The sequence below is a fragment of the Amblyomma maculatum genome, chromosome 2 (assembly GCF_055883805.1).
Source record: "Amblyomma maculatum isolate TAMU_Amacu chromosome 2, ASM5588380v1, whole genome shotgun sequence".
Classification (NCBI taxonomy): domain Eukaryota; kingdom Metazoa; phylum Arthropoda; class Arachnida; order Ixodida; family Ixodidae; genus Amblyomma; species Amblyomma maculatum.
The window spans coordinates 70,334,912-70,407,000 of NC_139345.1; positions in this window are offsets into that span (position 1 = coordinate 70,334,912).

Genomic DNA, 72,089 nt, shown 5'->3' on the forward strand with positions numbered 1-72,089 from the left:
GCTTAACTGTCAATAATTTCTCTACTAGATCTGGGCGATTTCTGCCACGGGCCGCTACTATAAAGACAGAGGTGTCAGCAAGGTCCGGACAGTGTCTGCTTCAGGCGCCTAGGTTGCCGACGCTACCTATCGCCGCAGCTGCTGATGCCGTTGATGGGCGTCGTTTGGGGTCGCCCCTAATGGCCGTCGTAATGGTTGCTGCCCCTAACCTTTACAGTTGCGGTTAGGCTTCGCTAACGGCACATCTTGCACAGGCTCCTGTATCGTTGCCCGAATTGTGATCGTTCGCGGGCAGCCAAGCTTAATCATTCTAGAGCCCTCGCTTATTTCGTATCGTTTTAAAATAATTGTTCGCGTTTCTCTTTTCCTTTGCGCGGCTCATAGTGCATTTATGTTCGCCACAGCCTTTTCACTTTACGGCTAGACCACGTAGGTAAGTTGCTATGGTTTTGTTAAAACAGAAGTTTTCTGTGAGCTTCCTACCCTATTGCATCACACCCATAATGTTGGTGCTTAAGTGTCCCCTTTAATGCTGTTAACACTACTTTATAGAAATCGCATGTTTCTCACACCTCATGCAACCTAGGTTCCATACCACTCGTGCCGTTCCGTGTGCTTAAGTTCTGGACTGTTTTTATCAAACTTAGTTCATTCTTTTTTCGATTTTAAAGCGACTGCGTTAAAGGTGCCGTTCACCAGAAATATGGCGTCATTTGCCAACGTTAGAGCTAACTCTGTGAGGCAAAAATCGCGAGCATTACGTTGGAAACCGCCATCTGGAAACTGATATGAACGAGTACTAACTGGACGTAGGACTAGCGGACATTACGTTTGGCAGGAGCTACCAACTCGGGCTTCTCCATTCATATGGGCGGTGATAACAGAATCAGTCGGTCGGAACCGCTGCATTCACGTTACCACACAGGCACGTAAAGACGGCTTGGTTACAGTGGACTTTATATTTATATGTGAGTTGGTGGCTTACGCTCCCTTATAGACGAATCTCAAGTGTACCCCATAACTGTATTCAGGGTGGCGTTTTAAACTGCAGTGTCTGCTATATCTTCTTAAGACAGGCAGTAGCCGAAAATTGAGACCACGAAAGGAAAATAACTAAGAGAATAAGATTGGGACTGAGTTCATTTGGCATGTACTCCCAGAATATTACTAGCAGCTCGCCGGCATCGTTAAAGAGGAAATACATAACAGATGCATCTTACCGGTGCTCACTTATGGTTACGAAACGTAGAAGCTGAAAAAAAAAGGGTTCTACTAAAGTTAAGGACAACGCAGGGAACTATGGAAGGTAAAATGGTGAGAGTAGCATTAAGAGACAGGAATCGTGCAGAGTGGGTCAAAGAAATAACTCGAGTTACTAATCCCTTTCTAGCCGAACTCAAGAAGAAGTGGGCATGGGCAGCACTTTTAGTGCGAAAAGGGGACACTCGATGGTCACTAAGGGTAATTTACAAGGGAAGGAAAGCCTAGCAAAGTGGCCGCAGAAAATTAATTGGGCGGATGATGTAAGGATGCTAGTATTGGGGTAAGAGGATGGAGCTAGCACAGCTATAGATTAATTCCTGGAATATGAGAGAGGCCTTGGCCCTACAGTGGGTATTGTTCGGCTGATGATGATGACCTGATGTATATTAAAGCGGCTAAGAAGCGTCCTATGTGATTTCAAAGCTTTATTACTTCAAAGACTATTGCTACACCAACAGGAAATTACGGGAGCTAAAAGCGTAGTTTAAGACGCACTCAAGTATTCTTCAGCTCATAAGCTGCCAGTGTAATTCGCAAAGAATCGCTTGGTCCAGTGGTACGGCTATAATATTTTCATCCATCGCTAATCCCTGTTTCTAATTTTTTTTTTCAAAGCCCGATAGCACTAAAGGCACCGTTCACAAGAAAATCCGGCATCGGCATTCTCGGCGTCAGCGTTGCAAGGGAAAATCATGATCATGGCGCTGACAGGTGGAAGCTGCCAGCCGACATGGCCGCGAGTTGCTTGAATGTAGGGTTGCCTGACGTTAGTTTGGCAGGAGCTGCCAACTCTGGTCTCTCCTTTCATAGAGAAGGGGGATATCAGAATCAGCCTGCCAGGACCCTTGCATTGTGAGTAAGACCCTTACGCTACTCTTGGCCACGCAGGCTCCTTCTTACGGCTTAGTTAAAGCGGGGCTTTATATGTAGGCTGGTAGCCTACACTACTGCGTTATATCCTTGAAGGCGGAGATTAGACTTCCTCTTTAAATTTTCCTTTCCGTCCTCGGCTAAATAAAGAAGAGGAGGAAGAAAGGGAAGTAAAAATAGTACTGCATTAACCTTTATTCACTGCTTAAAATAACCCCACGCCAAGCGTAACCAAAGCAGGAGACAAAGATGAATTCGTGTTCTACCCGAGCGCTGATCCTGGTTGCACGATTATGTTACTGATAATTGCGGTGCTTGATAATACGGCTGTATTGCTCACATCTGTAGAATTCTTGTGAGCATTTAGGAGACCGAACAGGGAACGGAAACTTTAGAACAAAAATACTCGCAATTCAAAATGAGCAAGCGGCACATTACTGCTGATGCTTGCACTTTTTGTTGCAGAATTAAAGCTGGTACTGGTATTCCCTTCTCCGTTCCACCTTATCTCCAACTTGAGCTCCGTAAAATTTACTCAAGGTAATTTATTTTATTCCAAGAAAGTGATCTTAAAAGGATGTTTCTGGCATCTCAAGAATCAATTCTCGACCGAGAAACGGAGCACCATATGCAAGAAGCCTTGTAACCGAAATAACTTTGAGGAATAATAAGCGCGCATGGTATAGGCAGAAAAGAAACAGCTGTCCTAAGTCCGGGAAACTTTTTCAGGCTCCAATCACCGCGTTTTGCGCAGATCGTTTCATTTGTTGCTGGTGATCACCAGCTTGGTTGCGGCCTGAGTTCTCTTTCTCTAGACTCGGTGGAACTTGCTATGCTTATAGCTCTGGGCTATCCTCTAAGAAAGAAATTCCTGTGATCTTTCTGGATTGTGTGCAGAACTTGTAAATTATTATAGCAGTCTTCAAAAATTTAAGGTAGCCTAGTGATTTCATTGCGATTCTCCGATATCCTGACAATGAAAATTTCACATCCTTCCTTTTGTAGTAAATGTCTGTATAATCTGATATAAGTCATTTGGACTTGCGCAACTGACTGGAACCGAAAACTGTGTTGTCTTGGGATATTACATTTGAACCCAACTCGTTTACTGCAATCGAAACCAAGTCGATTTTTCAAGAACGTCTCTCTGCTTGGCACAACACTCTATTAAACATGTTCTTGATACGCTCCAGAGAGATCGCGTTTGAGAGAATTAGCGGGTATAAAAATTTGGGGCAGACATTGTAGGCAAGCATTGCCGTTACGTTACTGTGAGCAATAAGACAGTGGCTCTGCACGCACACACATAAGCAAGGAAAACTAATTTCTTTACCCTGCCTTACGCTTTGTCCTCGACCTATAAATTTTAGCAATGCTTCTAAATAACTCTAAATAACGGCCTAATTTCATGTAACACCAAAGCATTTTCTGACTCGTTTATACATCGCACATCTGTGGACTGGAACCACCTTCCTTCGTCAGTGGCTACAATTGAGCGGTTACCTTGTTCCAGTTATCTGTGTCCAATGTCGCGCAGTGATGACTAGCACAAAAGTGCTTTACGTATATGCTATAATGTACTGATGTTTATGTATGACCATGATCTGCTTATTTGTTTGTTTGTTTGTTTGTTTGTTTTTCTCACTATTTCATTGCATGCTGTACGTTTTTATATCTGCCAAATGTTTTGTTGTAATCCCCACTCCCCTCTGTAATGTTTTACCTTGAGGGTACCAATAAAATAAAATAAATAAAAACTCTGCACGACGGGGTCGACGTGAAACAGATCGTGCCGTCCGAATCTTAGACGGTGCTTTCGAAGACAGTACGCGTAGATTTTTCAACCATCGCGTCCTTGCTCCCCAGATCCTACTTGTTGCGCAAGCAACAAAACTCCGCTCGGCCTGTTGCAATGTGAGGCAGATGGTCAACGTCTAGTGTCGGAAACGGGCGAGGAAGCTGGACTTTATGGAGCGTCCGGAAAGCGGATAACGGGTTTATTTACGGCCTCCTTTATCTCAGACCTCCCTTTCTGCTTTTTTATTCAGCATCGCTTTTCGTAACACATCCTTATATAGCCAGACGATTCTCTTCAGCGGTGTGTTAAGATAACGTGTTTTATTTGTCTCAGTCTCCGACCCAACTTTTAGGGCCCCCATCCTTTTTCTCTCGGGCCTCCTTCGGCTCATTCTCTTGTATTTTATGCCCTCCTGCTTCCACGTTTTTCCTGCGCTTCACCTTTTACAAGCAACAACAGTATAAATTTTGTCATTCGTTTACAGTCACTTCTATCACTTACATAATGCTCGCTTACACTCCCGGCAAGTGGCGTACTATTATGAACTTTACTCGGATGGCTATGAAAACCATGGAAAGAAGCCACAATTCAGGGGGGCTTTTATTCTGATGACAAACACATAATTAAATTTTTTGATCCAGTTCACCTTTTATGCTCGCATTCTACGACCAAAACGCTGTTGCGCAATCTCCTCTTGTTGAGTGACTTTAAGTTATATAATATTCACTGGTGCTTGTTTACTCACCTACTGGGCACACTTTTATAGGTTTATATATATATATATATATATATATATATATATATATACCTACAAAGAAAATATTTCGTTAGACGTATCCACCAGAGTGCAGTCAAATGCGTGAAGAAATCCTGCAATGTTCTAAAACCAAAACCAAAACTGGTTCCAAAACCGGGCCAATAACAATTTTCATATTTGCGGCAAGCTTTCTGATTTTTTTTTCTCACAGTCCTGCTGCGCTTAAGTAGAGGCTGCTGGTGACTAATTGTAATCCTGATTGAAATTTACTCCCCAAGAAAATAATCACCTAAGCGTATTCAACAGATCTCATGCCGAATGTAGACAGAAAATATTATTGCTAGACTCGAATTGCCGGGGGTCCGAACTAAATTTTTGTTCAAGCCTTCACAGTAAGCAAGGTGCCGCCTTTAATACAACGGCTACGGGAATCTAGTGAACGATAGGAAATAACCACAATTACATTGACCTCTTAAAGTTCATAACTTCAAAACTAAAGAACGAAAAAAAAAAACAACTACTTCTATCCTCTCCCCATGGAAAGTGTCAATATGAACAAAAACATGGGTCAAAAGAGTCCTCTTAGCATTTCTATTCGGTCTGCACACTGCTGAAAACCTGTTCACTCTCACAGCAGCAATTCTGCCTTACTACCTTATTTCGATTGATTTCCTCCTTCTGCCAGATTTCGAAACCTGTCATTGCAACATGTTCACTTTCTTGTTGAAGACTGTGCTTGGGACAGGACGCTACTTTTATAGACTGAGTTAGGTAACGACCATTAATCATACTCTGCCTCTCCCAGCCCGATACTCGTGATGGTGCCAGAGCAATACATGAACACCCTTGATTATATTCAGCTTTCCTTCTGTCAAATATAGCACAGTTTCCACTTCATCTATTTCTCCACTTCTTTTCCCGTGGCACGAGTGTGCTCTGGCTTTGTGTCTAAACTGTTGCCTCACCACCCAGGTGATTCTAACGACCTGCTGCCAGTTCCCAATGCTCTCATTACTACATGCATGCGACCGCTATGGGCGCAATACACTCTGTGTGATTTTTATGGCTACTCGCACTAGGTCTGCCGTCTTGCAACATCTACATTCAGGAAAGATTTAACCTTTTTTTCTTTCAGCATTGTGTACAGCGCAAAAAAAGAAGGTCCGCTGAACGAACCCGCACAGACAAGCAAAGCGCTGAAGTTGATTTCTTTGTTTCGGTAGAGATTTCTTGCACCATCCAACGCTAATCGATACGAGCTCCAGCATTGTTTGGCCGAACCTTAATTGCTATCGTTTCAAAGCTAAAACGTAATAGCCCGACTACACCTTCGGCTGTACACCAAGGTAGGTCTCAGCAGCACCTTTCCTCACTCATTTACCCTGTGATTCTATTTTCTCATCACTTCCAGGGCAGTCACTTTTTTCAGGCTTGCATCGCATGCAAGGTTGCGCAGTTGTGCAATTTAGTCTTGTGCTCCGCAATCCTCCTTGCGTAACAACTATTCTTGGCCTCATGAAGTAATTAATCGTTCACCTCGCATTACCAGTTCTACTCACCTGTCTACTGCACACACGCATATAGGCACTGTGATGTTCGCCCAGTTTTGTCTGCTGTAGCATCTCCTTTTTGGCAACTTTTTTCGCTCACAGAGGTTCGCAGAATGAATTAAATATGCTGTGTGGGCAATACCCACGTGCTGACTGAAGCACAAAAAGAAAGCTCTTTCACAAAGAAGCGGAAAGGAATAGCCACGAACAATATACATTTCCCCTCTCCCTCCCAATGTCATTTAAATCACAGCAGTTACTTTCTTTGAAATGCAGCACAGGAACTTGCGTAGTGAGCAGGCGCAGAGCACAACGGAGTTCGCCTCATTGACAGCAGCATTGCTTCTTTACTACAAGCATATTAAGAATGAGAGAAGTAAGTTTTCAGATGTCAAAGATGATACGTCTATATTTTAGGTACTACTATCGGCCGAAAAATATTACTGCTATAATTTCGAGAGAACTTCAGGCGCCAAGAACATGGCAATCCGTCTGTTGAATGTACTGCATGAATCTCCCTACCCGCGAGAAACTATTCGTTTTTTCCTTCGGCACAAATTTTCCCCTGGCCTGGTACTCGCCACATATACAGTGAAATAGAATCTATGTATGTATGTATAACTTCATTGAGATGCCGGCAAACGACGGTTTAATGCGTCGTGACACTGGCCAAGCGTCGACATGGGGTTATGCCTTACTCTGCACTACCTCATTTTGGCCCATTTGTGGTGGGCCATGAGACTTGTGCTTTTCGAGCCCACCCCGGGACGGCTGGAAGGCCCATAGTTGAATGTCTTTGTCTGTGCTTTGTACAGCATTTTGAAAGTTGGGCGGGTATGTCTTGTATGTAGCTTCGGTCGGGAACCTGGATAGGGTGAATTCATATAGACACTGAGACGGTGAACGATAATGCGCGCGCAACCACGTCCTAATTTGTCTACCAAACTACGTCCGGAGAAACAGGGGTACCAAGGATAGGCTGTACTCCTTTAACCCTAGCCCTAGTGAAGGGTAGAAAAAAAAATGGTTGCGGCTTAGCTCGGCTAATGCCCATTATACAAGCGAAAGCTTTTTATGCTTGTAGTAGTGTGTTGCTAAGTCAGGTCAAAATAATATAGATAACCTAGTTTACTCAGTGGAAGTTCGATCAAGCATGGTCACACACGGTTTGCTGCGGGTTAACTCCTTTGACACAGTTTCCAAACGTCAAGGAAACGCAGCGGAAGCGCTGGTTTCAGCACGCGACTCCTCCATTGTAGTCTGATAACTTCAGGGCCCCCACAGCCATGTCTAGATGGCAGGAAGTGTCGAGAGCATTTTTAAAGGGGAAGCCCCAGGAGACGAGCCAGGTAGCCAACAGTTGTGATGGAGGGAAAAGGTAGGCGGGAAGCTGGAAGGAATGTGGCATTGTGTCAATCAATGTTGCATATTTGTGGAGATATGTACCGTTACAAAAAACGCTTGCCAGGTGTGTGAAGAAGGAGAAGCAATATGTGTGCGAAGTAGACGAAGAAGAAAGCAGCGTCGCCTACTCTGCCCGCTGCACGTGCGAAGAAGAAGAGTGGCACCGGCTCTTCGCACCGCACCTGAGGTCAAATCTGACCCGCCGACGACCTTGGCTCCTGCTAACCAAGTCACTTCTAAGGGCTATCTACAGCTTCATGAGCATGGCCAGAACGAAAAAAGCACAAAGCTGGCCTCATAACTGTCAGCTTGCCGTGGACTGTGTAACGCACCCAGTGGACACTGACCATCAACTTGCACTAATGTGGGTCACGAAGTCTAATTGTCTATTATTTTATTAAGCGCGGTTTAAATTATAAAATAAAGGCCAAAAATCATTGCGTCTTTCGTGGCAGTAATGGTGCCACACTGACAAATGCTGGCGTTCACATTCGATGAAGGCCTGGCATCCATTTTAGGCGTTCAATCGCGTGAAAGCGAAAACAATGCTTTTACAAATGGTGACAGCAAGACTCTAGGCCCTGACTGAAGGAACTTGAAGCAAAAAAAAAAAAAGCCACATTGACTAATAAGGCGCCACACCTAGCCATAATTTAGTATGAGCACTGATACTTTGTTTTGTTCAATGTCACGATGCCGCAGCACAAATGCACCAACTCTGAAATGAAAGACATTGCATACGTTATGCCCCAAAAGGTCGATGGCGTGATCGTGCTCTCACTACGAGGTTACATTGGCGTTATTTCGAAAAGCGTTTCATGCGCAGCAGTTATAGAGCGTGCCTTCTAATTGCTCATTTTATTCTGGAGCCCATTTAGTTTTTTGCGCACATGGCATGTTGCGCAAATTATTGCACGTCCAGTGCAGGTTGGACAAGCGTCGTGATTCGTCTGCACGGATCCAAATTCGGTTAATTACGGCAATCGGTTCGCTCGCAGCACGTCGCCCAATGACGCATTGCTAAGGCAGCAGTCCTCTCCGCAGTACCATTAAAATATATCTCTCTCTCTCTCCGCAGTAATCACTGCCGTATAGCTCGGTTTGCACAACATACTGCCATTTTCATTAGTCGCATTAATTTCTACGTCACCGGAGGTCATTAGGATAGAAGGAGATTGACCTCAAACGCTTTGGAACGGAGTGCTTTTTGCGGCTTTTGCCTTTGTTTCGTCACGCCTGTTGGGTGGTGCAAGTGAACCTCAGCGCATTGCTACATTGGAGAGGCGGGGGTGGGGGGGGGGGGGGGGGGGGTGGCGGATACGATTGCACTTAGAAGTATTGCAGAGGAAAGAACCTGGAGTGATAAAAGTAGGCGGGCCATTTTTTTGTCAAGGCATCCTGCTTGTTTTCATCCGACACTACACGCACCACTGTGAGGTGGCGCCCCCCGTGGAAGCCGAGCTTCTCGACTATAGCTAGCTTCGAAAAATCTCAATTAGCTTCAAAATATCTTCAAAATACCTTCAAAAAATCTAAAATATGTTCATGATACGCGCTCGAAATACATCACTTTAACAATTTTTTTGGCAGAAGAACAGGGCAGATATCTTCTGCAAATGCGATAGCAGTGCGCTCTAAGTTCAAGCTGTGACAGCCTTCCTCAAACTCATTCCGATTTCCGTAACTGATACCATATAGTTGATGCCAAACAAAATTTACGCGAGCCCGCGATGCCTGCGAAATTTTGCAAAATCCACCGAATGGCCACCGATTGCAGGTACAAGTGACAAAGCTGTGTTAGAGCGGTCGGGTTGCTTTCTACTAGCTTTCGCCGACCGGCGCCCCGAGATGTCGCGGGCGGCAACGCAATAACTAGAGATCACATCGCAGATACCGCATTATCTCGGCTGTCCAATAGCTTCGGCTCTACGGAGCAAGCGTCCAGGAATGCGGGACAGGACCAGTAAAAAGACGAAAATAAATTTAGTGTTAGACTATGAATCACTGACCAGCAAACAAATTAGGGAATGTTTTTTTAAGTGTAAACTATTATTTAAACGTGTAGATAACTGACTAAAATTTAGAGGGAAAACAAACTATTTTATCTACTTTTGGACCTTCTCTGTAGACCATTTTTAGAAACTCAACGGGCGCGCTCAGGAGCCGAGTTTGAAATTGCCTAAGAAGTGATAAGAAGTACGAGAACAGTTAAATTACAACAAAGGCAAAGACAAGGTTGTTTATTGTCCCGCTGTTGTTAATTATTTCAAATACGAATATGAACAAAGGTTAAAAGAAAGTAATCTTGTGTTCCATCGCTTGGGCCAACATGGTGAATGACTTTAGAGGGTTCTGGAAGTAAGGTATGTAGACGACATTGCACTTTTACCAGACAGTCAAACAAATTTACAGACTCTAGATGATATTTACGGAGAAGACGTCGTATACTTCAGTTTTAGTGTCAATAAGTTACGTTGGATGATATTTATTAATTTCAATTATTGTGTGCTTACAATACAAAGCTGGATCAGAACATTGTGGGATAGAGCTGGTATGAAGTACTGAGAGAGAGCTCTTTGAAAAACAGTAATGATGCGAGGGCTTACTTTTCCGAATGCGAATTTGTGCCTAAAGAGAGACGTCCAGTCTTATTTGCAAATAAATCGCACAGCGCCTTTGGCAGTTTAGTGCCAGGTTCGCAAGGTAAAGCAACAAATGAGGCAGCATTGGAGGATATGGGGTGAGCCCCATGAACTAGTTCGGAAAATTGGCTATAACAATCAGCAGCTAAGGTGTCCAAATAACTATACAAAACGAGCGTTGACTCAGAATGAAGGAAAAGAACTATAGAGCTAAACAGCAAATTAAGTATGCAGGTAAGCAGGAAAGAGTAATAAATAGCTCTAAACTTCAGCTAAACACACGGTACATATTGTTTTAATTCAATGAAGAAACAGCAGACCTGCATAGAAAACATAGAAAATAGAAAAAGCATGTTAAGAAGCCAGAGATCTTTGATAATTCCGGAGAGAGCGCCCAACCTCTGAGCGCCATCAGGGTTTCCCCAACCCGAAGCTAAAAAAAAATTGGAAGGTGACGCAAATCTACTTTATAAAAAAACTCTGAAAACAATGAAGCATATTTTACTGTAATGCGAAAGTATGTATAAGGGCGCCAATGTAGACACAATATTGGCGTGCACAAATGAAAAATTTGGCAAACCGGGCCAAAACTAACGTCAGACAACCTAACATCCGGATGAGTGAGTAGCTATGTCAGCTGCCAGCTAACGCATCCCAGCGAATTGCTCGTGATTTTTCTCTCACAGTGACGACGTCTACAACGCTGGATTTTCTGATGAACTAGACTTATACCCCTATTCTGTCAAGAACATGCTGAAAAAGTATCAGGCGTGATGGCAGCTGCAGTTACATCGTACTAAAAGCACGCTCCTACCACCTATCCATAATTGCGTCTGTCTGTCAGTGCGCGGTCCAGTGCTATCGGCGGTGAGATCGTCTGCTTTGGTGCGCGGTTCGCGTTCAACTGAAAATCACCTCCCACTTGGACTTTAAAATGGCCTGACTTGTTTCAACAAATGTATTGGCCTTCAGTTGCAGTCCCCGCGTTGTCATGTGAAGTTCGGAAAGCTTGCCCGGTTAAAAAAAATAACTACCAAATTGAGGACCTTGGCTCTTCGGGAGTGTGTCACCGATGTATCCTGTATGGGTGCAAATGTTCAACCTAGCATTTCTGAAAGGAATTGCGCTAACAATCCAGGTACCACATGCCATTCTGTTGTGGAGAGATAGTAGGTCGTTTTAAAAAGAGGCCGGATACAAGAATCAGAATTATCTGGACTACTTTTCGTGACCTTCTTACAAGTAGGCGACAGTGGTTGATAAAATTTGCTTTGAAGGGTGCGCTCGGAAATGGCCAAATAATATTGGAATTGTATGTTGAGATTACCTGCCTCTGCTCTGGTAACATTTATATGCAAGGGCGCCGTTTCAGGCTCTCAGATTGTGTTGTAACGTGCACTCGGCTTTTCTTAACAAAGATTCGACCTCATAGAAGAAATATGGAATAAAAAATTAACAGTACTATTTTTATACCTAGCGCTTTTATCGAATTTTAAGAGCCGCTTCCCAAGCTATTAATCCCTCCTTCATTGCGTGCAGTCGGTGTCAGAAGTTCTATCACAGCTTCGTTGCGCCTATGGAAATTATTCTGCTCATAAGTTAGAAGGGCGGCTGTACTGAATGCGTAACCGTGCTGATATTTTGGAAAATATTACGGCGTTGTATAACAGCTCTGTCTTGATCTCATCTCTCTCAATACAGATTAACGTAGGAATCGTTCAAGACACTGCCAAAAAATGCTTGACTTCAACTTAGTTCCATTTAGTTCATACAAATGACATCAGTAAAATAAACTTTTGTTTAAAAATTGGCTTCCAAGCTCCATGTTTTCTCACGTGTTTTAAACCCTATGTTGACTTGCAGAGTTTTTTCGCGTACCTTCGTGTCCTCCGAATATTTTAGCCTCACTGCTATCATTTTCCGCAGCATACCCGCGCTGTTGTTGTTTCCTGAAAAGGTTGCTCTACAACAGCAATGGTTAGGTTGCGGCGAAGCTGCTTTCACAAAACAAGAGGCGACCAGGTTTCTCTTTCTTTTTTTGGTGGGCTGTGAGGGGGAGCGGCAGCTCTACTTCTTGCATGCAAAGCTCAAGGTCTTGTCTTTCCGCACCAGTGGCTTTGAACACATGTCCTTTACCTCCTCACTTGCTCCCTTGGCAAGTGCGCTTAACCATGACTCGCGGCTTCCTCGCCGCAGCGTGCTTGCTTCACGGTATGGTTGCGCCTACGCGCATGAGTAGGCATGGGCGCTGATCTATGCTTCGAAGAGCTCTGGTAGAATCGGTTACAGGTAATATTCGTTGGGCTGTGAATCGAAGACGCCAGGCCGAATCTGACCAACGTGCTGATATTGTGTAGCGCGGCTGAATAAAAGAATCTCGGAATAAAAAGATGGTGTGACCTTAACATAATCAGGTGTAGGTCTTGCCCCAAAAGAGAGACAGATATTGAACCTTATTTTCCTAAAGAAATAGCTTAAAGAAGAGTACAAAAAAGAAATCGCGACATCAAAATGCTGTGTTAAAAAGTTACCGTGTGTACTCCAAAGGCGAAGCTTCAGTGTCCCCATAATTAAAACCGCCAAACCATGCACAACCCTGCTCAGCAGATATTTCGATCATATCACTAGGTTGGGGTCATACTTCCTTCTCCCCTCCCTTATGTTTTTTCCCGTTCGCAGTAAGTGAAATGTTTCGAGGTGTCAACGAGCTCGTTATGTAACGCCCCGCTTAATTCAGCTTTCACATGTAAATTACAGTAAAACGATGTTTCGGTCTTTCAATGCGCTTTGAGTCCAGCTCAACTAGGATGACCATTTCAATTTGTTAACTGGTAACTGATCACTGAATTCAGCTATAGAAAATGAAAACAAAAATTAAGGCCACTTCATTCATCGATATGCATTCCTAAACCTTATTGTCGCATTTGCTAGTGGAAAATTATTCATTTCTTGTTGCCTGAAATGAACCAGTGAGGTCATTCTCAAATAGGCAATATATATATATTACAACGCTTGAATAAACGCGGCTTATCTGTCGCCAGTATATACTCTGTATAGTTATTTGTAGAATAAGATCACTACATTTTATATTAGGCCCACCATTAACGACATCATATAGCTTTAGCCTTAGTAAACGCCTTTAACAAGATAGCTGCTGTACGGTACTCACATGGTTGCTCTTAACAGAGCAGTGAAAAAAAAAAGAACTTCAATACACTGCCTAATAACTACGCTTCTCGCCCTCTAATGTGCTGTAAATAGAATGCTACGCTCGAACTTGTAACTTTGCAAAACTGAAGTGAACCGGAATAAGAAGCGACAAGGCAGGTACTTATAGCAGTGGTGGCGGAGGGAGAGAGAGAGAACTTTTACTTCCAACAGAGTGGCTATCCTGCTCTTCGGGGGTTAGAGGTGGGACAGTCGCCTTAGTTGCAGGCCGGTAGTTCTTGGACTCCGGCGGCATCTTCGGCCAATTGAACAATTTCTCTTATGGCTCTTGGGTCTGAGCTTCGAAGCAGGGTCTCCCAGGTGTCTTTTAACCCTTCCTGATGATTTCGCACGATCCCGTATTATGTGATCAAGTGTTCCCCTTTCCTTACATAATGAACATAGGTCTGATCGTATTTCCGGCCATATATGGTTCACTAGAACTGGGTTCAGGTATGTAATTGTCTATAGCTTTCTCAATGCTATTGCTTCTTCTTTGCCTAACGGGGGGTCTGGTGGTGGTAGGAACCTCCTGCTGAGTCTGTAGTGCATTGTTATTTCGCTATAGTTAATCAGGTCCTCTTGTTTGCCTTGCTCCGGTGGCACTCCTCCAGCCGGTGTGTGAGATCTCAGGCTAGTTTGTGTGCCGCCTCGTTTCCGGGCACGCCTGCTTGGGCTGGCGTCCAAACAAGGGTGACGTCTCTTTTTATTCGCTTTTGATTGAGGATTCTACCCGCGATCTTTGCTATTACTCCTGCGGTGTAGATCCTGAGCGCGCTTTAGCTGTCACTGACAATGTATTTTGCCTCGGTCTGAGCAAGAGCCATTGCTATTGCAGCCTCTTCAGCTGTCTGTATCGATTTTGTTTTTATAGAGACTGCTGTAATCATTTCTCACTTAGCATTGAGTACGACTGCATTTACTATTGCGGAAGCAATACTACTTTCACTTTCAAAACTTCGCGGTGCGACGGCGGTGCACATGAAATGACCTTTCGCATGACCTCTGTGTGACGTCACGCCTCAAAGCTGGGTAACCAATTGGCGCCGTCCATGAGAGACGGCGGTGACCATGAACGGCGGCCTAACTCCCGCTTTCTCCGCCAGGAGTGCCACAGGTGTTATGACGTCACGCCTCAAAGCTGATCACGCCTCAAGCTGGTCACACCTCAACAACAAGTTCAAAACAACAACTGAGTGCCACAGGTGTTATGACGTCACGCCTCAAAGCTGATCACGCCTCAAGCTGGTCACGCCTCAACAAGTTCATAACAACAACAACTGAGCGACCAACTCGCGCCGTCCGTGAGAGATGGCGGTGCGCATGAACGGCGGCCTAACTCCCGCTCTCTCCGCCAGGAGCGCCGCAGGTGTTGTGACGGTATACAGCTGTATAAAGCAGAGACCGACTCACGCCGTCCGTGAGAGACGGCGGTGCGCATGACTACGATGCCGCCTACTGCTAAGGATGCTTTCGCAACCTACCGGGCTTAACCAAGCTAAGCCTCTGCCAACTTTTGTTTTCTTTGCCGCCGTATGCAGCGTCTACATACGCAATTCTACCTGGATTTTCTGCTTCGAATCTCCGTGTCTGTGATTCTGCCCTTTTCTCTCTTATTATATTCAGGGTGCATGTTCTTTGGTAATGGGGGATATGGATCCGTTTCCGGACCTTCCTTCTCATTTATCTGTCTTGTCCCAGTATTCTTTCAGTTGTATACCTATTTCCCTCAATATGTTTCTTCCACGGAGAACATGCTGCGAAACAAAAAAAAAAGTGAAAAATTACCGATGATTACATTCCCTCCTAATGGGAAAATTTAGCGCAGCTCATTAGCTGTTTCAGCTTTTCGGTATAATGAAGCAAAGAATTCTAGTGAGACATGTATGCACAATTAGAGGCCAAATGTTATTTTCCATACATAATCCTATTTAAAAAAACGCTCAACTAATAGTTCTTGATCTAAACGCATATGTGGCCTGCGCCACAACAGGAAAGGCGGCGGTAGCACTAGGCGGAGTAACTGTGCATCCAGCAGCAGACAAAGGGCTTTCACTGGTTTCCTCACTCATGGTTTAAAAAGAACTGGCAGTGATAAACTATCTATAAGGACAGACGGCTCGCAGTGGTGAATGGCGGCGGCTTTGCGTTTCGGCTTGGGCGGTGCGGGCTACCGAGCGTTGCATGGAACACAACCAGCGTTCCATTGAACGCATCAAAGTTCATCGGCGTTCTAGGCAGAATCCACTTTTATACCGGTAGCATGCAATGCCGGCAGACTGTTTCACCCCAGAGGAGCCGAGCACCAGGCCATGGGAAATTTTATACCCCTCAAAAAACAAACGGGCGCCTCTCAAATGCAAGGCGGATACTCTAACGGAAGCCGACCGTTGTGTTTAGGCTTTTAAAATAAAGCAGTAGCACATGACTTCTCTCAAAAGACACGAGATTCAGTGTGCACAATATTTCAATGCGACAGCGTTAAGCGCAGCGTTCGCAGCGTTCAGTTCTGTAGCATCGGTTGTACCACCTGTAATTGGTACTGGGACCTCTTTTCTTCCTAATTTACAATAACAATATTCCTTAATATATTTCTCATTTTTCTATCAAGCTTTTCGCAGACAACTGCGCCATCTATCACAAAATATCGAACCAGACTGATTCTAATTATTTTATCAAATTCTCACAAGCCTATCCAACTGGTGTGATAAATAGTTCATCGACTGAACGTTAATAAATGTCAAACAATGCATGTATCTGTTGAACTGTAGCCGACGAAGCCCTAGAGCTGCTAACAAACACAGTCTTTATTCGAGCCCGGCGTAAGCCTAACTGCGCCGCACGAGCCGCGCTAAAGCTCCTGCTAGCTTCCGCGAGCGCACAGCAGCGCCCCCCAGGCTATCCAAGACTAGCCACTGCAAGTGGCTACTGCCTACTATATTTCCCCTGGCAGAGAAGCAGTCTCTTGGGCGGAATGACGCAACGTCCACAATTTGTGTGCTGGTGGGAGGCGTCAGCGCAAGCTGTGTGTGAATCTCTTGGAGAAACTGAAATCTCCGGGAGCGTTACGTCCGTGCCGTCACCTTCATCTGTGTATTCATGTAGAGATGCCTCATAGACGTCTTGGTTCTCTCTCTTCTCTTCCGCAGGCTTGAGAAAAGGGACAAGATGGGTCCGATTTCGCCACACAGTGCCGTCTCCGGTGTCAACCATAAACGATCTAGGCTCGCCTGAGGGTACTAACACGGTCACATTTCGCTTCAAATCCGTCACCCATACTCCATCCCTTTCCAGAAGGTTGGGAAGTTGCTGCACGCCATGTCGTCTATCGTAAGTTTCTTCGCTACTGTTCGCGGTATTGGGTCTCGAAATTCTTGAGCTTAGTGACCTCTGGCAAATGGGGAACAAGCATTCCGGGAATATGAGGAAGCTTTGTCCGTAACCGCTTCCCCATCAATAGTTCAGAGGGGCTGTAGCAATTTTTAAATGGAGTCGCCCTGTAAGATAAGAGGGTCAGGTACGGGTCTTTAGTCTTCACTGAAGTTTTGATAATTTTCACAGCAGCTTCGGCGAGCCCGTTGCTCTGAGGGTAGTGTAGACTTAATGTGATGTGTTTGAATCCGTATTCTTGAACAAACTTGGTGAAGTCAGAGGATGAGAACTACGGACCATTGTCGGAGACCACCACTTCAGGAATGCCGTGTCGGGCGAAAATTTATTTGCAGTGAATGATCACTGTACTCGATGATAGCTTCTCTACATTAGTAAGTTCAGGGTATCTGGAGTAGTAATCAGTCACAATCAACCACCAGTGGCTATTAAACAAGAAAAGGTCCATTGCGACTCTCTGCCATGGTCTTGACGGAAACTCGGTGCTCTGAAGGGGCAATGTGCGGTTGCTGGACGTCTTGACACATTTTTGACAATGTTTTGCGGTGGTTTCGATGTCTTTGGCCAGTGTAGGCCACCAAACGAAGTCTTTTGTGCGGGCTTGTGTCTTCGTGATGCCGAAGTGACCTTTGTGCAAAAGGCGCAAAATTTCTTCATCCATCCATCTATCCATCCATCCATCCATCCATCCATCCATCCGTCCGTCCGTCCGTCCGTCCGTCCGTCCGTCCGTCCATCCATCCATCCATCCATCCATCCATCCATCCATCCATCCATCCATCCATCCATCCATCCATCCATCCATCCATCCACCCATCCACCCATCCATCCATCCATCCATCCATCCATCCATCCATCCATCCATCCATCCATCCATCCATCCATCCATCCATCCATCCATCCATCCATCCATCCATCCATCCATCCATCCATCCATCCGTCCGTCCGTCCGTCCGTCCATCCATCCATCCGTCGGTCCGCCCGTTCGTCCGTCCGTCCGTCCGTCCGTCCGTCCGTCCGTCCGTCCGTCCGTCCGTCCGTCCGTCCATGTCACTTCGGCCTGATGCCTCATAATTCGCATTTTAAGTCTTTGCAGACGCGGTGTACGGTTATCAAGGTTTTTTTGCATAAAGATAGGTACTAACGGCTTGTGGTCTGTTTCGAGTATGAATGACTTGCCGACCACGTAGTCCTTGAACTTTCTGCAAGCCCAAACCTCTTTCTCTATTTGAGCGTATCGTTTTTCAGTGTCAGGTAGAAGCCGGGAGGCATAGGCGACCACTGAAAACTTGCCACTAATCTGTTTCTGTCGAATAACTGCTCCCAATCCAAAAGAAGAAGTGACTGCGCTGACCACTTTCTGCTTAGAACTGTGTGAGATTAAAGTAGCTGTTTCCATTTGTCGAACACTTGCTGTTGAGGAAGGTCCCAAACAAAGTCCTGCTTTTTTGACAGAAAGCAAGTAAGCGGCTGGAGCAAGTCCGCAATGTTGGAAACAAAGCGGGCAAGATATGCAGCCATGGCGAGCATCCTTTACAGCTCACTTCTGTTAGTTGGACTGTTCATTTTTAAGAGCGTCGATCCAGACGTCGTGCTCAAGATGCGGCTCGGCGAATGCGTGCTTCTTCTCAAGCCACCGAAGCAGTCGCTTTCGCAATCTCCTAGGCTTAATTACAGCTAAGCCACTGGGAATTTTGTTTACACTGCGTTTTAGTCGCATCTCCTCGACAAAATCAAGAAAGAAACAGGCTTAGATCACTGCTCTATAAGTGCGCCGTCTCCATCATTCGTTGCGTAACTGCCTTGTAGCCAGCGAAACCCGGCGCGCATGACGTTCGGAAAGTTTGAGCGCGTTTCACCCACGGTGTCTGGTTATGACAGAAATTTGTATAAACCGCTTCTAGACTATAGCCATAAATCCCTAGTTGCAACATTATGAAACCCTGATCGTTCATTGCAGAAATTGTGCCTCGTTGAGAAGAGCATGCTATGGGTGTTGAGGTACAGACTCGTTCCAGAGAGCCTACTTCGCAACACCACCTTTCCCAAAGCCAATGAGAGCCGAGGCCCACTTCTAAAAAATTGTAAAGATGACAGCCGCATACACGTTAATAGCACTGCGCAGCTGCAATATAAAAGAGGTTCGTTCAACCCTTGTCGCCTCCTTGCCGGCTCAGCGCTCTTCATGGGCCACATCTACCAAACTGCGATTAACGCCATAGAAAGAAAATAAAAACCCGAAATAATTCACTATCGCTGTTCCCTTTTTTTTCCCGTGCGGCGCATCAAAGATCGCCGACCCTTTCATTTGATTGCTATGGGCTGTCATTTTATTGTTTCCCCTTTTATACGATCTCTCCCAGAGAGGCTTCCTTTCGGACCTTTTCACACATTGCTATACGTGGCTCTCGATGCATAGCGGCTTTTTATGAGCTGTACTCGCTAAAGCTCCGAGTGTCGCCATACATCGCGCCTTAGAAAGGAAACACACTTTATATGCTCACCCATTTGTCCGTTCACCGCAGTTCATAGCTTTTATTTGCTCAAAGTTCACTGCACTCTCGGAAGCGTCTTTTTGCGTAGTCGTAAAGAAGCGTGGTTGGCCAACAATCCTTTGAGTTCCACGCTTCATTAGGATGTCAGGCCTCTCTGATCGCTAAAAAGCAAGAGGTGCAGTATAGAAGATGACAGGTATTTCTCCTCACAGGCTAGTTCCAAGACCGCTGCAACAAAATCCACAGTGCATTTTGACACCCCAGAGATGTCCCTGTGCAACTCTTTCCCAACAGTCAGGGCTGGTTTTCTGCTGCCAGCACTGCTGTGCGCGAGCTTTTCAGGCGATGTGGTTCTAATATATGGATGGGTTCTCACACTTCCTTACTATATTTTGGTAGAGTGAGGAGGAAATGTGACAGCCAGCTCGTTCCGAAAAGCAGGCAAGAAGAAAAGCAAGATGATTTCCTCAGTCATCTTTCGCTTTCTATCCTTATTGTCCGTTTATCTTCCTCTGCACGTGTACGGTAAGCTGAGAATCGCCTAATTAACCTTCCTGCTATTCTGTTCTTCGGTTTCGTTCTCTTTCTCGGATATCTTTTGCGTTTCGCAAGAGCTTATCGCACGCCAGCGCATGAAAATTCAACCGATTAGGTGTGAGGCCCAGCGTATGCCTTCCACTTCGTGCGTGTGTGGAACATCTCTTTCTCTCTCTGCGCTGATTTCTGCGCTCTACACAACTCAAGCTGCCACAGTATATTACCTGACGGCAACTGGTCATAACGCGGCTTTTCGAAAAAGGTGATTAGCCCAGCCAGTATCTAACAGTAATTGATATTTTGAGACTGCGAGCATTGTCCTCAGAAATGGACATTACCGGCTGCGCCGGCGCCTCTTCATCAGTGCTGGAGCTACTTTGGAAATCTGTCGATTCCTTTTGTTTACGACCAAGTCAAACGTTTTAGTTCCTGCATTTAAAAGCCGCTAAGTTAATGTGGGAGGTCATCTGCGCTTATGAACAGCAATTTTACTTTCCGCTCCCATTTTGCACCAACCTACTGCGAATATTCCATTGCCGTTGTTGCTCTTCAGCTGAAACTCGCGCGTAGCTGATGCGTAGTTGATGCCATGCGTGCCTAATGCCGAATGTTCTACGGCAAGTATGTCATGACACACTAATACCGCAACGCCACAACATACTTCATTCGCCTCACTGCAACCCGAGGCTTCCGAATCGCGGAATGCGCCGCAGAGTATCGGTTAATTCCTGCAGGAGCACCCTCATTTTTCGTATTTAGTGCCAATATATAGTAGCAGACGACAAAGAACTTTTTTCTGTCACTTTATTTTTTTTTTCTCCAGAATGCGTAACCCGATTGTGTGCTTACGTACCCTGGCACCGTCCTGATGCACACGTCATGCGTGCGTCACAATTTGAACAAAATGGCGAATTGTCGAGAATAGGGCTCCAGGTGAGAACTAGAACGCCGGACGCCATGTTTTATTGGCCAGCCACCCTGTGCGGACAGTGATCGCTATGTCACGTGAACCTAATAAAAAAAAAATCGGGGACATTTAGAGCTCCGCTTTACAGTGATGGCGCAATACTGAACTGTGGGCCTCTCGGCTTTTTCCTCATTATGATATTTTAGTTGACAAGCACTCAATGCGCAAGCGCCACTGTCTTTGAAACGATGTATTAGGCCTCGATGGAGTTCCAGTGGCCGCGGATCGCCGGCGCTACAAAAGTTTTCCGACACATTTCCAAGTTGTCCTCGGAACATTGCCCTCAGAGTAGGGTGCGGTGGCGGCTTTTTAGCCCAACTAGGTCATCGCGAATAAACATTTGGATGGACTCTGCTACTGGCTCATCACTTCTGCCACTGGAACAAAGCCTTGTGTTTGTTCCAGTGGCAGTAGCCTTGTGCAAGTAGCCTTTATATTTCAAAATGCCCATATTCGTTGGAACCAATGACGTAGGAGGTCGGCACACTTCATCACAACGGCACATGACACCCGGTGAAGTAATTATCTCTTTTAAGAAGCACAGACTTTACTGGCCTCGTCGGCATCCGCGGCGGAGGGTCAGTCTGAGCACCCCTTAGACCTAGAGCCGAAGGGTTGAATAGCTGCGCATCATTTCTGTTGGAAATAAAAGTTTATTCCTCCTCCTTACTGGCGTTCTCGAGCCAAGGTCATCGGCGCTAGGGAATTTGACCTCAGGTGTGGCGCGAGGGACCAGTGGTGCGCTTTTTCTGCTGCTTTCCAATCCGCACATCTGCTTCTTTTTAACAGACCTAGAAAACGTTATTCGTACTCGTACATATCTTCACAAATATGCAAATTTGCCTGACGCAATGCCGCATAGCCTTTCAGTCCCCTGCCTACACTTTCCCCTCGCTGCCACAGCGGCCCGTCTGGCTCGCGTGTGGGGACACCCCCCTTCAAAATGTCCGCGGCACTTTCGTATCATCTAGACCTGGCTGTGGTGTACTTAAGGTTCGCAGATAGTCATAGAGAAGTCGCGCGCTGGAACCAGAGCTTCGGATGCGTTTAACTGACGTTCGCAAACAGCCACTGGACTTAAGCCACATTAAACTGTGTCTGATCGTGCTTAATGTAGCTTCCACTCCGTAAAATATGCTATCTATGAGTCTAACCAGGTTTAGCAACACAGCATTACCAAAGATAAAAACGCCTTCGCTTGCATAACATGGCTTTGCCGACGCAAACCCTGTCGAGAACAGCAAAAGCCGTGGACGCTAAACTATGCTGTTAGATAGGTGTCTGGGCCCTCGAGTTTAGCTGTAAGCTGTGGAGAAGCACAGGCTGAATTCGACACCGACGAGGTGGCCCGTACACTCAGTTTGCACTCTCTAACTGCCAACAGTTCAGAAAGACAAAGGCAATTGCAGCAAAACAACGGCAGTAGTGCACGCGGGGCTGTAGCTTGGCCCCCTACGCTGTCCTCCACAAGACGGGTTGCTTTCGTGCACTTTCTTATAGTGATATCAAACGAGACACTAGGTGCCAGTCGGGCTTACAGCCAGTTGTCGTGTGCATCTTTGTTACCCACACTGACGTACCGTGTGACGTTGCACATTGCCTTATGGCCCACGAGTGAGCATCGACCACGTGGCTTCTGCTCTGGATGGCCGTCAGCTCATTACCGCGCCGGTTTTTCGTACCTCCGTGTATGCCTTTCCGTGAGAAATAAGCAGTTTAACATTATGCCACAAGTTCGAGACACCGACATTCGGAAATGCGGCGATGATTCTGCGCCACTTCAGATCAACTATAAATTTGTAATTGCTGCTTCACATTTCAGAAGTTCACGAACAGCACTTTCACTTTTAAAACAATTATCGAATGATTCGAATAATGTAGTGCGCAACGAATCGAATGGAGTTGGAAAGGCTATTTAAAAACTATTCTGAGCTTAGAACATGTGCACAATCATTTTTATGATGCTTGTTACCCCTGCCTCGTCTACGTTGAAGCTGCTTCCTTAGCAGCGCACAAGTAGAGAGGAAAAAAGGCGCAATAAAAAGAAGGCTATGAAAACTACACGAAATTACACGCTCGAACAAATAAATCAGCCGCGCTGTCCGACAATATAAGATAAGCATATAAAGCGGGCCCTGACAACAGAGTGCCGAATAAAGATTGAGATCCGGCTCGAAACGTACCAGTAACCTTCGGCGCGCCGTGTTCTTACCCCAGCTTGCAATACTCTCCACGTCGTGCCCAAGTCATATAAACAACAGGGTTTTGCGGCCGGCGGCAACCTGTCGCTGCCCGAGAGCTACAAACCAGCGCCCCGCTCTCGGAGATAGACGAGGCCAATTGGGTTTGCGCAGAGTCCTGAATGTGGATCACAGCATTATTTACGATCCCCGTGTGTTTCCTGGCGTGGTGACGCTTCCGTTGCTTTCTTTTCCCTTCCCTTGTCGCGATCCTGTAAGGTTAGACGCAGACCGTCTTCGCACCGTAATATATTTTGTAGCTACTGCTACTTCATCTTGTTGTTACTCGATATGGTGTTTTTGCGCACGTTGCTTTCTCGAATACTACCGCTTTCATCAAAAGCGGTTTTGCGTCCAAAAGCAAAATGACAAGCTGATTTCGACCGCTTTTGTACCCTCTGGTTGCCCACTGCCTGCTTCTCTGACCTTCTTGAATTCCCTCAGTGGGAAAGAGTTAGTTTTCTGGACTGCATCGGCGTGTGATGCCTGAATACATCTGCAAATTGTCTATGCGACTGTTCTGGAACTTTCCGTTTGAAAATGGAAAATATGTTAAGCGTATATTCTTACGTTTCAACGCGAGGTCAGCTATTAATTAACCTCGTAGATAATTTCTACCACTCAGCACCGTGCCGTCGCCAAGCTCGATTGTTTGTCAAAAGGTTTGGTGCAAACTACACAGCCTATTTGTTTTGCAAAACTTCTTGTGCTGACATGCTTGTAAGCAGTGCCTGATGCACGAATCACTTTCGGAGTGATTCCTTGTGCCGCAGGATAATTTCCCTTTCGATATTTAGTGGTTGTGTTCTGTTGTAGTTAATATTTTATTTTGGTCTTAACGGCACTTAATCTGCTGTTGTCTGTTTTGCTTCCGTTACGTATATTAGTAGCTAGATTTTTATACGCGCGTCCCATTTGCTCAGTTATAGCTTTCTCGAAATATTATTTGATTGTGAGGCATTAGCCAATTATTTTAAGCTACAGTTAACAAAATACTCATCAAAATATACATGCCATTCATACAGATCACATTTATGAGGAACTACAGGATGAACTACAGAGAGCACTTGTTAAACTATGCCTCCACTCTGTCACACCGTGGCCGCCGCGATCGGTTACACTCACGTGTATTACTAGTCACGCAAGAATCGCAGGCAATAAGGTAGTGCATCGCCTAGCCTGCGAACTTCACCACCGGGTTGCTGGGGTACCCTGGCCTTGTCCAGACACGTGAGACGCTACTGTTCATTCCAAAAAAAGGAATCAATCTTCGCTAGGACATTGGAGAAACTCTTCATAGACTTCCTTTTTCCGGATACCCTCACTGCCACGCAAATACCCCTTCTTCGACACATACACCTTAATATACTCCGTACTCCTGTCCGATATTTCTCTACCGCATCAGACATTCTCCCGCATGCCCGAATTGTCCTGAGCCCTATGCTGACAGCAGTACACGCTTTCCAGCCCCGTTACAATTCAGTAACCTTACTTTCCACTGGCGTCTCCGCCAACATGCCAGACTGGGTTAGCCTCCGACCAGCAGAAAGCCCAGCTGGCCTTTGTGGCATTTTCCCAGGACATTCTCGGCGTCTAAAATGCATTTCATTTCAGTTGTTTCCTCCTTCTCCGGATGGGAAGGATGCAATCTTCCAGTCCGAATTAAAATATTGCCTTTAATGTTTTTCCTTCACTCCCACCGAGTATATTAGACTGCCAGAAAAAGCTGATGAGGTGCGTTTTAAAAACTAAATAGCAAAAAAATACAAGCTTTCCGAGAGGACTTTGGAAAGTATATTGATAGTTAGAGTAGAATCTTAATATATGTGCGATAATGGCGTTCATAAAGAACTTATCCTTAAAACACGCGCATTTCCAAGATTTTAGGGCATATTCCTCAATAACTTCGAATTTTTTTCTCTTCACTGCGCAGTTTCGACCGCTGAATATATTAATGTAAACGTCACAGGAGAAAAATGTTCTGAGTACAATGTTAGTCGGTTTTTTATCGTAATATTGACAATGGTGTATATTTATAGTAAGAGGATAATTATTAGTATCCTACCAAGCACAGCCACATCGCACCAAAGGAAAGCTGTAGGGTTTTCATGAAACGTTGTATTTGACGAAAACACTCGTCCGAGTCCGAAGCATAGACCCGGGAATTAACTCCGCCTATTACAGGCAGTCGCTCTACAAACTACGCTAGCCAGTAAACCCGGATTTTCAAATGGCAGAGCGAGCTTCAGTTGATCAACAGTTTGAAGGGAGAACTTGTCGATCCGAAGTAATTTACGAGTATCTGTGACGGTGGCCAGCAGATTACTAAGAAAAATGGTCTCATAGATGTCTTCTAAGAGGAGAAAGGTGAAAACCTACCTTTTCTCTCATGTCAATGGCCTATTATCATTTGCCTCTCTCTCTTCTCTTTCTTCGTTTGCAGTAAGTTACGGTCATTTCATGTTGTCGTTTGACATATAGGTTGTTTCTTAGTCACTGTTACTCAATTCTAATCATGTAGTCATTATCACTCATCGCTAAGCACTTTACTCTTTTGCAATCAGTGGCGAGCACTCAAGTCGTCGTTTAACCTATTGGTCGTTCTGTAGTCCTAATGAGTCACACCTAGTTTTTGTAGTCATTACCACTTATAGCTAAGCCTGTTTACTGATTTGTAATCAGTTGCCGTCATTACAAGTCGTCGTTTGACATATATGCCGTTTCGTAGTCATTATCAGTGATGATGAGTAATGCCCAGTCATTGTAGTAATTTTCACTCATCAATAAGCAGTTTTATTCATTCTTTACATCTGTGGTATAAAAGAAGTAATAGTTTGACGTAGTGGTCATTACAAGTTATTTTATTCGTTAATAATTGTCATTATTAGGCTAATGTTTTAGTGCAACTTTGTCAGAACTGAAGACAAGGAGGAGGGCCACACCGGAAGCTCAGCACAAAACGCTGGCAGCTGATCACGTTAAAAATCATCCTCAGAGAGGACTCAAATGATTCTTTGCTTACTGGCCAGTATGAAAGGCAAGCGAAGTTGATATGTTTGAAACGGCCTAGCTTCAAACCAGTTGCTGGTGAGTTCTGACCTTTTCTATTCGACCGATAGAGCGAAGGGGGCTCCAGAGCTACGCCAGTTTAGTCCCAAAATTAGGGTAGCGATGCTAATGCATTTGAACTAATTGTCTCATGGGGCAGGGAGCACGTTCGAGGAAGGTGCATACCTTCATTCATATTGTCGTAGCGAAGTGTTACGAAATACTGTGCTACGTCTGCGCTCTTTTGGAGACGTTGTGCGATTCTTGTGAAAGCAAGAAAAATGGAAGCTGTTCCACTTTTTTCTTGCCTGCACAACCCTCTCGAAGGCGTCCCATGTGCTCTAGCAGCTTGGCCTATACCGCAGCGCTGGTAGCTTTCACAGCGATTTCCTCTGAGCCGTACCAGAGAAAACTCGCAATCAGCGTAAGCAAAAGCCACCTCAGCGATGTGCCACGTGGCAGGTGGAGCGTTACCTTATTTAACCCCTTTAGAGCCATTCGAAGTCCTTACCATGAAAAGTGCTGATTACCCCACGAAGAGGTCAAGAAACCTTGTGTCACAATAATGTCACCTTTGCTGCTCACAGGTTTAGCCGTGCCATATCTCTTTTCTTATCTTTATCTTCGTAGCTCCCAGAGTCTGTCTTCTCTGCCTGTGTTTGCTTTTCATCATTACATAACACCATCAACACTATAGTTCTTGCGAAAGGAAAGAAAAGCCCAGAGAAGTTGTTATTGCTTTCGGTTCGTCGGCGCCATGGTCGACGCTGAGTAGGACTTTCTTGAAGCTACGTTTTCTTAACGTTTGGCGAAAGGAAACCGGGAACTGTTGCCTAATCCACTATGCCCATACTGGCATCCATGGTGTCCTCTTTCTTATCTTCTTTTTATGTGGCAAGGTAATCTATATTTCTGCCTCAATAAGTCGATTTTCCAAGAGACTGCGCCCTTTTCCGGAGAAAGAAGCCAACTCTTCTGGACAGACTGACATGATTTCTCCCTTCTTCAGATTCGCGGAAACGCATAGTGATATAAAATAGCAAACCAACTGGTATTAGTTGGAAAGCGTTTGAAGCGAAATGTTCTGTTTGAGAGATGGCATCTCTAGTGGAGCCGGCTTCTCTCCATTTTTGATGCAGTGAAGTATGGGTTGACAGAGCGTTACATATCAGGATAATATAATGTTTCAGTGGTTCAAGCCTATAGTGACGTGGACCGTTTGATATTATTGAGCGTGTATTAATCCATGGATGGCGGACATAGTCATCTTGGCTTTATTGGCGCCGCAGATGTGAACTTTCCCCGAAAACCGTCAAAGGACAAATTAATACAGCCATCCAAGACAAGAATACGCGCGACCGTACTCCACAGACAAAGCTGCCTAGACTTGAGAAATGTTGCAAGGGTGGTACTACATAACAGCAAAGGTAGGCACACCTTCTCTTACGTTGAACCACAGACTATGACGAACCTTATGAAATATTTGCTCGGATAAACATGAGCAGTGTTGAAAACCATGCGAACGCTTTGAGTTTATCGCCTAGTAGAAGTGGTGCCTCCAGCTGCACCTTGCACGAAAACACAGACATTGCTTCATACAGCTAACATCTGCGCATACACTGAACTACCACGCTTACAGAAAAGTGGCGCGAAAGTACCCAATGACTGTCAACTAAGATCACAGGAGTGGACTAAATTATAGCATTTTTCTTAAAGCGCAACATCCCCAGTTTATACAAATGCTTCCTTATGGCTTACACAGTGAAATTCAATAAGGCTTGTGCTATGCTCCTCACACGAAGGTGGTCAGGTAAATCTGGTTGGTTGGTTGTGGTGTTTAACGTCTCAAAGCGACTCAGGCTATGAGAGACGCCGTAATGGAGGACTCCGGAAATTTCGACCACCTGGGGTTCTTTAACGTGCACAGACAACGCACAGCACACGGGCGCCTTGCTTTTCGCCTCCATCGAAAAGCTGCCGCCGAGGCCGGGATTCGATCCCGCGTCCTTGGGAACAGTAGTCGAGCGCCGTAACCACTGCGCCACCCCGGGGGGGTGGTCAGGTAAATAGTTTCATTCTTTTGGTGTGTAAAGTTCATTGTCGCAAAGCGGTATCGACTGAACCTCACTTGATGGTTTGGGGAATTACGATCGCCTGGGGCTGGGACACCGCACAACATACGGGCTTCTTGCGTTTTGCCTCCAACAAAACGCGGCCGTCTCGGCCGGAATCGAACCTGTGTCCTCGGACTCAGCAGTTGAGTGGCCTCACCACTGAGCCACCGCAGCGGGAAACATTTCGAGTTGAGTTCTCGAATTTATGACAAGTAACCTAAGGGGAAGAAGCGCGCGCTTGGAGCGATTTATGAATGTATATATTGCAAATTTATTCATAGAGCAGTTTTTTGTCAAGCTTTTACAGGAGTATATAAATTGCAAAAAACAATTAGTATGAACCGCGTAAAATATTTTAAGCGCAGGTTGGAGGACCTAAATGCCCAGTAAAAGCAGAGCGCAAGTAACTAGGCAAGCAAAAACTAAGCATTATTATAGTTAGCTGCAAAATAAAAATAATATTTCAATACGCTACACACACACACACACAAAAAAAAGCTTTATATACTTCAAGAAGTCAATGTGAGGACGGACATGTGGAAAGTTTTATTCGCGGGGGGATTATTTCACGCACATTAAACGGAATATCAAGCAAAAATCGAATGGATCATCCAACTGCAGCGCTAGCCCCCCCCCCCCCCCCCCCCCTTTTTTTTTGTGGGCAAGAGGGGCTGTATTTTTGATAAAATTGCAAATTAAGCCATTTAAATGCACCTAAGCTGAAACTGACCGACAAAACATGAGGAAGGTTATCTCATTTCTACGAAGCGCTGTAGGCGGAGCTCTGCGACCAATTACAAGCGCCCTCCTAAAGACTGGAAACAGGGCGCGGAACAGCTCTCCTTTCCGGTCAAAATAAAATAAAAGCGAGGATAAGAAAACTAGTGAGCTCACGACCACATAGTTTACTGCGACGCGCATTTCATAAAGGCTTTCTGGCTCTAATGGACCCTATTTTTGTTCCTTATGGTTAAGCAATCACCCCAGCTAGAAGCTGACTAATAAATATTACAACTGGCTATTTCATCCATACTGAACGCAAAATGCTTTTCAGAACAAAATGTTCTAGGCTTTTTACATACTTACGGCGACAGCCACGAAGCAACAGTCAACGGTACGGCATTCTTGTTTCGCCGAGCCGTGTACCGCGCGGCGGTGACGGTTCAGCTCTTTCTTTTTTTTCTCAAAATAGAAACTTTTGCCATCCTTTCATCCTGTTCTTCAACCGTCCTCCGATTCTATAGTTCACATGGCCACAGTGAACAAGGAAGCCATAGGCCACCTTTCTCTCTTCATTACAACACGCCATCTTCGACCTCCCAGAGAAAGAGTCGAAGGTATTCAGAAAAAATAGATGTTTTGCAATTTCACAACGCTTGCAACGTGCAGGAAATTGCCCATTTGAGATTTGAATTGAACGATTCACATTTAGCTGCTTTTTTGTAACCAAAACAGAGCCAGAATGCCGTTGAGAGCTTGCGTTACTGAATTTAGTTCGGTAAACGACCACACGAAGCCTCTTACCACCAAAAGAGGGGTGAAAAATTCGGCGCTCACTTTGGTGTCTAGCCTTTCCCTTCATCGCTTTCTTTTGGTTCCTTGAACTGTTAGCCTTAACGAGTTTCACCATGATTTTCCCACTGCTTTCGCGTACAACTTCACCGAAGAAAGGCGAAATAACGTTTCACAAGAATTTGAAATTGGTATATCTTCAGCCGCAGCTGCAGAATCGGTACATGGTGGAACCACAAGTGCATAGTTATACAGCATATTCTGCCATATGAAAGTTTTTGTTCCGGTAAAAAAAAAGTAATAATAATTTTGACTTTTCGTGAATGCCTGATTACTCACTTTACAGTCCTTAGAATGATGATACCAAAAATTATACATAGTAGGCTAGTGATCGAAATGCAGAGTGATATTTACAGTTCGAAAAAGTGCAGATCCGTTATTGCAAATGCGTCAAGAAAGTGAACTTATTTCCTGATCTGACAGATAATAAAAGCAAACATTGAATACAACACTCTGATGCTTCCGAAATCTAGATTCCGTGCAATAAACGATAAAGAGGCGCTTTTTCAGAACATCTTAGGTGGACTCGAAGTATATATAACTCTCAAGCCTGTGCCACTCAACTACCCATCTTGCTGCCTTAACATCGTATTGGAGACTAAACATCATATTGGAGTCACAGCAGAAGGATTGCCTGCTTTTCGTGGCAAGATAGCGCATGCTGGTAAATAAGTCATGACTTTCACAGTAGCGAAAGTAAGTTGCTCATCACATGAATTTTCTCTTTGCAGCGTTTGCATTGTTCCAGGAATGCCTGAGAGTGCGTAAGTGGTTTGCCGGCGACACCTTCAAGATGTTGCCGTTGCTAAACAATTGGGATTCTGGTAATAAACTCTGATTTGGGCGGCCACTGACCTGTTGCGACGCCGCAGGGAATCCGTCAAGCGGTTCTTTCTGCACATCAGTATCGATTTCAACATCTGGATTGGGCAAAACGGGTAGGCGGGAGGAAAGCACTCGATTTGCAGATCACGTCGTCTCGGTGATTATGAAATATTTGCGTTGTTTTCCCGCGCCGAAAAGCGTCACGACTCTGCGAAAGGAATTGATGGCGAAGCTGCGACCGGTGGCGCAAGCACAGATTTCATCTGGGAATCCATTTGTTTGTTAGTGAGGGAAAGAAGTGATGGGAGTCGAAAGATATCCGCGCGACTGGCATGACTCTGATCATGTAAAGAGCGAGAGCTAAATACTAGACATATGGAATTCACCTAGACGTTTTTTAGACTTTTTTCTTTGTGATGTCTTACATAATGCCACGCTCGAAATAGCTCATGGACTTTTCGAGCCGAGCGTTTCACGGGCAAAGAGACTCTGATCAAGTTTAGGGAAATCTTGCAGCGCTACGGTCTAGCTAGACTTCACCAAGTGGCGGAAAAATATTTTACTAAACAACAGGAATCGGTCTCGTGACAACTCCAAACAAACTCAAATCCAAAGTGCCAAGTATGTAAATTCTATTATGAAGAACAGTACCAGGAAAAATGCAAAAAATAAACGTTATGATAGGGTGGACCCAAATCGTATGATCTGGAACTGCGCTGCGGCTTCACAAGCCAGTCAATTCATTTAAAACTGTTTACAGATGAGACACTTGCTCATCTCCGACCCGGAGACACATGTCTAGTTCACCTGACTGGCCGAATACGCCGCCGCAGCTCAAGGGCCAACGGCCGTTGCCTAGGTGGGGGAAAGCCTTTAAGTGATTCCCTGTATCCGTCGGAAAATATTTGTGTAGCGACAGTTGCACTGCGCTAGTCAGAGCCGAGTTTCACGTGGTTAGCTGGAGCTAGAACTTCGCATATGCGCCGTTAACATGGTAACTAGCTGTGCTGCTGCACTGGTAGGGTGGATAGCGTTGACGGGGATCGCGTGTACTGCGCGCGGCATCTTCGCCGGCTGCGAGAAGCTGCTTCGGACGACCCCGAAATCGTTGCTTAGCGTGAAAAGGCCCGTCAGCGCAAGTATGAAACTCGAAGGGCTAAGCGTGCGTCGCGGACGCCGGAAGAGCCGGCAAAACGTCTCGCCAAGCGGTAACGCCAAGACGCTGAGCGACAGATGCGTCGAGCCAGTTCCGAAACCCTGCCTGCACAAGAACGTCGGGAAAATCAAAAGATGCAAAAAAGGCTGTTGTATGACTGAACACACCATTCGGCTCGCAGTTAGAGCATCGGGAACGAGAACGTTCGAGTCTGACTTTGTAATTAAGTTTTGCTCTGTTTTGTGTGAGAAAGGCTGTAGCATTTGCGGGACGTGACAAGGTGAGTGCATCCACGTAACCAACTCTGCCGAAACGCTTCAAGCAGCTAGTGTTTAAGCTGCGTGTAAGGGTTTCTTGCTAAACAAAGGACTCGCATTTACGGCGTTAGCCGCGAGTATCGGTATCCGGCGATGAAGCCCGGGTTTACCAATGCTCAGTGATGTAGCTGAGTGGTAGCTCTCGCTATGTATACCTTGGTCTATCTGAGCTTAGCCACCGCCATTGTTTCTGTCCGTCTTAAACTTTGTAGAAAAGATGCTTAGGTAAATTTAAATCTGAACAACATGCATTCAGCAGAGTGTCCTTATAATGTGATTAAAGCAAGGCAGAAAATGAAAGATAACTTAGCTCTGCTATACCTGGATATACGTAGCGAAAAGCAGTGAGTGCCTCGGAATCAGAAGAAGTTAATTTCTCTAGTCTTCTGCGCCGTTCACTAGCAGCTAAACTCTCCTTGGCTTCCATGTCGAGCGCGGCTATGTTCACCGGCTATAATTCGTTTGCAGGAAAGGAAAGGTGCTGCATCTGTCACTCGCGGAAGGCAAGAAGCGCTGCTCGGCGGCGTTGGAGCGCACTCATTCCCGCTTGGTTCTCATAGCTGACGGCAGATTTGCGACGTCACCCTGATTGAGTGACTTTATTATTTTAGTCTTCGGAACTTTCAACTTGCTCGCCAATCGCAGTAACTGTCACTCGTGGAATGCCGCTGTCATCATCACGGTACACATGCGGAATTATGAAGAGCGTTTTCCGATGTGGGGAGCCGTGTGATGTCATTGTCATGTAAATGTATTTTGTGTTTGTTTGTGCTGCCAAGACGGTAATGAAGAAACATAAGCGGGGCGTGGCACAGCGGTGAAGCGCTGGGCTGATCCAAGGGATGGAGGTTCGATTTCCGGAAGGAGACTATTTTTTTTTTAGTGAGGAGGAGTAGCACATCTCTCAAGCGTTGCTAGACAACGCCGGATGAGCTTGTCTAGAGGGCTGCGTAGCTGTTGTTGTTGTTATGAACTTTATTTTTCCACCGATGTAGGAGGCCCCCTACTCCCCGCCCCCGGAACGCAGGCCTATGGGACGGAGGCCGGGGCCTCCGCGACTAAAGACAGACGAAGTGACAGTGTTTCTTCGCGGCTTCAGCCGCAAGGCGGACAGCTCGCGGCTGGTTGGCGGGGGACTCGCTTCGCAGTAGCAGTTCCCAGGCTTCTCTACTGTTTATGTTTTTCTTGGCTCCAGGGGAATCAAGGCATTGCCAGATTATGTGATCAAAAGTACCCCTTTCTCCGCAGGTTTCGCATTTATCGTCCGCCTTTTCCTCCACTTGCGTGTGGAAAAGCCAGACGGGACTTGGGAAATTCCCAGCTTGCAGGCGCCGCCAAGCGACGGCCTCCTTGTTAGTTAGCGTTCGGTCCGGTGGTGGCAGGGACCTTCTGCTAAGTCTGTAGTGTTCTAAAATTTCCTTATAAGTTTGCAGCCTCTCGTCCATCCCATCGCAATCAGGCGGCTCTACGGCTTCCCGGAAGTAGAGAGCTCGGGCTAGCTCGTGCGCCGCCTCGTTGCCGGGGACGGACTTGTGCGCGGGGGTCCAAATAATTCGAATCTTTCTTTCAAGTTTTCCTTTCTCTAAAATTTTGGCTGCCTCCGTCGAGACCCTCCCTTTTCCAAAGTTCCAGACAGCTATTTTGCTGTCACTAATAACTATGCTGGCTTCCGTTCCAACGCAAGCGAGCGCTATTGCAACTCCTTCAGCCGTGTCTACATTTCGGCTTCTAACGGACGCGGCGGCGGCGGGCACGCCGCGGCCGTTGACGACCACAGCCACCGCCGCCCCCGACTTCCCGCTAGCCGAGTCCACGTAGGCGACCTCCCCCGGCTTCAATTTCCCCGCTTTCTTTGCGAGCGTCTCGGCCCTCTTTTGTCTCCTCTCCTTGTTGTACGTAGGGTGCATCTTTTTAGGTAGGGGGGGCGCTATTATATATTCGCGACACTCTCGTGGAATGCCTACTTTGTGGCTTGTTCCTCTATCTGACTGCAGTCCCACCCAGCCGAGGATGGTTCTGCCCGTGGTGGTTCTGCTCAATCTTTCTAGTTGCGCCATGCGCACAGCCTCCGCTAGTTCCGTCCAATTGTTGTGCACCACCATTTCGAGGAGGCGTTCAGTCGAGGTCGAGATGGGTAGTCCCAGAGCCCTCTTCGCGCATCGTCTGATGAGTGCGTCTATTCTCTGCATTTCGTCTGATCTAATGTTTAGGAATGGTGTGGCGTAACATATGCGGCTAGTGATGTAAGCCTGCATTAGTTTCAGGAGGCTTCGTTCCTTAAGGCCCCGACCCTTTAGTGCAATTCTCCTGAACAGACCCGTGACTTGCGTGGCGTACGCGTTCAGTTTCTTTACCGTTGTATCGTTGTACCCATCTGCTTGTAGAAACAGCCCCAAGATCCTAATTTGTTCGACTTTTGGCACTATTTGGCCGTCTACTGTTACGCTGATGTTTTTCTGGCGTTTACACCTGAGCGCCTTCGGGTTGTAGATAAACAGTTCCGATTTTTGTGGAGAGCACGAGAGGCCCCTTTCGGCCGCGTAGGACACCACGGTGTCCGCCGCCGCTTGCAAGCGCTCCTCGATGCTCGCGTCACTCCCCTGGGTAACCAACAGGTTGACGTTGTCCGCGTACATGCTGAATTTCAAGTTTTCCACTTTCCTCAGTTCTGCCGGGAGGTTTCGCACGGCAACATTAGAGAGGAACGGGGACAGCACCGAACCCTGTGGCGTACCTCTGCTTCCTAGTTTGACGGTGGAGGATTCAATGTCCTGAAACTTTATCTTTATCGTTCTACCCGAAATGAAGTCTTTTACGTAGTCGTACGTTTTCTTTCCGACCCCCAATTCTTGGAGGCCAGAAAGAATTGCCGCGTGTTTTACGTTATCGAACGCCTTTGTCAGGTCTAGACCTAGTAGTACCTTCGCGTCCCTGGTTTCGCTTTCTATGATATCGTGTCTCAAGCGGAGCATTACGTCCTGTGTGCACAGGCCGGGCCGGAACCCAACCATTTCGCGCGGCCACAGGTCGTTAAGCTCCATGAAACGCGTTAGTCGCGCTTGGACTACCCGCTCCATCAATTGCCCTATACAGGATGTTAGACAGATTGGTCGTAAGTTCTCTAGTTTAGGGGGTTTGCCTGGCTTCGGTATCAAAATTACGTTTGCCGTCTTCCACTGTTGTGGGAGGCGGCCTCTGTCCCATACGATTCTTATGTATTTGGTGAGCGCGCGGATGGAATTATCGTCCAAATTTCGGAGAACCTTGTTTGTGATTTCGTCTGGGCCGGGAGCCGATTTTGTTTTTAGGCCTAATATTTCGGCGCGAACCTCCGCCTCCGTGATCGGCGCGTCTAGGGCCTCGTTTAAGGGTCCTTCATAATCCGGCAGGGGTAAGATTTGTGTGTTGCCTACGTACATGTTAATTAGTTTCGCCATGAGTTCCCCGTCCGTGCCCTCGAACGCGTGTCTGGCTTTCGTCAGTCTTATGCCCGATTGAGTTTTCGAATTGTCAGGATCAAGTAGGTGTCTGAGTAGGCTCCACGTATTAGAAAGGCTCATGTTTCCTTCCATCTCGTCACACCTACTACACCAGCTTTGTTCGCATAGTTTTACTGCGTAATCTTCAATCTCTTTGTTATATCTTGCTATCCCTAAGGTTCCTGTTCCATCTTTGCGACCGGAGACGCCTCTCCATGCCGCATTTTGCTTCCCACATATGAAGGAGTTTGCTGTCAACCGTCACCGGCGCATCGTCCTCCCGTAGGGTCGTGGTTGCTTTCTATACTTGTTTCTTAAGCATCTCTGCCCATTGCTCTATGTTTGGATTTCATCTCCCGATTCGCAGTTTTCTCTGATTTGCCTAAACCTGTCCCAATCGGTGATTTTGGGTTTTTTTGAGGCGACGCGTTTTGACGCCCTTGCTGAGGGTGAGAGCCAGAACAAAGTGGTCGCTGCCAAAATTTTGAGCTGTGTTTTTCCAGACTGCGTCTCTCGTGTTTTTTCCTAGGGTAAGGTCCGGGGTGGTGTCTGCACAGATGCTGTTTCCCATCCTGGACGGACAGCTAGGGTCCGTCAGCAGGGTGAGGCCGAGCTCATGTATGTCCTCCCACAGTTGCCTACCCTTGGGGTCGTGTCTATTGTAGCCCCATTCTTAGTGGGCGGCATTGAAGTCTCCTAGAATTATTCGAGACCCTCCTCACCCAATTAATGGGTGCGGTAAATCAAATGCAGACGCAATTCACCGCGATGCAGAACGCCTTCACCGAGAGGCTAACTACATTAGAAAACACTGTGACCCAAATTCAACAAAATGGACAGGCGCAGTAAAAATGAAGACTCTCTGGTGTGGCAGTGGAACTGCCGCGGCTTCCAACGAAAGCGAGCGCTCTTGCAACAGCACTTAGAGCAGAGCGCAGAAAAACCTTTAGCTATAGCCCTTCAGGAAACAGGAAAAGGTCTACCAAAATTATCGGGATACCAGGCGTTCCACGGTGACCGGGGAGAAAAATCCCGCGTCTCCACTCTGGTTAAAAGACACATAGCGGTAGTCGAGCATGAGGTCAACTTGCGAGACATCGAAGCTGTATTATTAGAAATTATCACTGGTCGCTAGGAAGAGGATAGTCTCTTCATCCTAAATGTGTACAGCACCCCCCAGCAGAGAAAGGTACGTTTCCGCGCCCTCTTCCGCAAAGCGATCAAAACAACAGGAAACAATACTCTTATAATTCTAGGGGGCTGCGCAGCTGGTCTTCTCTGTTACGTCGTAGCATACGGCATCCCCGAAGCTCGGCTTCGACCCTCGCAGTGAAGCTTTTCGCTGTAAAATATGTAGACTGTATTTCAAAATAGGCAATTAAATTGGATACAACGTGATTCTCATCATTCGGAACATCCAAGAACTGCACATAGTGCATGCTCATAGTAAATTGAACGCGTTTTAGTTAATGCGCTACCGTTATGTGTACAGCCATGGCTATTAAGGTTGATGTTACAAGTGAGCGGAAATTACAAGTGAAGTTCACATACCAACACAGCTCCCCCATTTACATATTGTCACAGAAGCCAGTGAAACTGGTTCAGCAGGTTTACTAGGACTAAGTAAAAGCACCGGCAAGATCAGGCACGGAACCGACTGGCGGGCGAGCACCGAGAGCGAAGAAGACGAGCGCTTGCCAGTCTCCCGAGCTCGCCACATGGCGGCGCCAGTACGATAACATTGCGGCATTGCCCCTCCCGGTGGAAAAGGCACCGTCCCGATGCCGAGTGGCGAGGTCGAGGATAACCGTAGTCGGCGAGGATGCGCGTTCATATCAAGTAGTTAAAGGAAGCAAAGAAAAAAAAACACATGTGCCTTGACCTAGCGGGAGTAGAAGGGATTCATCCTGGCGACATGTACGACTTCCGCTTGTGGTTGCCGTCGGGATGAGCGAACAGTTCGTTGCGGGGTCACTTCGTAGGTGACGTCGCTGAGTTTGCGTTGTACTTCGTACGGGCCGAAGTAGCGGCGCAGAAGCTTCTCGGAGCGACCCCGCTGGCGAACAGGTGTCCACACCCAAACCTGATCGCCAGGGTTGTAAATTACCTCCCTGTGACGAAGGTTATACCGTCGAGCATCTTTAACTTGCTGTGTCCGGACTCTCAGTCTAGCCAGCTGGTGAGCGGCCTCGGCATGCTGGGCGAATTGGTCGGCACCGACAATCGATGGGTGGGCAACATCTGGCAGTAGCATTGCATCCAGCATGGTGACAGCTTCGCGACCATACACCAAACGAAACGGTGTAAAGCGGGTCGTTTCCTGGACTGCGGTGTTATACGCAAATGTTGCATACGGTAGTAGCTGGTCCCAGTTCTTATGATCTTTGTCGACGTACATAGAAAGCATATCCGCGATCGTCTTATTGAGTCGCTCAGTAAGGCCATTCGTCTGAGGGTGGTAAGCTGTTGTTCTGCGATGACAAGTGCCACTGAGCCGCATCACTTCCTGGGTTAGAGCCGAAGTAAATGCCATGCCTCTGTCAGTTAAAACGATCGCAGGGGCACCGTGACGAAGGACCAGATTAAAGATGAAAAAGTTCGGAATATCAGTAGACGTGCCGCTGGGAATAGCTTTCGTCTCACAATAGCGGGTCAGATAATCTGTGGCAACTATAATGTACCTGTTGCCCAATGATGACGTAGGAAATGGCCCGAGCAAGTCCATACCGACTTGGTGAAAAGGTACTCGCGAAGGAACAATAAGCTGCAGCAGGCCGGCCGGCTTGACAGGTGGTATCTTCCGACGTTGGCAATCACGGCACGTCCTGACATAGCGCTGAACCATAGCGGCAAGCTTGGGCCAGTAGTACTTTTGTCGCACTCGTGCCAAGGTGCGCGAAAAACCGAGATGTCCGGCAGAAAGCTCGTCGTGGCATGCCTGCAAAACGTCGGTACGGAGCGGCGTTGGGACAACCAGCAGATACTGAATGTCTGTGGAAGCGTAGTTTTTCTTGTAGAGGACGCCGTCACGCAAGCAGAACGACGACAGGCCACGCGTGAAAAGGCGAGGCGGCGATGAGGCGGTTCCTTCGAGGTAATCGATGAGGGATCGCAGTTCCGTGTAGTCTCGCTGCTGTTGAGCGAGATCTGGCGTCGAGAGAGCGCCGAGAAAGACCGAGTCATCTGTTTCACTTGAAAAACACGGGATAGGGTCTAGGGATAGGCAGTCAGCGTCACTGTGTTTCTTGCCGGACTTGTACACAATAGTGACGTCGAACTCCTGTAAGCGGAGACTCCAGCGGGCTAACCTGCCTGAAGGATCTTTAAGGTTCGCTAACCAACAGAGTGAGTGGTGGTCGCTGACCACTCTAAACGGCCGACCATACAAATACGGCCGAAATTTTGTTACCGCCCACACAACTGCAAGGCACTCCTTTTCGGTCGTAGAATAATTCGCTTCGGAACGAGACAGGGTGCGGCTGGCATAAGCAATCACCCGCTCAACGCCTTCTTGCCACTGAACGAGAACTGCACCGAGGCCAACGTTGCTGGCGTCGTTATGCAATTCTCTGTCGGCCTCCTCGTCGAAGTGGCCAAGGACGGGCGTTGTTTGAAGGCGCTTGCGAAGCTCCTCGAAGGCCCTTTGCTGCTCGTCGGCCCAGATGAAAGGCTGGTCGTTTTTTGTTAGACGAGTCAATGGTTCCGCTATTCGGGAGAAGTCGTGCACAAATCTCCTGTAATATGCACAGAGGCCCAAAAACCGACGCACGAAACTTTTATCAGTGGGGGTCGGGAAAGCAGCTACGGCAGCCGTCTTCTCTGGATCAGGGCTAATTCCCTCAGCACTCACGACGTGACCCAGGAACTTGAGCTGTTGGAATGCAAAGTGGCATTTTTCTGGTTTTAGTGAGAGTCCGGCACCGCGGATGGCATTTAGCACGGCCGTCAATCGTTTGAGGTGCTCTTCGTAGGTCGCAGAGAAAATGACAACGTCGTCAAGGTAGACGAGGCACGTCTGCCATTTCAGGCCGGCTAGGACAGTGTCCATCATTCTTTGAAAGGTTGCGGGAGCGGAACACAAACCGGAGGGAAGCACCTTAAATTCGTACAGTCCGTCAGGAGTAATGAATGTGGTTTTCTCTCGATCACGTTCATCGACTTCGATCTGCCAGTACCCACTGCGTAGATCGAGCGATGAAAAGTATCGGGCGTGGCGAAGTCGGCCGAACGAGTCATCGATTCGAGGCAATGAATAGACGTCCTTTTTCGTAATTTTGTTAAGCCTCCCATAGTCGACGCAGAATCTGAGTGCTCCGTCCTTTTTAGCGACCAGCACAACTGGTGAGGCCCATGGACTTGTGGACGGCTGGATCACATCATCGCGGAGCATTTCATCAACTTGCGCTCGAATAGCCTCTCGTTTTTTCGGCGATACTCGGTAGGGGTGTTGGCGGATAGGGAGCTCGGTGGGATCAACTATAATTCGATGTTTGGTTACTGACGTCTGTTTCACTTTGGAAGTGACGGCAAAGCAGTCACGGTAAGTGTCCAGAATTGCTTGAAGGCGGCGTTTCTGGGTAAGAGACAAAGCTGGGTTCACGTCAGTTTGAACAGTATGTCCAGTGCTCTCGGGAGGGTTCTCGTTGCCCAGCGAAAGGGCGCAATGGGCGGATGGCGCACTGACTTTTTCAAAATAAGCGATAGCTGTACCTTGTGGTAAATGGCGGTATTCGGCACTAAAGTTCGTTAAAAGTAGATCAGTTCGTTTATTTCTCAAGGCAAAGATTCTCCGAGCGACGGAGACTTGTAGGCTCAACAATAAATTCAAGTTCGTTTCCGCGAGGCCTTGCAAGGCGGGGGGGTTGTCGCACTGCACTGTAACAAACAAGCTGGTGCGTGGAGGTAGAGTGACATGGTCGTCGCACACTCGGAAAATTGGCCTGTCTGTGCGGTCGTCGCTGTGCTGTCTGTACTCGTCGGAAATTGCGCGGTGAGTGGAGAAAGTCACCATGAAGTCACGGAGGTCGATGACTGCGTCGTTTTCTCTAAGAAAATCAAGGCTGAGAATCAGGTCCTTGGAGCACTCTGCTAGCACAACAAAGCAACACGAGAAAGTTACGTGGTGAATCTCGACGCGAGCGGTGCACACTCCGAGCGGCGTTACCACATGCCCTCCGGCTGTCCTTATCGGGGCTCCGTGCCAAGGAGTCAGGACTTTTCACAGAATGGTAGCAAGGCCATGACTCATAGCGCAAAAATCAGCGCCGGTATCTACAAGGGCAGTCGTGTTGTGGTTATCAACGACGATCGGTATCTCGGCGGAATGCAGCTCACCGTCGACAAAGTGCGGCGTGTCAGAGATCGTCGGGCTGACGGGTCGTTCGTTGCGTCGAATATACGGAGTCGAAGGTAAGCTTCTGTGATCGTCGGGAGGTCGTCGGACTCGTTGGTGGTGCGGTGCGTCGATTGGGGGCGTCGGAGGAAAGCTTCGGCGATCGTCGAAAAGTGGTCGGATTGTTCGTCGGAGCGAAGGGTCGGAGGTCGGTCCGTGTGATCGAATCGGTGAGCGGAGGATGTTGGTCGTAGTGTCCATCGACGGCGGCCCTACCCCAGAGGGTCGCCGTCTTCAGTTTTCCCGGTGCGGACTTGGGGACTGCCTGAGGAAAGAACGGCGGCTGGTGGAAAACTGTCTCGGCGGTGGTGACCTGGACTGGCGTCGCTGGAGGGACGCAGGTGGGACGTGGTCGCTGAAGTATTGGTCGATGTCCCGAGGTCGTTCGCCATAGCGCGGCCGAGGGGCATCCGGGGAAAATCCGCGCAAGCCCATCCGACGGTACGGGCAGTGGCGCAGAACGTGACCGGCTTCGCCGCAGTGAAAGCACAAAGGCAGATTGTTCGGCGTGCGCCACGCGTGTGCTTTGCGAACGGGTGGTCGAGCTTCAGGCACACCAGTCGAAACTGGATAATGGGGTGGAGGACGAGCGGAAGGAGCAGGGTTGCAGGGTGCCAATGGTTCAGGCGCAGGGGTACGCAACACGTCGCTGTACGTCATGATCTGTGGCACAGGCGGCTGGGACGACGGTACTGATGGTACTGCTTGGCGGAGCTCTTCGCGCTCAGTATCCGAGATGCCCCCAACACGTGGATGTTGTTCGAGAGAGGGCAGCTTTTGCAGCTCTTCGCGCACGATGCTTCGGATAAGTTCGCGAAGGACTTCCCTGTCGTTTCCGACCATTGGCAAGCGGAAGTCTACGGCAGCGATGTTCGCAGAGCGATCAAAATGTACAAATCGCTGATTCAAGGCACGCTCGATGCTTGTTGCTTCTTTCGTAAAATCAGCAACAGTACGTGTAGGGTCACGTACAAGGCCAACGAACAGCTGCTCCTTGACGCCTTGCATAAGGTAGCGCCCCTTCTTTACCTCCGACATGGACGGATCCGCCCGGTTGAAAAGGCGAGGCATTTCTTCCACAAACATGGCGACGCTTTCATTAGGCCGCTGTGCTCGGGACTGTAGAGCGAGTTCGGCCATCTCTTTTCTTGTATCGTTGCCGAATGTTGCGAGCAGCTGCCGCCGGAAATCCTGCCAGGTGGAAATGGTAGCCTCATGGTTTTCGAACCACATCTTGGCGGCGTCTTCTAGTGCGAAATAAACATTGTGCAATTTTCGCTCCTCGTCCCACGCATTAAACACAGCGACCCGGCCGTAGCTGGTCAGCCAGTCCTCAACGTCTTCGAATTTGTCGCCATGAAACGGCGTGGGCATACGTGGAGTATGGCAGATCAGCTGCCGGGCACTCACGGGAAGCTGAGTGGTGGTCTGAATTGCCGCTTTAGTCATCGTGGTTCGCGGTGGGGAAATAAGAGGACCACACTCGGGTGCTAAGCCTCTCAAGCGACGGCTCGCCTTGTGCACAGGTGTCGTGCCCACGGTGTGTAGATGAGCGTAGGGGGCAGCCAGAGGCGCTTCGTACATGGGATCTACCCAGAAGCTCCACCAAAAATGTCACAGAAGCCAGTGAAACTGGTTCAGCAGGTTTACTAGGACTAAGTAAAAGCACTGGCAAGATCAGGCACGGAACCGACTGGCGGGCGAGCACCGAGAGCGAAGAAGACGAGCGCGTGCCAGTCTCCCGAGCTCGCCACATGGCGGCGCCAGTACGATAACATTGCGGCATTGTTCACGTGTGCCTCTATGTTAAGTGCGTTTGATTTTCACTCTTCCGAGGGGGCACGCGATTCCTCGCAGGGAGAGGTGGTGAAGGGTGGCTGTTCCTGCCCCTACGGGGCTGGGACGGTAGGTCAACGCCGCTTGCGGCGGAGGCTAGCCTGCCACCGAATTTTTCTGCCGTAAGCCGTCATTGCACCCGCCACCACTCAGGTGGTGGACGGCGGCTGTTGCGGCGCGAGTCTTTCTCTCTCTCTCTCTTCTTTTTCTCTCTTCTCTACTTTATCTCTTCTGTCCGCACGAGGCAGCCTCCCCCCCTCCGCTTTCGATGGAGGCGAAACGAAGAGGCGTCGTGTGCTGTGCGATGTCAGCGCACGTTAAAGATCCCCAGGTGGTCGAAATTACTCCGTAGCCCTCCACTACGGCTCCTCTTTCTCTCTTTCCACCTTCATTCCCATCTTCATCCCTTCCCTTACGGCGCGGTTGCGGTGTCCACAGAAAACAAGTGAGACAGTTACCGCGCCTTTCTTTTTTTTCGCCTCTTATCGTACCCGGGTTCGAACCCGACCTAGGCGGCTGCGTTTCGATGGAGGCGAAACGAAGAGGCGTCCGTATGCTGTGCGATGTCAGCGCACGTTAAAGATCCCCAGGTGGTCGAAATTACTCCGCAGCCCTCCACTACGGCTCCTCTTTCTCTCATTCCACTTTCACTCCCACCTTCCTCCCTTCCCTTACGGCGCGGTTGCGGTGTCCACAGAAAACAAGTGAGACAGTTACCACGCTTTTCCTGTCCTATAAAAAAGTCAGTTCTGAATAAATAAATCGCCTCTTGTCGGTATTCGTTGCAGTGTTACATATCCTTGTAATTGGTTTAGAGGAAAGGAAAGGAGCAGTATCTGTAAAACTTTAACCGGCAAGTGTGCGTTTGGACGGTACACCATCGCACGTCGCGTGGCGTTTCTTGGCGGGTGTTCAAAACCGGGATTACAAATGGCAGGAACGCTAGACAACAACTAGTCTCGTGGAATCTCGCGCAAGAAGTTTCGTTTCATGAGCCTAGAAAGGCTTTCGCCTTAAAATAATCGGAGCATCTTTCACCCAGACTGCACTCTGCCATCATTCCCAGAAAAGAAAAACAGCGCATTCTTCCTTCTACCTCTATTGCGGATGGTCGCCACTTCAGGATTGCTCTTAGAGAGCTGCTGAAAACGAACAACGGTGAAAACCACAGCCACTTATCTTGGAAAGAAATATATATATATACATGGAGATAAAACGAAAGGAGCTTGTCCGGCGCCTCGGTATTGAAGGTAGCTGATGTCCATATGTACAAAGAACACGTCATGGGGGCTGTAAATAAAGGCTGTAAATCTTGAAGCCGGTGGGCCGCACCACCCAGCTCCGAGGGCACATGCATCCCCGTGTTGGATGCGTGAGACTCCTGGTTTGTTTTATTCATTTAAAATGTAACGTGCAGAGCCAAGGCATTATAGGTGGGGAGTGGGCTTCACAGATGGCATCAAATGATGTATTTACAAAATATAAAAGCAGTAAAAGTGTAAACGGTTCTTAAAGCAGAAACAAAAACAAACAAGTAAGCGCAGGCACCACTTGTAAAGAAAGTCTCCCAAAAAAAGAAATTTTCTTCCCGCTTTTTTTTTGGCCAAGCCTGAACGCAGGAGATGCAACTAACCGGTAAAACACATTATCAGTTTCTTTGAGAACCACAGAAGAAGCCGGAAGAAAACAGAGCTTATTGATGTCCGGTCATAACAACATTTTCTTTGCAATATGGTATCCACTGGTTCAACAGACCCCTTGCCCTCAGTCTCCAGCGACTGCGGAGCATATGACCACGGCGGGAGTAAGACCCGCAATTACCGCACCAAAGAGGGCTCAGAATTTCTCGCTCCAGACGGGCCTTCATTGGAAACTGGCCCTGACAACGTTTAACACTCGAATCCTAGCTAGTGAGGCTAGTTAAGCAGTGCTCTTCGTGGAACGAGCGGGCATAAAAAGAGATATAAGAGGGCTTAGTAAGCTCACAGGCAAAATGAGGCATACACTGTACTGAAGGGAGGACATGTGTTCTGTTATCGAGGTTTACCGCAGAGACGAGAACTAAGAGTAGAGCTCCTTGTCAATAAGCATATAGCTGGTGAGCATTGGATGAATTCTACAGCGTTATTGAGAGGGCGGCCGGCATTGTAGTTAAGCCTAATAACCGCTTTATAAACTGAAGATTGTGCAGGCCTACGTCTATATGTAGTCATGATGACCCTATAGTCGAAAGGTTATGCGAAGATGTGGAATCGCTAATGATGAAAATAAAGACGTAACATACTGTACTGTCAAGGTAGGGAAAAAGCAGGCTGGAGACTAGGCAATGGATGACTATGGCATTGGTTCTAGAAATAGCAGAGAGAGTTACTACTTGAGTTTGCGGACCGCAATATTTTAAGAATTATTACCTTCTTCTGCAAACGGAAGAATTGGGAATGAAGATGGAAAAGCCCTAACGGGGAGACTTAAAATGGAATTGACTTCATGATAATTTATAAGCCTGACATTATGCAGGAAATAGCGGTAGTCGGAAAGGTGCGATGAAGCGACCACAGGATGGTAAAGCCTCGAATGTGTCTAGATTTGAAAAGGGAACGAAGCAGATTAGTAAGGAAGACGTCCGTCAAAGAATTAGCGATGAGGGGGAAGGTAGAATAATTCAGGATCTCGCTACAGAATTGATATTCAGCTTTAACTGAGGAAGACGACCTCAGTGTTGAAGCGATGAGCGATACCTTTAGAGATATTACAGGGTGCGTGGTAGAAGTAGCAGCAGAATAGTTAGAGTATACGGAGAAATCATCTAAGCAGACGAACTATTTGATAAAGAAGCGCCAAAGCATGAAGCCTCCAACTCAACAGAGAGGATAGAACTGGCAGAGCTATCAAAGGAAATAATAGGTGCAAATTGTCCGACAAAAGGAAGTATATCATGGAGAAACTCGAGCATGCTGTAAAGAAAATGGGCAGCCTTAAAGCGGTGAAGAAGCAATTAGGTATAGAAAAAACTCAGATGTATGCGCTAAAGCACAAGGCGGGAAATGTCACCCCGAATATGGACAAGATAGTCGTAGCCGCGGTGTTCTATACTGACCCTTATACAGTAGTAGTCAGGACCAAGACCGACTGAAATATAGACCTGCACAGAGAATTGGGTCCTATGGGACCTCGTGCGCCAACCTTTGTTACCTTTCTCGCCGTTGAGGGCGCTCGGTTGACCTGTTCGTCAGTCATTTTCATCATCATAAAATCACAAATTATAGTAAACAAACTGTACCCAAGTTAAAAAAAAAATCTTTGCCCGAGTTATACTTAAAAAATTTTGCCTTTTTGTATTTTAGCAGAGAGTGTTTATTTTTATAATGTTTTTCTCTCACCAGAAGACATACCGCGATTCCGCTTTGTGCGATGGCACTGCAGTTACTCGCTGCACATGGGCAGAACAGGTGCTTGTGCATTGCAACGTGGACAGATAATTAAGCTATAACGACGAAGAAAAATTGCAGAACTAATAGACCCTTCTTATTAACGGTTTAAAGCAGCGCCAGGCTACCCGTAGTGTTCGTTTCCTAGCGGCGAAGGTTATAAACTAGAAGGTGCGTGCTGGAGCAGTGCTATCTGTGCAGGTCTGCATTTCAGTCGTTCTTGGTCAGGACAATAACGAGATTGGCAGTAGTGAAGAGCAGTCAGGCGTTCAGCCAGTATTAAAATACAATATTAAGAATTCCTTAGAAACTCTGAAAAGAGGGAAAGCAGCTGTGCAGGAGGATCACCCCAAGTAGCACAAAGTGGGCTATGACGTGGGGGCCCGCGTTGGGCCCGTGAGGGCAGCCGATACGGGCCCCATGCGGGATTTGCAACACGTACCCAGAGGGGCCCCGCGTGGGCTGCCCAATTCTGCCGCTATCGGTCCCAATCTGTATCCGTGTGGGCAGCCCAAATAGGGCTGCCCGCATTCAGCCCAGGTAGACGAATGTGGGCAGCATACCAGAATCATTAATGGGTCCCACATTTGTGCAGGCAATGCCATCCCATTGATCAAGGTTTTAATTTTTAATCGATTAATCCCTCCAATACTTGAATTATATAGGCGCGGAATTTGCGAAAGCCAGTCCGTTTCGGGCTGACCCACGTGCTGCCCTGATGGGTTGAATCCGGCATTTTCGGGGCTGCCCAAATTCCAATAATCATCAATTGCGAAATATTAAGCGCCATTTTTTTGCTTGTATGCGACACTCAGTAACATGAGAGAAATTTATTCCCAACACTACAATAATGGGGCTGGCCCACATCAACCCCAACATGTTGATCTGAATATTTATTTCGGTGGTGCGTGTAGAATAGTAATGCCGCAGGAAACATTTGGAGGTCGTTCAGTGCATACTCGTAAAGCGGAACAGTTACTGTTGCATATTTTCTGTCGACACTGAATAATTAACGTAGTTGTTAGAGTAAAAATAAATAGTCTTTATTCATAGCAAAGATATGTTTAGGACAGTTATGTGAAACCTCCAGAAGAGGCAATTATTAGCCGGTATAACATGATTTACATAAATAAAATGGTGCCTTAAAGATAAGGTGGAGACGCTTCAGAGCGGTAAGCCCGTCTATAGCCAATTTGGGGCCCACTGCGGCATTTCATGGGCCGCCCCAATTGGGCTGATCTTGATTTTACCGCATGGACTACGAATATATGTTGAGAGAGAGAGAGAGCAACTTTTATTTAAAATGCCTGCAGAATCGGTTAGGCTCCCTCCAAGCAGGGAGGGCAAGCTTTTACCGTGACGCGGCCACTATGTCAGTCTCGTGCATTGTTCTCCTTGAGGTCTTGTTACGTCCCTCGCTACTTCCGCGGGTTCGAGAGGGCCGCCGCCCCCTTCTTGGAGATGCTGCCCCCCCTCTCCTCGGTTTCGCTCGGTCTCTGCCTCTCTAGAGCTGCCGAGACCTGCTGGACGGCCTTGAGTTGTGTCTCTTGATCACAGCTCCTCGTTGCAGCCTCTAGCTGCTGCGGGATCGTCTTCTCGCTGGCTGCGCGCGGATTTACGCTACAGTCCCAAAGGATGTGAGCCGCGGTGGCTCTCTCCTTCGCGCACAGTCTACACATGTCGCTCGCGTGCACACTCGGACACATGTGCTTAGCTAGCACCGGGGTGAGCAGGGACCCCGTCTGTAACTGTCTGTATAACACTGCCTCCTTCCGGGTAAGCCCCGGGTGAGGTGGCGGCATAGTCTGTCTGTTCAGTCTGTACCATTTCACTATTTCGTTGAAGGTGGTCATCTTGTCCTTGGCACTGCGGCGCGACCAAGACTCCGAGTCGGCCGTGCTTGCAGCCGCGCGGTTGGTTAGTCCTCGCGCGGCCGAGTTGGCCGTCTTGTTGTGGTTCACGTTTCCGCGTTCCGACACGTCACTGCCCATGTGGGTCGGAAACCACTTGATCACCACAGGACTTTTGCGTCCGGTGTCTTCGGCCTTGCGCAGTATGCGCGTGGCCTCACTACATATCCTACCCTTGGCGTAGTTCTTCACTGCCGTTCTAGAGTCACACAACACTGTAGTGCATCCGGGGTCGGAAACGGCCAAGGCGATGGCCACCTCTTCCGCCCGGTGCGCTTTTCGAGTCCGGACGCTCACCGCGGTCTTCGTTGCACCCGTCGATGCCCCGACAACCACCGCCGCGTATGCGTTGGTGTTCTCTCGATACTTCGCCGCGTCCACGTAGGCGGCGCCTTCTTCTCTGGCGTGGAGGTCTACGAGACCCCTGGCCCTCGCCAACCTCGGCTCCCTGTTGTGCTCGGGGTTCACGTTCTTCGGGATCGGGAAGACCTTGAGCTTTCTGTTGATGCTGTCTGGTATAGGTACGTCTTTCTGCTGCTTGCCTTCCCTCGGTTCGAGGCCAAGGTCCCGCAGTATCTGTCTTCCGGTTCTCGTTTCAGAGAGACGCTCGAGTTGCGCCGTTCTCTGTGCTTCGGCTATTTCGTCCAGCGTGTTGTGGACTCCCAGCGCAATGAATTTTTCGGTGCTCGTGCCCCCGAGGAGACCGAGTGCCGCCTTATACGCCTTGCGTATGGTGGCGTCTATCTTGTTACGTTCACTCGGCCTCCAGTTGTGGAAGACGGCCACGTACGTTATGTGGCTAACTTCGAAGGATTGAACGAGCCTAGTCAGGCTCTCCTCCTTCATCCCCGCTTTTCTGTTGGACACCCTCTTGATGAGTCTCATTGCCGCAGCCGCTTTGCCCGCGAGCTTGTTGACCGTTTCACCGTTGGCTCGGTTTCGCTGGATGAGCAGCCCGAGTACTCGAATCTTCTCGACCTCCGGTATTACTTGTCCTCCCGCCGTCTTGACCGTGATCTTGGGACGCTCGTACTTGACTTCCATATTCTTTCTTTTCCTGCCCGATCCTTTCGGGGGAATCACCAGCAGTTCTGACTTGGCCGGAGAGCAAACGAGTTCAGACCCGTCCAGCTGCTCCTCGATGGCGTTGACCGCTTCTTGCAGCGTTGTCTCGATGTGTCCGTCGCTTCCTCCCGGTACCCATAACGTAACGTCGTCGGCGTAGATGGTGTGCCGGACTCCCGCTACTCTTTCTAACCGGTTGGCCACCCCGATCATCACGAGGTTGAAGAGTAGCGGGGAGATTACCGACCCCTGCGGAGTTCCGACGCTGCCCAGCTTCTCTTCGAGCTGCAGGTCTCCCGCACAGATTTCGGTGGTCCGTTCCGTCAGGAAGTCTTTGATGTACTGGTATGTCCTCCTGCCCATGTTTAGCCTGGATACTTGGGCCAGGATAGCCGAGTGCCTCACTTTATCAAAGGCGCTCTGCAAGTCCAGCCCGAGTACGGCTCTGTTGTCATTGGTGCCCGTCGTATCGTCGATGATCTCGTTCTTCAGTAAGATCATGGCGTCTTGCGTCCCGAGTTTGTTCCGAAACCCGATGATGGAATTTGGGTAAAACTCCGATTCTTCCAGGTAATGCTGCCACCTGTTCATGAGAACGTGCTCGAGGACCTTTCCCACGCACGAAGTGAGCAAGATCGGCCTGAGGTTCTCTATGTTGGGCGGCCTGCCAGGCTTGGGGATGAGGATCGTCTTGGCTGCTTTCCATTGCTTGGGTAGCCTTCCTTCTTGCCAGCACTTGTTGTAGAAGTTCATGAGCGTTTCGATGGCCGCTTCGTTGAGGTGGTCGGCAGGTACTTGGCGTCCAAGCGCCGCTTGACCTCGTCTTCCCCGTGTAAGCAGATTGCCTTGTGTAGGATCCTGGCCAGGTTGTTGTGTTGGTGGACCTTAGTCTTGATTTCGTCGAGGAGGTGCCGCAGCATGTTCCACGTCTTGCCCTTGTGCATCTGTCCGTCGGCTTCGTTGCAGGCCTCGTTCCACTGTTGGGTGCATAGCACCCTGCAGCGGACCTCGATCTGCCTGTTGAGCTCGGCGATCTTCTTCCTTAGACTTCGGTTGGTTCGTCGCTTCTGCCACCTCGCCTTTATGGACTGCTTGGCTTCTATCAGGTAGGCCAGCCGACTGTCCATCTTGTCTATCCGTTCGTCCATCTCTAGCTCTTTGGTGGCTCTTTCCGTCGTCTCAACGACGTTGGCTGCCCATTGCTCGATGTCCGTAATGTCCACTTGCACCGCGGATAGCGCCTTTCGAAAGGCGTCCCAGTCCGTAATGCGATGCTTCCTTATGCCGGTGTTGCCTTGGCCTTCGAGCGGTACGACGACCTCCACGATGTAGTGATCGCTGCCCAGCTCTTGGCCCGTGTTTCTCCATTTCGCTTCTCTTGATCCTCCGTCAGTTTTGACGAAGGTAAGGTCCGGAGTTGTGTCTCTCGTAACAGATGTGCCGATCCTGGTGGGAAAGGCCGGATCCGTGATTAGGTTCAGTCTGACGTCGGTAGCGTCTTGCATCAGCTCTCTCCCCTTGACCGTCGTTCTGTGGTAGCCCCAGTCTTGGCTCGGAGCGTTAAAGTCTCCGCACACTACGAGCGTATTGCTCCCCGCGACTGAAGTTGCCTTGTGGAGCAGTGCCTTGAATTTCTGTTGTCCGTGGGACGGATTGCTGTAGACGTTCACCAAGAAAGTGCTCTCCTTCCTCTTCTTGCCCGTGATTACTTCCACCGTGCAGTGTTCGATGGCGCTTCTGCCGATCATTTCGTGTTCCACGAAGGTGATCCCTTTCCTAACGAAGGTGCAGACCCCTCTGCCCTTGACCTTGGACGTGTCCCTTTTGCTCGGCGGGCTGTCGTGCGATCGGTAGCCCGGCAGTCTCGGCGCCTCTTCGCTCTGTGTTTCTTGAATCATTATGACGTCTGGTTTCCTCGTTAGTTGCTGCAAGTGTTGCTGCAGCACCGCTCTCTTGCCGGTAAAGCCGTTGCAGTTCCAGTGCCAGACCAAGAGGTCTCTCACTGGTGGTGTGGATGTTGCTGTACGTGCTGTCCCGTCCATGATTGCTGCAGTTTGGCGATGATCTGTGCTTCCATACCTTGTATTTGTGCCTGTATCTGCGTCTGCAGCTGTGCTTGCATTTGCGCCATCATGTTCTGGATCGTGCTCTGTATGTTCGTTGTCATCTGCTGAACCGTTTGCGCGAGCGCAGTAAGGCTTTCGTTGGTTACCTTGCTGATCGCCTCGAGACGGTCGAGTCTGTCGTCCTGTTTTTCGATTCTCTCCATTGTCTTTCGTTCCTTGGCGCCCTCTATGGCTCTCCTCTTGGGAGCCGGTCCCGCCGCTTTCGTGGCTCTCGGGTCCACCTCGACCTCTGGTTCGTCCTCGGTTATCTCTTCTTGTTTCCTCTCTTGTGCGGGCTTCGGCAGCAGCTGCTGCTTTTGCTGCATCGCAATTAATGTCGTTAGCTTCGCGTTGATTTCCTTGATGGTTGCGTCCTGTTCGGCGATTCTCTGCTTTAGCTTCTCGTTCTCGTCTCTTAGGGCTTTTATTACCACCCCGTTCTCTTCTTGGAACTTCTCCGTGGCGTTTTGCGCCGGTGGTTGTCTCTTCTCTGCCATGTTTGCCTTGACTGTTTCGGCCCAGGCGACTCTTTCCCCCGATTGCGACGGTCTGTGGTGGCTGGCGCTCCTGCCTCCCTCGCTGTTGTCCCTCTTGCGGCTGCTGTCGCGCTGCCTCGAATTTCCGCGGGGTCTCTCGGCAGACGGCTCTCGCAGCGGCGGAAAGCTTCTCGGATCCAGTTGTTGCTGCCTGGCTTCCATCTTGCGTTCCCATTGCCGTTTTTTCGCACATACGGCATTCTTGCATTCCCTCTCACCCGTTGGATGCTGTCCCCCGCAGAGCCTGCACTTGGGCTTGCATTCGCGTTTGTGATCCTCGCTGGGGTTCGCGATTCCGCAGCCGAAGCATACTCTGGTGTTGGGATTCGGGCATACGTCTCTTCTATGGCCGATCTTGCCGCATTGCATTTTGCCGCAAATACCCCAAGAAATACCCGTGTGGGCAGCGTGGCAGCGTGGTCGCTTTTCAGCCCGGCCGCAAACCATGCGGGACCTATCCGGTTTTTGCGTGGGCAGCCCCAATCGTACTAGCCAGTCTTCTATTTGCTTTAGGCCCACATTTGCATCGCATCTGCCCTAAATTGCCCCGCAAGAGACCGATGCGGGCAGAAGTGGGAAGGAGCAATTGCCTGTCCCGCTACCGCCCACGCGGAAATTATCTAGGTTTTTGGTGGGCAACCCTATTTGGGGCAGTCCAGGAGTTTTCTGCATGAATTCCAAATTTTCGTCTGACCTTCCCTCAAGTACCCCTCAAGGGTCCCATGTAGGCAATGTGCGGGCATACCCGTATTAAGCCCCGCCGCGGCCCATGCGGGACCTATCCGGCTTTTGAATGGGTAACCCCAATTAGATCAGCCCAGGCGTTTCCTACACAAAGCCCAAATTTCATTTGCATAGGCCCTAAAATTTCCCAAGCGGGACCCTTGAGGGCCAGATGTGGGAATATGTACTCAGTTAGCCCTTTGCACGCCTATATCATGCCCTAATGGAAAAAGCAGGGGAAGCCCGATTTGGGCTTGCCCGCTTGATCTCTAAAGCGGGCCCTAGTGGGTGTTATTGTGGTTGCCTAAGCCCAACTTGCCCATACGGGCCCCCGGTGGGCCATGTAATGTGTGCTACTTGGGACATAACAAATTTGTTGATGGATAGGAGGATATTGTGCTCGCAAAACTGGCCTTGTGTCATCGACGGTACCGGTATCATAGAAGAACGCTCACATTATCTTAAGTCATAAAAGAGAGACATCAAGGAATTGAAAAATTACGGATCAATCAGCTTGATATTCGTTACGTACAAGGTATTTACAAAGGTAATCGCTAAAAGAATCAGGACAACCTTGAACTTCAATAGATCAAGCAGGCTTTAGGAAAAGATATTCTACTATCGATCATATCCATGCCATCAACAGGTGATAAAAAAATGCTCGGAAAATAATCAGCCCTTATTCATAACATTCACTGATTATGAAAAAGCATTTGACTCACAAGACACATCGGCAGTTATGGCGGCATTGCAAAATCAGGTTGTAGACGAGCCATATTTGAAAGTACTGGCAGATATGTGTAGCGGCTACTCAGCAAACATAGTTGTGCATAAAGAAAGTAACGAAATTTCCTATAAACAAAGGAATTAGACAATGAGACATTATCTCCCAAGTATTGTGCACAGGGTGGATGGAGAATACCTTAGTTATCGGCGATTCGCTATCATGCTGACTTGCTAAATGACTCAGGGGATGAACTGCTGAGAATGGTTGGAGACCTAGACGGAAAAAGCGGGATGGTAGGCCTAAAAATCAGTATGCTTAAGGCCAGGATAATATTAAACAGCCTCGGGAAGGAATAGGAGTTCGCAATCGGTAGCGAAGCACTGGAAGTAGTATGCGAATATGCATACTTAGGACAGGTAGTAACCGCATAACTGGAACAAGAAATGGAAATAACTTTAGGAATAAGATTGGGATGGAGCACCTTTGGCAATTACTCGCAGAGTATGACTAGCAGCTTAACTGTACTGCTCAAAAAGAAACTATAACAGTTGTATCTGACCGGTACTCCCCTGTGGGGCTGAAACAATGTGGTTAACGAAAATGGTTCTACTGAAGTTGAGGATGATGCAGAGGAATATAGAACGCAAAATGGTAGGTGTAACGTTAAGAGATAGGAAGCCTGCAGAGTGGGTCAGCGAAATACCTCGAGTTAATGATATTCTAGTTGAAAAAAGGGGAATAAATGGATATGGGCAGGGCATATTGCAAAGAAGGGACAACTGATGGTCGCATACGATAAACGTTTGGATTAGAAGGGAAGAAAAATGTGCCAGGGGGCGACAAAAAGTTAGGTGGATGAGGTTAAAAAGTTCGATGAAGTGGATGCAGCTAACACAGTAGCAGGATATTTGGAGCAATTTGGGAGAGGGCTTCGCGCGGCAGCGGATTTATTTCGGGTGAGGGCGATAATAATCCACTCAATTCACTGAGATCTGCTTCTAAGGAGGGAAAAAAGCACACCAGGGAATGTGCACAAGAGCATGTAAAGAAAAAGCAATCTGGACTGCGATGCGGAATATGAAACCACTGTGTGCTGCCTGCTGATCTACAACGCATATGATCGGGATGTTCGCAAAATATGTATAGGCCCGTAAACTCGAACTGTGTACAGAAAACAATCTCAATTAAACAGGATGCAAGCTGCTCACTTAGAGCATAAGCAAAAAAAAGGGAAAACAATTGATTTTATTTTGCTAACGAAGACAGCCTTTAGGCGAAACTGGAGAGACCCGAAATGCCTAACATGTATGTGGCCGAACTACAAAGCAGTGATGGGGACAAATACATTTTTTTGTTTCTGTTTGTGTATGGCCTTTTTTTTTTTGCACCAGTGCGCAGTTTTTAGTCCAGTCACTCCTCATCATTCCTAATTTTACATTACAATCAAAACTAAATATTGCCATTTCTTGCCAGACAGTTGCTCCCACTCTTCGTCTTGCGCATCGGCAGCCGATCAGAATTGCGCAAGGGGGATTGCTGCGCAACTAAAATGTTCAAGCTGGATTTAATAAAGACGCATGAGAAGAAATACGACATTAAATGTGAGGGAAAAGCTAAAACAGAGAGAAGACCGGTCGATTTCCTTACGCTTTCTTTTTTGTTGTTGTTTCTCCACCAGCCCTGACGGAACGCATTAGCGCGATGACAGATATTCGCTCGATCCCGAAAGGCCGCTCTTATAAGTTTCTTTTTTTGTGAGCAGTGGAACGATGCCTTCTCTGGGAGCGAAGACAGCATTGCTGAGTAGCGACTAAGGCCCATCTCGCGCCTTTTCGCGGTATCCTAACCACCGTGGTTATATAGCAGCGGCGAATGACTCACCGGAGATAGGCAGCAGGATGGATACGAATGTCTGGACTTTATCGTCGTCTTTATGTTGAATATTTCTTCATGGTCGTTGCAGGCAAAAATCCAGTTCCAAGAAAGAAAGGCTCCTGTCGAAATCTCTCTGCACCTCCATCTTTGACACATTTAGTTTGATTCCTCTGCACTCTTGCTTTCAGTGATTCGTTCGCATACTTTGTGGGCGATTCCTCTGCCCGAGGGATGCGCACGACAAACACACAGTGGGCCGTATAACAAACATATTTAATCTCACAGGGATCTTGTCGTCCGGGTGGCTGCGGGTCGTTTCCGTGGAGAGCCGGGAGGGAAGCGGGAGCGACGAGCCAGGGACCAGGAAGCGCCAGGGACCAAGAAGAGAGCGCGACGGCGGCGCGTGCCTTCTTTTATAGCCCCCTCGCGCGGGACCGGTTATCCCCGCGCGAGTGGGGAGAGGGAAACAGGCACGCGCGCAGGGAGCATTGGGAAGTGGCGCGGCCTTCGAATGCGCGGCGCGCCACGAGCCCTACATCTTCCCCCCCCCCTCAGCGTCCGACCCGGGCTCCGCCAACAGCCGGGCCATGTCCATGTCCGAGCCCGGGTCAGCGTAAAATATGAAGGCTTGTCGCCTGGCTCTGGCGGGATGCCATCTTAGCTGGTCCGTGGGACGGGAGAAGCAGCAGGCATGGCGGGGCTGTTCCGGCTGGTCCCTCTCCAGCAGCGGCCACATCCTCGGGGTCACAGCGCAGCTGGGCTTGGCCCTGGATACGCCTGGCAGCGGCCCTGAGCTGCTGCTCTGCATCGTGGACCCCTTGCCACGTGGCGCCGTGCTGGATGTACATTGCAGCAGGCGTTTTCGCCCCGGGCACACCTGGCTTCCTGAGGCCCGTACTCCAGGCCTGGGCAGCGGGCTCCACTCCAGACGCGTTGAAGACGGCCAGCATGGCCGCGCTGGTCACAATAATGGGCCACCAACCACTACAAACTAGGGGGGGTACCCCCTGTTTAAGTGGCCCCTCCTTGAACCAAGCGCTCGGTGCGGTTTCCCGCCCCAGCGACGGTGGTTCATCTGGCTGCTGCAAAATCTTATCAGAATGCATTCTGAAAGAAGCAAAGACGTTAGACAAAGTAGTGCACTACCTTGGCCTTAGGTTATAGCGTCGGTTGCGAACCGGGTTGCTACCCGCATCGTTTTGAGCTTCCCCCGCTTCGCAGTTATCGTCCTTGCGAAGGTGGTAAGCTTTCAAGTCTGCGACGTGCACCGGACCAGCGGTTTCACCGCTCGCCAACAACCGCAGCTGGTAGGTGAGTGGCGTTGTCCGTGCCGTAACTTCGAACGGTCCAACCCACTTGTGCGCTAGCGACGCGGCGAAACCACGCGCTGCGTTACTAAGCGGGTGCGTTCTTTTCAGTACCAAGTCGCCCGTGTTGAAAACGACGTGACGACGACCTTTGTTGTACTGATCCGCTTGCTCCATGCGCGCGACATCGAGGTTTTCACGAGCCGCGCGCTGCGCTGCCTCAAGGCGCTCGCGGAGCTTTGCCGCGTACTGTGTAAGCGGAGGGGGCGCGGGCCCCGCCGCGTCAAGTAGGGCGTTCTCTAGCGGAAAAGCGATCTCTTTCCCAAAATTCAAGTAAGCAGGTGTCATACCCACCGACCTGTTCACGGTTGTTCTAGTGGCGAAAGCCAGTTCGGACAACCGTGCGTCCCAATCTCTGTGCTGCTCGGTCGTCGCAACCAGCATACTCTTAACATTCCGATTCACTCTCTCGGTTATGTTGCTCTGAGCGTGGTAGGGACTCGTTTTCCTGTGGCGGATTTGAAGCGCCCGACAGGAATCAACAAAGACTTTGCTTGTGAAATACGAAGCATTGTCTGTAATGAGGTCGGAGGGGAAACCGAAACGAGTGAATGTCTCCAACAGTTTCTCCCAAATCCGTTCTGACACAAGCTTCCTAAGGGGGAAAACCTCAACCCACTTGGAATAGTGGTCCGTTATTACCAGGATATATTGGTGTCCGCGCGCGGAGCGAGGGAGGGGTCCCATGATATCGCACGCGACCACTTGCCACGGATAGTTGCTAACTACCGGCTTCATCATGCCAGCGGGTTTCCCCGCCCGAGGCTTGGCTACCTGGCAAACAGGACATGTACGGGCGTAACCCAGCACATCCTTTCTCATACCTGGCCAGGTCGCGACACGGCATAACTTGTCGTAAGTCTTACTGCCGCTGCCATGGCCTGCCAGCGCTGAGTCATGGAAGTACTGGAGGAATCGTTTCCGCAACTTCCTCGGGACCACGACTCGGAAGGGGGATGCAATCGCCTCTTCCTCGTCAAGTTGGGGGATGTAGCGGAGCAGTAAGCCGTCATCGCCCAGCAGATACGCGTCGTACTTGCCCTCAGCGTTCCCGGTGCAAGCTGCACTACTCGCAAGCTCTGTCAGCACCCGCTGGCATAGACCGTCTGCTTTCTGGGCCTCAATTAGCTCTTCCCTACTGACCGCTACTCCCCATGACAGATTTTTCTCTGCCTCGCTTCTTGGCAGGCGAGTAGTCGCCGCCACCAGCTGCTGCGCCTTCTCTCTCTCGCAGCACCGCGCGGCAACTCTGTCCGCCTCCTTTCTCACTTTAACTACGCAGGGCGCGACACTGGCGTCCGCCCTCTCCTCCTCTCCACTAGCGGCGACGCCGCTTTCATCAAAGCTGGTCTGCGCCTCTTCTGCGCTTCTGCCAGCCTTCAACGGTGCGCGCGATAACGCATCGGCCACCTTATTCATGCTGCCCCGGCGGTACTCAATGGCGTACGCGTAACGTTGCAACGTCAGCGCCCATCTCGCGAGTCTGCCTGCGGGGTTTTTCAGCCTCTTTAACCACGAAAGTGCCTGGTGATCTGTCTGCACGGTGAAAACCGCTCCGTCTAGGTACATGTCGAACTTTGACAATGCGAACATTATCGCCAGGCATTCCTTTTCGGTCACGGAGTAATTCCGCTCCGCCGATGTGAGCGTGCGGCTGGCGAACGCGACAGGGCGCAGCTTGCCCTCGTGTTCCTGCAACAAAACAGCTCCTACACCGGCATCACTAGCATCTGTCTGCAAGACAAACGGCTTGTTCAGGTCGGGGAGGCGCAAACTAGCGGTGTTCGCTATCGCGCGAGCCAAGGCAACAAAAGCGTCGTTCTGTTCCTTGCCCCAGACCCACTTCGAGCCTTTCCGCAACAGCTGGTTCAACGGTCTAGCGAGCTCTGAACAACTAGGGATGAATTGTCTGTAGAAGGCAACCATTCCCAAAAACCTCTGCAAGCTTTTCACGTCCGTCGGGCAGGGGTAGTTCAGAATTGCCTGCAGTTTGTCATCGTTCGGTCTCAAAGTGCCATCATCAACCACAAATCCCAAGAGGTTCACTCTCTTCGATGCCAACTGCACTTTCTTTGGGTTGATCGTTATACCCGCACGTCTCATTCTTTCAAGAACGGAATTCAAGTGAATGAGATGCTCTTCGAACGACTGTGAGAATATCACGACGTCGTCGAGGTACGCCATCGCGTAGTTGAACCTTGCATCGCCCAGCACGATGTCCATCAATCGCATGAACGTGCTCGGTGCATTAGACAAACCAAACGGGAGTCGAGTAAATTCGAAGAGCCCGCGGTGACAGGTGAATGCGGTTTTCTGAATGTCACCTTCCGCCACCTCAATCTGCAGGTACCCTCTGCTTGCATCCAGGACTGTGAAGAACCTTGCGTTCCCTAACGCGTACATCACAGCCTCGATCGACTGGAAAGGGTACGCAACCGTAGGCGTCAGTGAGTTGAGCTTTCGATAATCAACACACAGCCTGACCGAACCATCTTTCTTCGGCGCTAGAACCACTGGGGACGCCCAGGGACTTTGTGAGGGTCTCACCGCGCCGGTATCAATCATCTCGTCAAGGGCGCTGTCGAGAAGCTGTCTCTTATGCGCGCTTAACGGCCGCGGGTTACATCTGAAAGGGCGCGCATCACCCGTTTCGATCTCGTGCTGAAGCAAGTCGGTTCTGCCTGGTTTCTCTGTGAAGCAATCCGAAAACGGGAGTAAAGTTTCCACGAGCCTTCGGCGCTGACTACCGGTTCCCGAGAAGGACGCGATAATTGCTTCTAATGGGCTACCATTTATTGTCGCGGGGGAGCCCTCTGCCACAAAAGCGTGAACGCTCGCTCGCTCAGCGACGCATTCCTGTTTGGGCGCGCTAACAAAGGGAATGAGAGGGGTGAAGGGGCTGTATCGATAGCCGTTCTCTCCCATGTCAAGCACAATGCCTTCGCTCGAAAGAAAATCTCTTCCCAGAATAACTGGTATGGCTAAGCCGGGCAGATAGACGAAGCGATGCCTCCGCTTCCTGCCGTCAAAACGCAGGACCAGACGCACCGCTCCTTCTGCTTTTGTTGTCCCTGCTGCCAAGCTCAAAGGGGTTTCTGCTGGCCTGACACGGATGTTACATCTACGGCAGGCCTCGAAAACATCATCACCGACCAATGACAGAGTTGAGCCCGTGTCAACGAGTGCCGAGTAGCTTTGACCAACTAGCCGCACTAGCATAAAAGGGCTCGAGCGCGACAACATTCCTTGCGCTCTACAGGCGAGGGGGACAACAGCCTCAGCGCCCGGTGACGCGGCGTGGGAGTACATTTCCCATTTTCCGCCGTGGCTACCACGAAATTCTCCCGCCGACGGCGACAGGCTGGTGTTACCAATTATGGCCGCCGGCGGTCCGCGTTTCCCTGCATACGCCTTGCTTGACACTCTCGTGCCACGTGGCCCGGCTGGTTGCAATTCCAGCAGAGCCGGTCGTTCACCTGCCGCGCGGACGGGGGATGCCGCGTTCCACGAAGCGGTTGGGGACGTCTTTCCCCTCTCTCCGCGCCTGTGCGTACGTCGCTGGCGAGCCCAGCTCGACGCCGCTGCTCGAACGCGTACGGGTCAAGAGCGCGAGGAATATCGGAACCTTCCGCTGGCCTTTCCTGCCCTACCGTCATTACGTCTGCGCCTCTGGCGCGCGGCGCGGAGTCTTGGCCTCCGGCCCAGGCGCATCGCGGCTCTAGCGATTCGGCTGGCCTGGGGGGTGGCTGGTAGCGCAATTCAGCGAGTAAATCCGCCTGTACTACCTTCGCTTCCTGTGCTAGGGCCTCGAGGTTTGCAAAACCACGTCCCCGCAAATACGGCTTGAAGCGCGGATGGCATTGCCTCATCACGCGCGTGACCTGTTCTAGATCGGTTGCCGTGGGATCTGCCCTCTTGTAGAGCTCCTGCATTGCGCGTACATACTCGAGGAGGCTCTCCTCTGGGTGCTGTGTGCGCAACGTTAGCTCCTCAAGCATCCGGCGTTCGTAATCGGGCGGCAAGAACTCGGCGCGGAAGCGATCTGTGAAGTCTGCCATCGACTGGAAGGCCGGCTGGCAGCGTCTCCACCGCGCCGCGCTCTCAACAAGTGCCACGGGGATTACCTGCGCTAGCACCACGTCGTCTGGGGAACCCAGTGCCGTCTGATAATCCTCGAGTTCTTCCAAGAACTCGTGGACTGACTTCACGTCCGTGTAGCCGGAAAAGGAGGGAACCTCTACATTTATCCGCGGACGCGAGACTGCCGCCGCAGCTGTGGCTTGGTTGGCGCTAGCCACCGAACCGAGCTGAAGGGCGAACACCGACAACACCTCGTTCATCTGCCTCATCAGGGCGGCCGCATCGGTAACCTGCGCAGACTCCACCGCGTCCTTTACCTCACTTCCGGACGCACTGGCGTCCGAAGCGGCGGCCCTATCTGGCACGTCTTTTCTCGGAGGCATTGCACTCAACACTAAGGCCGGCCGGGAGCCTAAACGCGCACGACTACCACCTAGCCCGCATCAAGAGGCTAGTCACAAAGGCTAAAAACTTCATAAAACTAACATATGGACAAAAAAAATTAAAACACAAACCGGCCGACACTAAAAAACACGCACATAACCCAAAACAAAATTAAAACACTGTACAAGCACCACTATACTACACTCCGCCTCATATGCACACACGCTAGCCCTAAACTCCAAATGGCGTCGTACCTAACACACAAAGGACCGGCCCGTCGTGTTGCCGTGCGCTGCCACGTTGGCAGAAAAATCGTCCACATGGGTGCTAATTCAGCCCCAGTTGGGTGCCAGTTGTGGGCGATTCCTCTGCCCGAGGGATGCGCACGACAAACACACAGTGGGCCGTATAACAAACATATTTAATCTCACAGGGATCTTGTCGTCCGGGTGGCTGCGGGTCGTTTCCGTGGAGAGCCGGGAGGGAAGCGGGAGCGACGAGCCAGGGACCAGGAAGCGCCAGGGACCAAGAAGAGAGCGCGACGGCGGCGCGTGCCTTCTTTTATAGCCCCCTCGCGCGGGACCGGTTATCCCCGCGCGAGTGGGGAGAGGGAAACAGGCACGCGCGCAGGGAGCATTGGGAAGTGGCGCGGCCTTCGAATGCGCGGCGCGCCACGAGCCCTACAACTTTCACTGGTCTCATTTTACCTAGTTGTGGCTGCGTGTGCGCTGAGTGCCCGTGGGACTTCAACAAGCTGAACCGACATCGCTCGTCTTACCCACCTCCCCGAACATTGCACCCGCGGCTATATCTCGGCAATCTTTTAGTGCTTATGTATGGCCGCAAGCGTCTTTCGATATTACACTGATTTGACATGTTTGTTGATTGTGCTAGCTGGAAGTGAATCCCTCTCTGGGTCTGACGAACGCATAGTAGTGAGTACTATAATGTGGCACGACTCTCTACGTCATGAACAGATTTTATTTCAAACATCTCTTCCTTCTTCGTTTGTTAAGCACACATACTGATATGTCTGATTCACCTGCATCTTTTGGGCTCCAATTGTCGAACCAAATTAATGAGCACAAATAGTAATCATGTAAATATATCTTGAATATGGTGTTGCTCCGTCTCATCGCTCATATGGGGCTGTGAAGGTAAAAACGTAAATAACTTCGGTTATTTTAATCAATTCTGGTTTTCGAGCTTTTAGACATTCGAAATATATTTTTGTCGAATCTGTAATGGCGTATACGTAAAGAGCTTTCAAACATTAGCAGCCCTGCTTTTGAAGAATGCCGTGGTAGGCGCTTCGCGCTTGTGCTGTCAAGGTCGTGCCTTTCTTGAAGACGAAATGGGATGCGTTCCGGTATTTCCCCGAAAGTAATTGTTAAGGACTGGCTTGGCGCTTAATAGGAGGTATGTGACCAATGACAGGGTCCGCATTAGGCGTCAGCCGTTTCTGTCAGGATAAAAGGATGAAGAGAAACAAAACGTAGGCCCGACGCGCGAGCAGCGATGGATTGCCTGGATTGTCTGGATAGCACTGTATTCTAATTCATTTACGCGTTTAACACGGCAGCGCTATTTACGCTATGTTTTGCTGTAAACATATTCGGAAACAGTTCCACTTGTCGCAGACTGTACACTTGCTCTAATTTAGGCCAGCCCATCTGTTAGTGTAGCTTTAGTGTCCAAAGCTATGGATAATCCATATTTAGGGTATTCAGAAGAAAAAGAACGGGAATTTTGCCAAGAACGTTTTTGTGAATGCGCCAAATTGCAGCGTGAAGACCAAGCGTTTCACGATTACAAAATTATCAAACAGTATAGGCCCCACTGCACAGGCGCAGGGATTAAGATGCTCAATTAATATTCCACAGTATCCGGGGGTTGTTTTTAGTAAAACACTACTCCATTCTGGACGCCACACTAAGATCTTACGCTTAGAGAGGCTAGTTTTTAATCTTTGCTGCATTTACTGTTGTTAGCTGCGAGTTGTTGCACAATGCCTACAAGGGCTTCTAACATCCCTTGAACGAGCTGTGAGGGTCTATGTAGCGGGAATAAGCAGTTATGAGGCAATACGCCATAGCAGTTATTAGTTTGCTTTCGCCAATGGTGTTTAACGTTCCAAAGCGACTCAGGCTATGAGACATCGTAGTCGAGGGCTCCGGAAATTTCGACCACTTGCGGTTCTTAACGTACATACATTGATATCTTACACCACACGGCTGCCTGGCCTTTCCCCTGTATTGAAAAGCGACCACCACGCCAGGGATTCGCTTCTGCACCATTAGTCACTGCAGCAGAACGCCCTAGGCACTGCACCACTGCTTCGGGGCCTGTAGAAATAAATCTTAGTGTGGGAAGACACCTAAATTACGCCTATAAATAAGGAATGAAAAAAAAACCAATAATGGGACCGAGATTGAATTAATGAGAATGAAGTGTACACCTTTACTGCAGTACAGATGACTTTGGGCTACAATCAAGCGATCTTTGCAATCCTACCGGAAATCGTTGCCGCTAGTATCCGGCACGAGATTTTGCAAACACAGAAGCCGCTAAAACTTACTCGTTTTGAGCACATTGTTGACAGGGCAGCAGCAGTTAGTCTGCGAGCGGTAGCTATGACGTAATAAATCGCCGCCACCTACTTGTTTTCCTACACCATTTGGCGATGTGGTGGCGTGCATTATCTTTGTTGTTTGCCATCGCGTAGCAAATCGATGCTAGGGTCATTATTTAACCTACGCTAGCTACACTATTGCAGTAAAAACCATTGAAGGTATTGCAGTTTTGCTACACTGGTGTAGGTGGTGCTATAGATTGAAACATGGTTTTGTTGCCGCAAAAAAGATCTATCCCTTGAGTTTCATTCAAACCAGTGATTAAAAGCAATGCCACCTCGTCACCAGCTCTCTCTCCAGCACCACACCCGCGTCCCAGGCACGGTCAGACATTACGAAGAGGTCGTAAAGAAACGATATAACAGTCAGCAAATATGTAAGCGGATACCATTATAAGGAAAAGCGGACAAAAGGCTAAAATAACCCCGATTAAGCTAGGGTCTTATCAATAGCACATGTAAGTGCATTGAGTACCTTTTCAAAGCCTCTTCAAAAGCAAAAGCAAAAGCAACAATTAGCTAGAAATGTAAAGAAGGTGTAGTGAACTCTGCGAATATATTATGAAGACGAGGATGAACTAGGCGAGGATATCTCAAAGACGAGGAGAAGAACGACGAAGTGCCGCTGCGCTGCTCGAGCTCGCTTGTGGAAGGCCTAGACTGGCTGTGCTCTTGTGTGGTTCTCTGTGGTTCTTGGAGAGGGCTATTATCCCTGCTAAAGGACAGTAAACACCCCCTTTCACTTGGTGGAGGTCAGGATCTACTGCCGTCCTGGAGCTTCGAAGCCGCACACTCCCGACACAAGCAATGACCGACGCTACCACCCCCAGTCCAACCGGCCCCTCATCCGCCGTGTTCTGCGCTGGAGCTTTGCGCCAGCGTGATCCTCCTATCTTCAGCGGAACCGGCGACCACGACGTGGAAGATTGGCTGTCATCATATGAGCGGGTCAGTACGCACAACAAATGGGACGACGGTCTCAAATTAAATAACGTGATATTCTACCTGACGGACGTAGCCAACCTGTGGTTCCGCAACCACGAGGCTGATATCTCCTCGTGGTCTGCTTTCAAGACTACTTTTTCTGATATCTTCGGCAGGCCTGCAGTGCGCAAGCTGCGCGCTGAGCAACGCTTGCGCCGCCGTGCACAGCTACCCGGCGAAAATTTTACGAGTTATATTGAAGATGTTGTAGACCTGTGCAAGCGCGTGGACGCTTCAATGACAGAACAGGCCAAGATTGGTCATATTTTACAAGGAATCGACGATGACGCGTGCCAGATGCTTCTGGCCAGAAACCCAGCAACCGTGGTCGACGTCATCAATGCATGCCAAAACTTTGAGGAATTACGCAAGCGCCGTCAAATCACTCGTTCTTCGCTCTCACACCAGGAGCCTCTTGCAGCGTTAACAGCTGATCCAGAACAGCCCCCCTTGCTGCAACAAATCAAGCAGTTCATTCGAGAAGAAGTTGCCCGTCAACTGTCCCTCGTTGCCCATCGTCCTGACGCTTCCTCTCCTTTGGCGCCAAAGTTGCAGCAAGTGATCCGCGAACAAGTCGCAGAAGCACTTCCTACGCTTCCTGAAACTCCTGCCGTCGCTCCCTTGACATACGTCGGAGCACCACTACAATATAGCCAACCATCTGTCCCAGCCCCTTTGACCTACGCGGCAGTGGCTGCGCGGCCTCCGCCTGAGCCGTTACCACCCGTGCAGCCTGTCCTACGCCATGCACCGCTTCCTCAAACGGCTCCGCTTCATCCTGCGACTCCGCGCTATTACAACCCGTGGCGTACTTCTGACAATCGCCCAATTTGTTACTACTGTGGTTGCCCTGGACACGTGGCTCGTCGGTGCCGTCGCCGCATGGCTGCGCGTCCCGAGCCTGCGTCTTCGGAGTATTCCCCACCGCTGCTTCGTTCTGCTCCGTCTTCGCCTGCATACGCCGCCGAACAGCGTTCGTACACGACCAATCGTTCGCCTTCTCCACGTCGCAGGTCACTGTCACCAATGCGCCGGCGACCACCCCCTGCTGATGAGGGAAACTAAGTTCCGCGGTTCATGAGGCGAGAACTGCGTGCTCTGCGAAAAGCTCAAGGCCTCATATTTTGCCCACGAACGTTATAGTAATCTCTGTAGATGGTCTGTCTGTACATGCGCTGGTCGATACAGGTGCTGCAGTGTCTGTGATTCATGAGCGACTTTGCCGACGATTACGAAAAGTTACAACGCCATTTAACGGTTTGTCGCTCCGCACTGCCAGCGAAGAGAGGATTGCACCTTTAGCAGCATGTACAGCGCGCGTCGTCATTGAAGGTATTTTATACAGTGTAGAGTTCGTAGTTTTGTCGTCTTGTTCTCACGATGTGATCCTTGGATGGGACTTCTTGTCTAAAAATAACGCCGTGATCGATTGCGCCCGAGCTGAAGTGGAATTTTCTACACTGTGCGACGTACTGCACGACGACAACCGTTCAGTGTGTCCTCAAAAGCTCACCATCGCTGAAGATGTCGACGTAGCTCCAGAAGCTTGTGCCCTTGTGCCTCTTTCGTGTCCTACCGTGTCAGCCGTTAGTGTTCTATTTACGCCGTCTGCATCCTTCATCCACCGCAAGCACCTGCCGCTGCCGTCTGCTGTTCTCGATGTTCACGGTGGCTTCACGAAGCTACTCATCTACAATCCGTCTCCGCGCCCGATTACTTTACTACGTGGGGAATCTCCCGGTTCTATTGAACCAGCCCACCTTCTCTCTGACCTGGATGCCCCCGACACCAACCGTGGTAACTACATCGATGCTCTGCAGTCCGATCCGACGCCTGATTCGTTGCCAGACGACTTCTTCCGAACCGCCATCGATGACGCACTTCCTTCCACCTACCGGACGCAGCTTGTGGCCCTTTTACAGACGTTTCGCTCCGCGTTCGACGCCGCCCACACACCTCTCGGCCGCACTTCCACAGTCGTGCATCACATTCAGACCGGTTCTAATACGCCTTTTCGACAGCGCCCCTATCGTGTGTCAGCGGCAGAGCGTCGCGTGATCAATGAGCAAGTTGAGGACATGCTAAAACGTGGTGTGATCCGTCCATCTCAAAGCCCCTGGTCTTCACCAGTGGTGCTAGTAAAGAAGAAAGATGGCTCAGTTCGCTTTTGTGTTGATTACCGGCGCCTGAACAAAATTACCCACAAGGACAATTACCCCCTGCCGCGTATAGACGACGCTCTTGATTGCCTCCAAGGTGCCGAGTACTTTTCGTCTCTTGATCTACGTTCCGGTTACTGGCAAGTACCAATGGCCGCCTGTGACAGAGAGAAGACCGCATTTGTGACCCCGGATGGCCTCTATGAATTTAATGTAATGCCCTTCGGTTTGTGCAACGCGCCCGCCACATTCGAGAGGATGATGGATAACATCTTGCGGAAATTCAAGTGGCACATCTGCCTCTGCTACCTGGACGACATTGTCATCTTCTCCACCGACTTCGCCACGCACCTAGAGCGCTTGCGGCAAGTTTTGGTTTGTCTTACTGACGCCGGCTTACAACTAAATCTCAAGAAGTGTCACTTCGGTGCCCGGGAGTTGACTATTTTGGGGCACATCGTCTCTAAGGAAGGTGTTCGCCCTGATCCGGCCAAGCTGCGCGCAGTGGCGGAGTTTCCTAAGCCGGTCTCGCTCAAGCAACTTCGAAGCTTCATTGGTCTATGCTCCTATTTTCGGCGCTTCGTGCGCAATTTCGCTTCTATAATTTCACCCCTTACGAAGCTACTCGGGGGAAACAGTGACTTAACTGCGTGTTCGGTCGAGTGCGACGAAGCGTTCACCGCATTACGCCGTCTTTTGACTTCGCCACCAATCCTTCGCCACTACGACCCCACAGCACCTACCGAGGTCCATACTGATGCGAGTGGCGTTGGCCTCGGAGCGGTATTGGCTCAACGGAAAAATGGCTTTCAAGAATACGTCGTCGCGTACGCGAGTCGCGTCCTCTCCAAAGCTGAATGTAACTACTCAGTTACGGAAAAGGAGTGTTTGGCCATTGTGTGGGCACTAACGAAATTCCGACCCTACCTGTATGGTCGCCAGTTTGACGTCGTCACGGACCACCACGCGTTATGTTGGCTGTCCTCTCTTAAAGACCCGTCCGGCCGCCTCGCACGATGGGCTCTCCGCCTTCAGGAATTTGACATCCGCGTTATATATCGGTCTGGCCGTAAACACATGGACGCCGACGCTCTGTCTCGTTCTCCCCTATCCATTGCACCTCTTTGCTCCTCGGCGGCTGATCCCGTCCTCTCGTCTCTAACAATCGCTGATATGCCCGCGGAGCAGCGAAAAGACCCGTGGCTCGCATCTCTTATCGACATCGTGTCCACTTCTCCAAACGCTGCGCCTTCTCGGGCTTTACGCCGTCAAGCACCACACTTTGCCCTACGAGACGGTCTTCTCTACCGCCGCAATCATATGTCTGATGGTCGACGGTGGCTTCTCGTCATTCCCCGCCATTTACGACAAGAAATTTGCGCCTCTTTCCATGCCGACCCTCAGTGTGCCCATCCTGGTGTAGTGAAGACGTTTCAAAGGATCTCTCAACGCTATTATTGGCGCGGCATGTACGGGTATATTCGCAAATACGTCCGCTCCTGCATCGCCTGTCAGCGCCGAAAGTCACCTACACCTCGTGCTTCTGGCCCCTTACAACCACTTCCATGCCCGGCCCGCCCTTTTGACCGCGTTGGCGTTGACCTTTACGGACCACTTCCCTGCACGGTCTCTGGGAACCGGTGGATTATCGTCGGCATCGACCACCTCACCCGGTATGCCGAGACCGCCGCTTTACCCGCCGCTACTGCACGTGAAGTTGCCCTGTTCTTGCTACATCATTTTGTTCTTCGCCACGGCGCGCCGCGAGAGCTGCTGAGTGACCGAGGACGCGTCTTCCTTTCCAACGTCGTTGAAGCTCTACTCGCCGAATGTCGCATCATACATCGGACCACAACAGCCTACCACCCTCAAACTAACGGGCTGACTGAGCGTTTCAATCGTACTCTTGGCGATATGCTCACAATGTACGTTGCCGCTGATCAGACCAACTGGGACGCTGTTCTTCCTTTCGTGACGTACGCATACAATACCGCCACGCAGTCAACCACTGGATTTAGCCCTTTCTTCCTGCTTTATGGGCATGAGGCATCGTCCACGATGGACACTATTTTACCATATCGTCCTGACTCCTCCGAGTGGACTCTCCTTTCAGACGTTGCCAAACATGCGGAAGAATGCCGCCAGTTAGCCCGCAGTTTAACATCGGAATCGCAAGGCCGCCAAAAGTATCGTCACGACAAAGATCAGACGCCACACGTTTTCCCTACAGGATCCCTTGTTTGGCTCTGGGTTCCTGGCACCCCACCGGGATTGTCATCAAAATTTCGAACCGAGTACCACGGCCCCTACCGCATTGTCCGCCAAACCTCCCCTGTGAATTACATCGTGGAGCCACTCACTCCCTCTTCGGACATGCGTCATCGTGGCCGCGAAACTGTGCACGTGAGCCGCCTCAAAACTTACTACGATCCGCTCCTCTTGCCCTCACCCTAAGTCGCCAGGATGGCTCCTCTTCGCTCCGGGGGAAATTGTAGTGAACTCTGCGAATATATTATGAAGACGAGGATGAACTAGGCGAGGATATCTCAAAGACGAGGAGAAGAACGACGAAGTGCCGCTGCGCTGCTCGAGCTCGCTTGTGGAAGGCCTAGACTGGCTGTGCTCTTGTGTGGTTCTCTGTGGTTCTTGGAGAGGGCTATTATCCCTGCTAAAGGACAGTAAACACCCCCTTTCAAAGGTAATAAAAAAAAATTCTGGTGGCACTTAGGCTCCAATTTTTAGGCTATACGATGCGGTTGCGTAGGATATCAGCCCAAGAATAAAGCCATCCTTTAACCAATTTATATGAGTATGCCTGCATGGCCTAAAGGTAAAGTGAAATCAAGGGTCCTGGCAGGCTGACTTTGATATCATTCTCCGTATGAAAGGAAAGTCTTGTGTTGGGAGCTATACAACCAATCGTGATGTCAGGCAACACCTAGTCCAGTCAGTGCGCCGCCATGTCAGCTGCCAGCAACCACCTGTCAGCATTATGCTCGTTAGTTTTCACTCAAAACGCCGACGCTATCGTTGACAGCTAATTTCCGGTGAGCGAGGCCTTCAACGCTCTCGCGTTAAAATGCCTCGATGCTGCAGCTTGTTCTTGACAGTTTTTCTCAGAAGGCTGTATGTTATAGATTACCTAACTGTTCACTCGCGAGTGACGAAACGGCGCGGCTTGTATAGATTGTGTTATGCAAGCACTTCAAGCTTCAAGTGTGCCATAGTTCACTTCAAGGAATGCAGACGCGTATAGAACGAAACCGGTGTAGAATGATGTGCCGCCAGGTAGTAGTACAACTACAGTTTCTTTCGCTCACTTTTAGACTGCGTTGATGTCAGAATCAGACCTTCTAGCTATAAACCTCAATGGCTAATACCAACGTTAGTGATGTGATAACAAGCCGTGCGTAATAACCAAAGAGCAATTAGCGCTATTGTGGCGACATCTTCTCAGCAAAAGAGGATGCTACACTTTTTGAAAGTTTCAGTTTTCTAGACCAAATCGAATTTGTGTAAAATTTGGCCGAACATTTTCAGACCACAAGAAAAAAAAAAAAGACACACATAAGCTACTCAACAAAATATTATTGAAAACAGGATGTACCTTATAAGGTGAAGTTCCAAAGGGAAAAAAAAGTGGAATGAAAGGGAGAGGGAACAAAACCCACCATCGGGAACGCAGAGACTAGGAAAGAGGCCAGAAAAACAAAATAAAAAAAACGTCGGTTAGTAGATAGCAGCATCTCAAAACTTAAATTCGGAGGCAGAAAGAGATAAATATGGGGTGCTGATACACCTACCTTCAAACTTCCTAACGTAAAACACCTCCAAACTAACACGTGCAGTTTTATCCCTACTCTTTTCAAGAATCTTCGTCTCATTCAACCGTGCCACGCATCCGTTCATATGAATGCGTGCGCAACCGAATGTATGTACTTGTCATTATATCTGATAAATTTCGGGCATGGTCTCCCAAGCTCTCGTTGATGCAGCGGTCAGTTTGGCCAACGTAAAGCTATCTACACGTTAAGGGAATAGCATAGACCACTCCAACAGAACATTTGGTAAGCGGAGAGCCGATCGCTATCCGGCAACCCCCCTTTCTTGAGTTTTAGATTCGGGAGCACAGCTTTCCCAAGTTGTTTGGAGATGAAACAACGATACTCACGCCATGCCTGTTGGCCACTTCCCTCAAGTTTTGAGAGGCTTAATGTATATAAGGCACAACCAGCAGCTTCTGTGTCCTCCAACGATGCTCTCCGAAGAACCCGTTGGTTGTGCCTTACAATTCTATATTAACTCCTATATATATATATGAGCTACTTCTATGCTAACTCCGCAGGGAACGAAGGGAAGCATGAAAATCATGACTTGTGGTTTTCGTTCGAAACAAAACTTCTTGTTTTTCCCGATCTTGATTTTCTGCAATGCTGTTCTACCCCAAAAGTGGAGCGTATTGGCCCTATTTTTGCTCCATTGGTTATCTCGCTGATTTTTCACGTTTTCTGCATACGTTCAAAGAATTTGGCAGATCACATATTCAGTGCTATCATCAAGCAAACAAGGTCGTCTATATAAAAACTGAATAGAGGGCTAAGTATTCTGCACTTCAGGACACCTCAATAGATTGCTTTTAAATAAAGAATGCATACCTATGCATCTCACATATCTCTTTGCTTGTCTAGATTTTGCTGGTTGAAAAACGATAATGAAGCATATTTTCGGCATTTTTTTTATTATGAGCAAGAAGCTATATGATCACTGTTGCAACCAGTGTGCAGACACATCAGATATGGGCGGATATTGTACTAGAGAGCATATTAATTAAAACGAGTCGCAAATGGGACGCCGGAGACCTTCTTGTTGGGATGACTATTCATGCATGCGTGCGGCGAATAATGGGAGCAAACTTTTCAACGCTTTACTCTAGCAGAACTGACCTCGGCTCCCGTGCTGAAGCATTTTACTGTCGGTACAAACTCCAGACAGGCGGTCGCCACTATGGTGGACTTGAATATAGGTTTCGTTTACTTTGTACATAATTGTTTTCTCTGTAGGCAATTTTTGTAATCATGTCAAATATAGGAGACTGGTTCCCTACTGTCAATACTGACGTAATAAAAAATGAACATCAGGAATAATCAAGAAACCAAAATCCGGTACCCTAAGCGCCACAAAACTTAACATATAAAATTCGCGTAATAGTCCAATATTAACGGCAGCCATACAGCGGAAAGCTAAGAGGCACAGGA